Here is a 61415-nt window from a genome sequence, read left to right as displayed (position 1 = left end):
GGTTTTGTGAAGTGCCCTGGTGCATTCATTCATTCATTCATCCCGCCGGCACACATTCATTAAGCGTTTACTACGGGAGCCAGTTGCTGGGTACCAGGCTCCACGTGTACCCACGACTGTCCTGGGTTCCATCATGGCGTGGCCCCATACCTGTGGATACCTGTCGCCAGGTGCGCCGGCACCGGGCCTTGTGTGGGAACTCTGTGCTTGCGTCTCAGGTGTGTTATCTGTCTTCGCACCTGTGTTTCTGCGTGTCTCTGTGACTCGGTGTGGAACCAGAGCCGTGCGTCCCCGTGGGGCGCTCTCACGGGGCTGGGACCACCTTCATCCCTGCCGAGGCCGCTGCACCGCGCTCTCCCCGCCGACACGAGGGGGCGCTGCGGCCCCGCGGTCAGCCCGGCTGGGGGCTCCGGATCCCGCCCCGCGGTGCAACCGCCGGCCGCGGGCCCCAGCGTGGGAGGGGGCCCCTGGCCTGCCCCCGCGCCTCGGCCCGAGCGCCCGGGGGTGGCGGGGGAGGACGGGGCTCAAAATAGCTGCGGGCGGGGGCGAGGCTGCTATTCGCGGCCCGGACGCGGTGCTCGCCGCCTGCCTGGCGGGAACTGGGATTAGGCCAGGAGGTCCCCCGTGGGCGCATTCACAAATCGCCCCTCCCCAGGAGGCCGCCTGGGCGGAGGGGGCGCCCGCCTCCTGGACCAGCCTGCGCCGGGCGCCCCGCCCCCCGCGCCGGTGTCGCCATGGAGACGGGGGTGGGGCCACCTCGCTCCCGCACCGCCCCTCAGCCCTCCCGGCAGGGCCGGGCCCTCCGGACGCCAGGTCCTCCCCCGACCCCGGCTAATGACCGGGCGGGAGGCGGTAATGAGCGTCTGGGCCTGGGCCGGGCGTGGCCAGGATGAAAGGCGCGTGTGTAGGGGGGACCCCGGGGCCGCGTAATTACCGCCCCCTCCCGGCCGGCCAGGCGGGGGCCGGGACAGTGCACCTGGCGGCCGCCCGGCGGGGGCGGGGAAGTGGGACAACCCTGCAGAGACCCCAGCCCGCCCGCCTCGCCCAAATCCGCGGGGCCCAGAGCCAGAGTGAGGGGAGCGGAGACTGGATGTGCGTGCGTGCGTGCGCGTTGCCAGGTGTGGTGCACATGTGTGCCCCTCGGCAGGGGACTCGTGGGGGTACAGAGATGGAGAAACAGGGATTCCTGGGGACAGGTGCTTGTGTGGACACGAAAATGGGGCTGTGCGCATGTGCGCACGGGTGTGGAAGTGTGGGCCTGGAACTCGCACGTACCTGTGTGTGTGTGCAAACTGGTGCCGAGGTGTGTGCGTGCATGCGCACACATGGGAACATGTTTGCACTGTGCCCCACGTGCAAGAACACGGGGTTGTGCGTGGACCCCAAAGTGTGGGCATAATCGGGATGTGGATGTGGGAGCAGCCGGGGACAGGGCTGGGTGTGCGTGACTCCGGTGGGCCGGGATATCCAGAGCATATGTGCTCATGGCTGGTGGTGTGACTCACGCCCCTGGGGTGGCACGCAGGCATGCTGTGTCAGCAGCGGCCAGTGCCTCCGAAGGCGGTGGGGAGCTACAGGAGGCCAGAAGCCAGAGGAGGAAGAGTTCAACTACCCCTCCCAGTTCACACCTGCACCAGGAGGTGGGGACTTCTGAGGTCTCTAGGAGGCCCCAGGTGGCTGCCAACTGTGAACACAGGAGATTCAGCTGCCTGTCCACAGAGGAGAGAGATGAGACTGCACCCTGGCTTCAGCGTCCCTCCTGTTCCTGGGAGGAGGTCTCCACGGTGGGGGAGGACATGCAGATGCAGTGCAGGGGCCACCTGGCAGAGCTCCCTGTGACTCACAGCCCAGGAAGGCAGAGGCTGCCACTCTTTTGCTCCTGCCTAGGCCCCTCCATCCCAGGAGTGCCAAGGCCGGGCCATGAATGGGCCGTGCTGGTGACCACAGTCCCTGCCAACTGCACGCACACTCGACCGGCCGTGGAGTGGGACACAGAGACACATGGAGACACACACGTCGTGTGCTCAAGGCCCACCTGTGGCCAGGCAGAAAGCCTGTGGGAGCCACATGCCTGCCCCTCGGGTCACACGTGTGTTTGCTCTTTCCTACTCATGATGCTCCAGAGAGACCCAGATGGTGACCCCTTGGACTGAGGGAAACTGAGGCACGGGTGAGCACACAACAAGAACAAGCATACATGCATATGACACCTACCAGGTGTCTGAAATGCCAGAGCTTGCACATGCACAGAGGCCCCTGCACGTTCATGAAAACCCCAAGGCTTGCCTTGAGGAGGCTGGGGACATGCGATCCACAGGGTGTCTGAACCTGGGGAAGGGCTGAAGGCCACAGCCCCCACCTGCAGGGGCAGGAGAAGGTGACCCCACCCGTGCCCTGTCCACTCACCCGACCTTGGCACCACACACAGGATGTCACCCACACACAGGCTCCCTGCAGTCACAAAGGGGTGCAGAGGGACCCCTGCCTGGCGCTGTGGCATCTCCAGGGAACACAGGTGTGGCACAAATGGAGAGCGAGTGCCCCCTCTCCGGGGAAGCTGCGGGGGGTGCTCAGGGAAGACACCTCCCTATGCAGTGGGTACGCGCGCACATCCTAGCCCCCACCCCGGAGCAGGCAGATACATCCCTTGGGGGTCAGCCACGGCCCAGGTGCCCAGCTATGCAGGTAGGCAGCGCCCAGGCCCCTCTCTGGGCCTCAGTTGCCTCATCTGAGAAGTGGGCGTAGCAGCGGCACTTCCTGGGGTCAGTGTGTGGGAGGGAAGGACAGCCAGTGACAGGAGAAGCTCCTGGCTCTTCATTTTTATCTTTCTTGGTGTCGCAGGACACACAGAGAATTGTGTGTGAGCATAAAGAAGGCCCCCTTCTTCATGTCCCCAACAGCCATGGAGCGGTGAGGGCGTGCACACCCCCCTGCACCTGTCCCCGCTCAGATCAGCCAGGCTCCGCTCTGGGGGAGCCTGCAGCCAGGAGGACGTGATGGGCGCGTGGGCAGTGTCTGCGGCCAGAGCAACGGGGCGTGCTGGGGGAGCGTGCTGCCTCGGGTTGGCACAGCGCCTCCGAGGATGTGAGTCCCGGCTGCCGGGTGTGACTTTCAATTTTGTGGTTTTCTAATGGGAGGTCTTGGCCCGGGGTGAGAACAGGGGCGCCGTTCGTTTCAAGGGTCGCACAGTCGATTGAGGTCGTGATGGTGGCAAAGTGTGGGCTGGGGCCGGTTTGGGGTGTGTCTGCGTGGGGGTGCTGCAGAGCCAGGAGCCCAGCCTTCAGGGGGCGACCGGTATCGACCCGCTTACTGTTGAGGGCTGTCTGCGCCTTGGTGTGTGTCTGGGGGCTCTAAGGGGCCCTGTGAGGCAGTCTGGGGCTGTGTTGATTCTCCAGGCCTGCGGGCAGCGTCTGGGGTGTGGGGCGTGTGCAATGCAGTTGTAGCCAGCTGTCTCGGCCCCCAGCTCCGCCTGCCCCCAGGGGACCCTGCCCACATTCCAGAGGGGTCAGGGGGTGCCCTCCCCGGCCCCCCCCAGCCGGCTCTCGACCTCTGACCCCCTTGCAAGCCCACTCCCTGCGTCCTGGGCACCCAACGCAGCAGCAGCTGGCCCCAGGGAGGGGCGGGAGGCGGGGTGGAGGCTGGAATGCGCGGCGGGGTGGGGGAGGGGGCGGAAGTGGGGGAGGGGCGGGGGAGGAGCCGGCGGGACAGAGAAGGACGAAAATAGAGGGAGGCGGCCAGAGAGAGATGGAGACCCAGAGCGAAATAGTGACTGGCCCGGAGACTAAGGGGACAAAAAGAAAGAGAAACAGAGAGAAGGGCATGGAGAAGAGAACTTGACAGAGGGGTAGGCAGACATGGCGGGGGACAGAGGCCCAGTGGGAGGACAGTCGCCCAGGCAGGGCCCCAGGTGACAGCGGCCCCGCCCCCACCCACGGGCTGGGCTGCTCACCTGGCCCTAGTGACACTAGAGGCTGCCTGTCCTCTGCCCTCCCAGGGCTGGGCGGCCGTGGGTGGGGCTGGAGTCAAGACTCCTGGGTTGGGCCCCAGCGCCCTTGGCCACAGTGGCGTGGTAACTCCTGTTCCCAAGGTGCCTGGAGAGGAAGGCAGGCGGGGGCGGCTGTGCCCAGGGCACCTGCCCAGTGCTGGGGGTGCAGGAGCTGGCCAGCCAGGGCAGCGCTCACTCCCAGCTCCCCTGCTGGCTCCCGGCCAGGGTCCTGGCTCCTCCCTGCTGTCCACCCAAGCCACCCCCTGACCGCGGCCTTTGGCATTTCAGAAACCTGAAGTCAGCCCCAATTACCCATTTGGCCACGCCTGGGGGATTCTGACCTCAAGCAGAAAGCTGTGACCCCAGTGACCTTCTCCTGTCCGCCCACAGCTGCCTTATCACCCCAGGAGCGCGGCCCACCTGTGAGCCACCACTGGGACCCAGGCCTCCAGCCTGGGCTGCAGGCCTGTCCACAGCGCCAGCCCTGACCCTTGCCTCAGTCTCGAGCCCTCTGCCCAGGCTGGGGCTCCCCTCGTCCCCACGTGGCAAAGCCACCGCTGTTCACGCTGACTGCTGCCTTCTTTGCGTGGACAGAGGAAAACTGAGCCACAGCCAGGCCGCAGTGGACTTCCTGGTGCCCTTATCTCTCCCCCCGGGTCCTCATCTCTTCTTGCCCCTGGCCCAGAGGCTGGCCAGGGGCTCATAGGGGCATCTGCAACTCTCTCTCCTCCCTCCAGGTTCCCAGCTCCCTGCAGGCCCCTGCCCACCACCTCGCTGTGACCCAGAGGGGAGATGCCTCTCTGGCCCACCTCAGGCCGGCTCCTAAGCCCAGGCGGGGCGTCCAGCCACCTCCTGGATGCTCTGGCCTCTGCTCTCTCCACCTGCTCCTCCAGGGTCCCTGCCTTCGCCTTTTCCTCATCCTCCCCACCTGGCTTCCCGGCTGCCACCCCCCATGCATCCACTTTCCGGTCTCAGGGCCTTTGCACACACCGTGTCCCCCAGCTGGGGCCCCTCTTCCTACACTTGGCCAACTCCTATTCCTTCCGCAAAGCCTCAGTCCAAGTGCCCTCCTCCATCCCGGGGGCTGCAGCGCTCTCCCACCCCGGGGGTCGCGCACACGCGGCCGTGGGGAAGGGGCAGCGGGCAATGCTCGGACGTGGAAGACCGGTGCACGTGAGCGCGCCGGTACTGGGAGGGGGGGGTCCAGGTGCAGCACCCTCAGCTACACCCCCTCTTCCGTCCCGGCGCGGCCGCCGCCGTCAGACCCTCGGCGTGCCTCCCGCCCCCAAGCTTGCGAACCAGCAGCTGGGGGGTGGGGCGTGGAGGGGGGGGGGCACGCCTCCGCGCCGCGCTTGCGCACTCAGCCGGGCCACGCCGCAGTACCCCCTCCGGGTGGCAACCCGGCGCTGCTATTGGTGTGCGCGGAGGAGCGAAAGGCGCGGCCACCAATGAGACGTCCGCGGGTGGAGTGGGCGGGGCCTGGGCCTTCTGACGCGCGGCCGGGGCGGGCGGAGCGCCCGCCTCGCGGTGACGTCAGGCCCGTTTCGCGGCGCGTTGCCCTGGAAACGGCGTTTCCATCCCCGCGGGTTTCCGGGGGCCGCCCCCTCCCTCCCATTCAGCCTTTTCCTCAATGGGGGAAGGGGGCTGCGCACGGCCGACCCCGCCCCCGCGATCCCCCAGTACCCGCCCTCTCCCGGCCTCAGTTTACCTTTCTATGCCTCCCTCCCACGTGGCCTGGCCTGCCCCGGCCCCCGGCCGCTGTGCCCCCTCGGCCGAGCCCCCCTCCCCACCGCCCTGCAGGTGTGCGCGCTGCGGACCCGCGCAGGGGGAGGGGCCGGTGGTGTCTTCCCAGGACCCCCGGGCCGGGCCGTGACCCTCGGACCCCGGGCTGGGGTGGGCTCCGGCTTCAGGGCATGGCGCCCGCCCCGCAGCGCGCACCCTGCAGCGCAGGCACAGCCCCTGTGATTCAGCAGGTGCTCGGGCGACACCTCCCTCCGCAGCCCGCGCCCAGCCCCGCGGCGGCCACCCCGGTCGCGCAGCCCTCGGCCTGACCCCGGGCCCGGCTGCGTGGGCGGGGCTCGACCTGAGCTGTCCCACCCACACCTCCACCGTGTGGGCCTCCGATCCCGCGGGGCTGTTCGCGTCCCCCACACTGAGGTCTGGAGGGGTCAGCCTGACCTGGATGTCCTACCCACCTGCCGTGGGCGTGCGATGATTTGGGGGTGACTGGGCGGCGGGAGGGGCAGAAGGGCCTCCGCAGGAGGCCTCCAGGACACTCCCCGGAAGGTACCTGTCTCCCTTTTCCATGGGGTCCCTGGAGCCAGGGCTTGGCCCATCAGAAATCGGCCCGGGAAGCGGCCGATTGTCACTCATTGTACAAACACCTCCAATCCTCCTCTCTGGACCTCAGTTTTCTCATCAAATGGGAGTATAATTAGTTCTAACTCTACCGTGGCGGTGCTCGCTGAGTGAGGAAATACATGTAAAATGGCATTAAGTGTTATTACGATTGTTCTGTCTCTGCCCAGCCCCAAGTGCGTGGAGGTGGGACCCCAGAGAGGACTCGCCCCTGGCCTGGCCCTCAGGGAGCCCCTCGGGCGGGCAGGGGTGGGAGATACAGACGGAGGAAGTTCCCAGGCCGAGCAGGGGCAGCGGGAGAGGGGTGTTGCTGGGTAGGGCAAGGCCCGGGCAAAGGCCTGGCCGCTTGAAGCATGACAGTCAGGTCAGGGCCAGGGAGGGATGGAATGCAAGGCTAGGGTGAGGCGGGAGAGGGGCCGAGTTCACCCAGGGCCGGGCTAAGCCAGGAGGCCTTGAACGCCAGTCCCGGGCCCCCAGCTTGACTCGGGGCCAGAGAGGATTGGTGGCTGTGGAGGGCTGGCGGCCCAGTAGGGGGGCCCTGGTGGCATCTGGGAGGGAAGGGGCTCTGGTCAGAGGCCCACCCAAATGGTGCCCCCACGGCTGGTGCTGCAGGTGGGCAGACTGTAGGAGCCGCCACCCCCTCTCCTTGGCTGGGGAAACCAAGGCCCACAGCGTGAGGCCAGGTCTCCCTGGAGACGAAGTCCCGTGGGCAAGTCCCAGCCCACTTCACAGAGCCAGGAACCGAGAGGGCAAGGCCCCACCCAGGGCACACAGCAAGCGGGCAGCCCCGTGCCCACACCCTGCAGGACTTCCGGCCTTGGGTACTGGGAAGTGGCCGGCCCCTCCCACCCCCACCAGGCGGCTTCCTGCCCACCCTCACCCCAACCCGGGGAGGGGGCGTGGGAACTGTTCTGGGACGCACCCCCACCCCCTGACTAGGCGCCACAGGACCCACTTTCCACCTCCCATTTCCTGAAGTGGTGGGGGACCCCAGCATCCCGTCCCAAGCTCCTCCTCGGAAAGGCCCCTCAGGCCACTCCCTGAAGTGGTTGTGAGACCATCTAGCGTACTGGGAGGCCCCTCTGTGATGGCCAAGACCTCCCCAGGTGAGCAGGCAGGACATTCACTTGAGTTTCATTTTCTGTTTATTCCTTTTGAAATCACGGTGTCGCTGAACGTTTTTTTCTTTTCCAATTTTATGTTTTCACACAGTAAACTCACGCAAGGTGCCGGGACACCCCACAGCCCGACCCCTGGGGGCGGGTAATGCTTTCTTGGGGGAGGGGGCCCTGGGGAGGGCAGAGGGGGTCGGGCCGGTTCCTGCCTGGGGCCTCCACCCTTGGACCCACGGAGGCACAGACGTTATTTAAAAATCGTTAAAAAAACAGAACACACATTTAAATAGATCTCCAAGACAGTTCTTCAAAAACAAACCCGCCTCTTTTTTCTTTTTTTTTTTTTTTGAAAACAAAAACAAAAAAAACAAATCCTTGACCCCTACCCTCTGACCCCTCCCTGCCCACCCCTCCCACAAAAAAATTTACAGAGCTACAGTTAACACATGATGTTCACATCTGAAACCATTAACATATAATGGGTGGGGGGGTGAGGACCTGGGTTCACCTACGAGTAGGATGGGGAGGGGGACAGGCAGGGCGTGGGGGGTGTCGCGCAGGACAGACAGGTGGGGCCAGGACAAGACTTGACAGGTGGGGGGCAGGGCCCAAACATCTCCATTATCAGTAAAAAATAAAAGTGAATGAAAAAAAAAAACAAAAAAACTCCACCCCCACTGAAATGGCCCCAGTAGGGGGTCTGTCCCTCTGCCCTGGGGACCATGGGCATGAGTGGGGGAGGGTCCAAATTAGACCAGCAGCGAACCCCCCCCACGGGGGGTTAATGCTACACAGTGTGGCCCCTGCCGGGGGTTTCACAGCTCAGCACCCCCTGCTCCCGGCGGCCGGGCCGAGGGCCCCCAGACAGTCCACAGGCCCAGATCCCTCAGGTTGGGCCGGGAGGAGGGCTGGGGGCATCTCCCCCGGCCCCCAGCCAATTCTCTCCCGAAGTTTCAACAGATTCCCAACCACTATTGGCTCAGTCAGAAAATTAATAGTCTATAAATACCCCCAGCTCAGAAAGGAGGGGCAGCGTCGGAGGAAATCGCACAGTGCGCGGACGGCGGAGGCTGGCGGCGGGCCTGCGCCCTGCCCCCCTTTCCTGCCAGGAAAGGGCCCCACACCCGACCCGAACCCCAAGCAGGCTCTGGCCAGCCTCTGCCCGGAAAGGGCTTTTCCTTTTCTTTTCCAGGAAAGAGGAAAGTGGAAATGACAAACCAAGAAGAGAAAAGAGGACAGACGTGAAGAGGAACAGTCCCTGGTCGGTTGGGTGCACCTGCAGTTCCCGAGAGTGGGGTGTGGGAGCCCAGGCCGGGGTGCAGGGGGCTCTCCTCCCCGCGGCCCCCTCCCCTCGGCTGTAAAGTGCATAATGAGGCATCTACATGTTCGACTTAAACCTGAAGAGGGTGAGGGAGGGCGGCAGGGCGGCGGAGCGGAAGGGCTGGGGGCGGCTTCCTCGTCTCCGCTGAACCATCTGGAAAGACTGCTACATATTTGGAGCTGGGGAAGGTGGGCGGGGAGGGACCCGGCGCGGGCGCAGGCCGGGGACAGGAGGCGAGGATGGGGTGACGGAGGAAGTGGGGGGAAGTGTGAGCTGAACCGAGGAGGCAGGAACGCAAGTCCACAGAGAGTTCGGGAAACCATGGTAAGAAGTGAAATGAAAAAGAAAACCAGAAGGAGGGCGGCCAGGGAGGGAGGAGCCTCCGGCTGCGCCACCGCCACCGCCTGCCGTCCTGCGCTGGGCGAGGCGCGCGGCCACCCGGGCTGGGGCGAGGGCCACGGTTCCTAGGCCACCACGAACTCGGACTTGATGTCGGGGTTGACTTCGGGCTTCCAGACGGAGTCCTCGAAGTCGAGGCCCAGGCCCGCGGCCTCGCTGGGGCCGCCGCCCCCGCCGCCGCTGCTGCTGTCGCTGCGGCCGGCCTTGCGGCTGGGCGGCCAGTGGTAGGGGCCCCGGGCGTCGCGCCGGGCCTTCCTGCGGAGCCGCTTCTGCTGCAGCAGTAGCTGCAGCCGTTCTACTTTGCAGCGGGTGGCGCGGTTCTCCGTCTGCCGCAGCCGGTCCCCTGCAGAGGAGACGGTGGCCATGACTCCCAGGCCCCCTTGGAGAGGCCAGACACCCCCAAACAGGAGAACCCCCAGCAAATGCCCCCGAGACCCAGGCACAGCTGCCTGGACACTCGCTCCAGTGGGGGCTCAAGAGCACGCGCTGAATCGGGCCGCCTGGGGCTGGGAGATTATTAACACCCACAAGCTCACAGTCTCCGGCCCCAGCTCGCTCCGAGGGCCCCGCGCGTAGGACGCGGCCACCGTGGGAATTAACTGGAGCTGGAGCCCTTGGGCTGCATCCCTGACCAAAAAGAGGCTTTCGGGCTTGTGCCTCAGTTTCCCCTTTGTGACCCAGGCGGGGAGGCTGAACACAGTTACTGTTCCGCCTGATTCCGCCTGTCTCTGGATTTATCGGGGGCACAGCCTGCCCTCACGTGGGAGGGGAAGTCCGGCCCCCTCCTCTGCCTGACTTGGCCATTCACAGCGGCCCCGCACGCCATCTGGAGAAGGTGCCAAGGGGGGCGAGGAGGAAGTGAGGACGGACCCCCCTTGGGAGGGCACAAGGACACTTTGTGCACCCGACACACACGCTCCCTTCTCTCCGGGCTCACGCAGAGCAGGGCAATCGGCAGCTGGCAGCCCCCCCCCCCCCGGCACCCCCGTGGGTCAGCTGCTCCCAGCAGCGCACAGAGGGGCCTTGAGCAGCCGAGGCTGGGTGGGGGGCGGGAGGCGCTTACCGGGGGGCTTGCAGACGCGGGCCTGGCTCAGGGAGGCCGGGGCCGTGGCCGCCAGCTTCTCGCAGGAGGTAGTTTTGGGGGCGAGGTCTGGGGCGGGCGAGGCGGGCGCGCACTGGGCGTGGCAGCGCAACTGGCTCAGCGACGGGGGCATGCCCTGGTAGTGCCGTGTGGCGCTCAGGAGGTCGTTGAGGATCTGCAGGATGGTGCCGATGTCGCGTCGCGGCCGCCCGCTGCTGTCCTGGCAGTTGGGGTGCAGCGTGCCTGTGGGGGGCGTGGGGGGTGCCGGTGAGCACCCGAGCGGGGGACACCGGGGCCAGAAGTGCACGCCGTCCATGTGCACAGTGGGACCCAGGATGGGAGCCAGTGACGGACAACGCGGGGACTCTCGCCCAGGCACGTGGCCTGCCATGCAGTCACGCGTGTGCACGGAGACCCCAGGACAGGACTAAGGAGGCTGTGACCCCCCTGATGTGTACACGTGACAGCTCACAGGGACGCCTGGGGGCTGGGACACCTACCAGAGAAGGTTCCGGAGAAGACCCCGGGGGCGTGGTTCACGAAGCTCTCGATGACAGCGCCCGGCTTGCGTGAGCGGGAGGCGGGGCTGCCCCCGGGGGTGGATGTGGGGCTGGCGCTGGCGGGAGGGGAACAGTCCATCTGCTGAGGAGAGGAAGGGGCCCGTGAGCTGGGGGTTCGAGGACAGCCTGAGGTCAGGGTCCGGGGTGGACCCGCCAGGGGCCGGGTACCGGCCCTCCGGGTTCTGGCTCACCTCAGGGCAGGCAGCGGAGGGCGAGTGGGATCGGAAGGAGCCAGCTGTGACAGGCGAGGGGGACGCAGGGGCAGGGCTGGTGGGCACTGGGGGGACGCGGGCAGCACTGGACACTGGCCGGCAGGGAGAGGGCACGGGGGCCGCGATGCTGGGGTCCCCGCGGGCGGCGGCGGCGGCTGCAGCGGCGGCCAGTACGTGGCGGTGTTGCAGTGGGGCGTGCTGGGCGGCGAGCTGCAGCTGGACGAACATCATGTGGTCACCCACACGCAGCGCCAGGGTCAGCGGCGAGCGGCCCGACAGGAAGTCACTGACCTGCAGAGAGCGGCCGTGAGCCCCGGGGCCCCAGCCCGCGGCGCCCCCAGCCCGGCCCGGCCCGGCCCCCCGCGCTGTGTGACCTGGGGCCTCTCGCCGCCCCGCTCTGGGCTCTGGGGTCCCTGTCGGTGCCACGGACGCTTAAATAAAATGAATCGATATTTCCGGAAGCCGCCTCCGCCAGCCCGGCCCGGCCCGGGCGCCGCTGGGGGCTGTGGGGGACAGAGGCGGGTCAGACGGGGGGCCTGGCCCTCCCTGGCCAGCTTGGTTCTTTCAAGGGGAAACTGAGGCCAGAGGGGGCGGGGCCCAGCCATCGGTCACTGCCCTCTAATAACCCTCACCTCGCACCTTCCCCCACTCCCATGGCCCCCAATCTGCCTGCCTGTGACTATGGGAGGGGGACCTAGCTCAGCCCCCTCCCAGTGAAGCCACCCGGGCCGCGAGTGGGCGGAATTCCTGGACAAATTCTTCCTCCTAACCTTTGCTTTCTCAAGATAAATATTTATCTGTCCTGGGCGGGGCGGAGGCTGAGGGGGAGGCTTGGCCACTGCAGGAGGGGGGCCCTGACTGGTCCCCTGGGGCCTGGACACGGCCCACACAGACGTGAACCCTCAAATCCGGCTCTCCCTTCACAGCGGGGGAGGGGGTGCATCTGACCCCAAGCTGCACTTGGCCCTCCTCTGGGGCTTGGCCAGCACCAAGCTCTCCCCAGGGGCCGGGATGGGGGGGCGGAGGTTTCTGAGAAGTGACACAGGCCGGGATGAGTCAGAACCACCGCCTCCCGGCTCTCCACTGGCAGCGGCTGGCGTAACCTTCTCTGCTGCTCGGGGGCCGTGGGGAGGAGGCGAGGGAGGCGGGCAGTGCGCCCCCCACCCCGAAGCCCAGGCTGCATGGCAGCCCCCCACCCCAGAGACACCCCTTGCAGGAAGGGCCTGGGGTAGCTTCCCAAAAGCAGCTGGGGTGTCCCCCCCACCCCCTGCCGCCGCCCTACAACTTCCTCCCTGGGGAGGGTGAACGGGCTGGCATGACTCGGTGCCAGGCGGGGAGGCAGCCCTGGGAGCCCGTCACTCCGCCCAGCGCCCCCCCTGTCCTGACGCAGGCACCCTGGGGCGGATGTGAACCAAACACGCCCCGGGCCCCCCTACCAACCACAGCCCCCCAGGAGCAGGACGCTCAGTTCTCAGCTGCCCCAGGAAATCACGTGCAGCACCAAGCCGGCTCCCGGGACCCCCCGGCTCTCCCAAAGATGGCAGACCACCCAGCTCCCGGCCCCCTCCTCCGAGCCAGCCCGCTGGAGAGGGCAGGATGCTACATGCCAGGGAGGGGGCGAGGGCCTCGGGGCAGGAGGAAGGGAAGCGGCTGAGCAGGTTTCCTGGGGCCAGCCCAGCCAAGGAGGACGGGAACCCGCCCACCCCTTTGCCGGGGCGGGCGGCAGCCTGCTTCCCCCACCCTGACAGCAGGCGGATAGCTGAGGCCTGTGTCACCCTCCTGGGCGGAGGGCCCCGCCACCAGAAAAATGAGGAAAGGACTGGGAACGAGAAAAAAAAAAGGCAGCAACGAAGTCGGGAAGCCGGGTGTGGGCCAGCCCCGGCCTCCCTCCTGGCAGGTTACTAAATATTTTCCTAACATCCTGTCCCAGCCGCGCTGGCCCTGGGGCCTGGGGCCCCGCCCCCGCCCCCTTTTGGGGCAGAGAACAAAGGCCAGAAGGAGGAGGGGGAGGGGCGGCTCCCCACCCCTCACAACGGGGTCGCGGAAAGCGGAAGCAGTGTCATGAAAGCTGGCCCCTCCTTCTCCCCTGCCCCCCAGCAAAAATTAAAAAAAAATCACTCTGGGGAAACCACATCAGTCTTGGAGGGGCTCCGCAGCGGAGCAGTGGGGCTGGGGACGCAGGCCGGGGCGGGAGCGTGGGCCAAGGTCACCCCGCAGGCAGGCTTGTGGAAGCCCAGCCCCTCCCCCATGGCGGCCACCGTGGGAGACAAGGCTCTCAAGGTCAGGTGGTGAGCGCTGGGGGAGGAGGAAGAGGAAGCGGGGTGACCAGGCCAAGCTGGCACTAAGGCGGGGCGGCGCGTTCCCTCCCCTCCCCTCCCCTCCCCGTGGGCCTCCTGGGAGCACAAACAACCCCCAGGCTCCCCAGAGCGGCCGGGCAGCGCGCCTGCTAACCGCCCCCCCCCCCCCCCCCCCCCCCCGGCTAGGAGGGGCGGGCTGGAGTCTCACCTGCGTCTCAGTCAAACTCTCCAGGGCCTGCATCACAGACTGTTCTGGCCGGGAGGCCTGAGACTACAAAGACAGAGGAAGGAGACCCTGAGCATGGGCTCTGGCCGCACGGCCCGGGCACCAGAGTGGGGAGGGCCCTGCCTGCTGGGGTGGGCTGCCCTGGTGGGGAAGGGGACCCAGACATATGTGATGGGGCCCGAGCTCGCATGGAAGGGTACCCGCTTGCGTTGGGACCTGCAGAGCTCACTGCCCCAGCCATTTACCATGAGGCCAGCCTCCACGGTGGGGACGAGCGTCAGCTTGCTGCCATCCCCCACGCCGAACTCCTGCAGCTTCCCCGAACTGAGCCGGCTGGGGGAGGAAGGAAGAGGGTGAGGCTATGCGGAGACAAGGCAGGGACGCGGAAGCGCAGGCCGCAAGGGAGGGCTGAGCTCCCACCCACACCCCTTCCTGGCCTCCAGATCCAGGGCTCTGAGCAAGCGGCGGGGGAGGTTCAAGGTCTGGCCCTGGGAACCCCCATCCTGGTGGTTCAGATCCCTTGTCCCTAGGAACCCCAACTCTGCACTCGGGCACCCCCTCTGCACCCCAGCAAGGCACTTTTTCATCATCCGGTACCAATGCACCCAGTGCCACCCTCCCCCCCGCCCGAGGCCAGCCCTGCCTGTAAATCACCAACTCCGGCCCTGGGCTGGTCTTTGTGGGCTCCACAGGGCTTAGCCTTCGGGTCTTCCCCGGCCGGCTCTCGCTCTCCCTCCCTCCCCGGCGCAGGCGACCGCCGCTCAGACAAAGGAGACCCTCCTCCTCCCGCCCCTCCCCCATGGGGCCCCTCCGCTGGGGATGGACACTGCACGTCCCTGGAGGCCCGCGGGGGGAGGGCTCCCCGGCCTGGAGGCGATTTAAATACCATGGGGGAGGGGGAGGCTGCGGGGAGCGCTCGGTGGCGAGAACAAAGGGGGGCAGGGAGACGCAAGTAGGGGGAGAGACAGCCAGACGCAGAGGGGGCCGCCGAGCAGATGCGGAAGCCGGCGGGGACGCGGGCAGAGGAGGCGGCGGCCGCGCACCCCACCCCCGCAGCCGGGACCCCCGCGCCGCCTGGGACTCCTGCCTTCCGCGAGGGGTGCTGCCTAAGTGCAGCCGGGGGCGCCCTCGCAGCCGCCTTTGTGCAGCGACCCCGGGCGGGGGAGGGGGCCGCGGCAGGCAAGGCCGAGCAGAGGGCGCCCGAGAGCGCGCGGCGCGCCCCCGCCCCCCGTCTGGCCGCCCCCTTCCTTCCCCGAGCGGCGCGCTCTTTGTTCCCGCCCGGGGGCCGGGGCCCGAGGGGGCGGCGGGCCGGGGGCGCGGGGCCGGAGCGGCGCGCGGCACCTACGTGTCTTTGTGGAGCAGCGCCAGGCGTTCCTTGGGCACTTTGAGGCGCTGGGACAGCCGCTTGCGCAGCCCCTCCACCGTCTCGTCGGGGGGCACCGACAGCTCGTAGCGGGTGCCCGTCGTGCTGTGGATGGCCAGGCTCATGGGCGCCGCCTCGGCCGCCGGGCCCAGCTCGCAGGCGCCGCCGGGGGCCCCGCGCCGGCAGCTCCGGGCGCCGCCGGGCTGCGGCTCCATCCCCGGCCCGCGCTGGGGGGCTGGGGTCCGCGGGGCGCCGCCAATCCTCGCCGCGCCTCCGGGCAGGGCGGGGGGCTCCCCACACGCGGGTCCTCGGGGTCCCTGGGGGCGGGGGGCAGCGCGCGCCCCCGTCGAGAAGGTCCCGGGAACGGAAGGCAAGTCAGGAATCAAAAATCCGAGCGGCGCTCCGGGGTCGCGGCGGCTCGTCCGGGCGCCTTCCGCGGGTGGGGACTGCCCTCGCGGCTCCTTTCGGGGCGGCGGGCGCGGGGGGGGCTCTCGGAGGGGGGGGCGCCGCTCGGCCGGCCGCGCTCGGGGTCGTCTGCCGCTCGGGCCGCGCTTCCCGGCGCGTCCCCTCCCTTAGCAACAGCCGCCGCCGCCGCCGCTCCGAGGATCTGGGGGTGAAAGTAACAAGAAAAAAAAGTTATAATGTATCAACGTTCCGAGGGGCGGGGCGCCGCCCCCTCCCATTCACTACTTACTCCGCGGCGCCGCGCCGACCAATGGGCGCGCGCCGACCGCCCAGTCGGCCGCGCGGGCCAGCCAATGGGAGCCGCCGCGGCGCTGCCCCACGTGGCCGCCGGGCCCGCCCCCTCGCCCCGCCCCCCGCCCGGCGGCCAAGGAGCGCGCGGCGGGGGCGGGGCCGTGGCCGCTCCGCCCGCCCCCGCGCCCCGCCCGCGCCGGGGGCCATTCATAAGGCCCGGCGCCCGCAACAAAGGGCGGGCGGCTGGGGGCGCGGGACCCCGGCCCCGGCGGCGCGGCGAGGGCGCGGGCGTCGTCCCCGTGCCCGGAGGGGCAGGAAGCCGCGGGGCCTACCCCCGCGCCCGTCCGGGAAGCCGCCGCGAGCGGAAGCGGGAGGCGACCCCCGCGCCTCGTGGCCGGGCCCCGGTGGGACGGCTCGCCGGAGGGTCGGCCTGGCCGGCGCCCCTACCCGGGGGCCGTGAGATTGCGGCGAGGGGCGGGGCCTGCGCCCCGGTGACGTGGCCGGTGCCTGGAGGACCCCTCCCGCGCCGGTGCCACCTCGCGTGCCACCCCCGTCCCGCGGGCCGGCTCGCTCCCCGAGTCGCGCCCGCCCGAGCCGTGACGTGACGCGGCGTCCCCGGCTGCGCCCGCGCGCGCCGCTCCGGGCTGCGGTGAGTCAGCAGCGCCGGCGCGCCCTCTGCCGGCCCCGCCCGGGAGCGCTGCCCGGGCACCGGGGAGGGGGCGCGGGGCTGCCCGGGGCCGGGGGAGGCCGACGGGCTGCGGGCGTGGGGGCAGCCTCGCCAGGAGCGTGCACCGTCTAAGTCAGGAGACTGGGGCCGCACAACCGGGGACGCTCAGGCCGGAATGGCCACTAGCTCAAGGTCACTCTCGGGGAGGTGGAGTGCCCGGGGGGCGGGGCGGGGGCTGAGGTCCCGTCGGGGCAGCGTTGGCTGCGCCGAACTCCTCCCACCCCACCCCCTGGGGGGCTCCCCAGGACTGGAGACACCCCGAACCCTGGCTGCCCCGAGAACAAAGAAAAGTGGGACACCCTTAAAGCCTGGAGTGGAGACCCCCCCCCTTCCCGGCCGCCAGGTCCCGCCCCGCACTCACCGGGCGCGGCTAGTCCGAGGTCCCCACGGTCCTGAGCGAACCCACGTCCGGGCCGAGTGCGCGCTGGCGGGGCCGGTCTGGGGCCGAGCCGGCGGCCCCGAGCCTTTATCCGCGCCGCCTTCGCTCGGGGTGGAGTTTGGGCGGGCAGGGGGCGGGGGGCCGGGCGGGCGGTGACGCAGGCCGGCCCCCGCCCCTGCCTGCGGGCCAGGGCCCTGGGGCGCCTTGGCGCCTGGGCCGTCCGCCCCCCAAGCCTCGCCCGTGGAAGAGGGGGCGCTCCTTGAATGCAGGTGAACCCGCAGTTACGGTCGGCCGCGTCGACCACTCGGACGCACCCCTGTTGGGGCCCCCGGGACGGGGTTTCGGGGTGCACAGCCGAGCTCCCTGCCCCACCCCCTTTCCTGCGGTCCCAGTCCCGGTGCTTCCGCCTGGGGGCGCCCGCGTGGGGGGGCAGGAAGGGGGTCCTGAGTCAGCGGCTGCGGTCCAGGAAAACAGGCCGGAGTCACCTGCCTGGAGTGGGGGTGCCCCTGCCAGCTGCCCCAGCAGCCCGGCCTCCTGCATCCCTTAACGGTGACCTCAGAGGGCATTTATGGAGCGATTAACCTGCGCCAGGCCTGCCGTGTGCCGCGAGCACGACTCACTGGGCTGTGTGACCTAGGGGCACACTGGCCTCTCTGAGCCTCAGTTTCTCCAGCCAGGTGGGGGGCAGGACGTGGAATGAAACGAGAGTCCAGCAGGGCTCACTCTGGGGATTGGGGGTGTAGGGCCCTCCCCTAGGCCCAGCGACATTGTCATTGCTCCTTAACGCATGCTCACAGGCTGGCACCCAGCCTCTGAGGTGAACACAACCACCCTACCCATCTTACAGATGGAGAAACTGAGGCAACACAGCCAGCAGCAGAGGAAACCTGGCATGTCCTGTTTGTCCCTGCAGGGTGCCCTGGGTAGGGGGCTTTCTGGTGGAGAATGATCCTGGTTGGGGTGGGGCCCTGTGGGTCCCCCTGTGCCCTCTGCCCAGAGGAGGGGGTCCCCAGCCCTAATCCCCCACCCCCTGTCCACTTATCTGGTTTCTCCCTTTATCTGGCCTGACCACCTCCACCCCCACCCTGGCCCTCGGCGCCCCTCCCAGGGCTGTGTTCCTTTCCAGGCCTCCGTCCTGCTCCCACCCAACGCTCCTGCAGCCTCTGGCCCCCCACCCTGATACTGGCACACCCAGACACTCCCAGCCTTGCAGTCAGGGCTGGGCCGGAGGGAGGAGCTGGGGGAGCCCCTGGGAGTGGGGGGATCACCGGGGCAGGGGTTGAGGGGTAGATAGGAGTTTGCCAAAGAGGATGGGGTTGCAGGAAGCAGGAACAGCCACCTTGAAATTCTGGGTGCTTGAGCCACACAGGGGGCCAGGCTGAGGGGCTGTGCCTGGGGGCCTGGGAGCCAGGTCTGCCCTGCTTCCTGGAGCCGGAGCACGTCCACTCCACGCTGCAGGGGCTCCGGGACCGGCAGGGCTGTGTGGCTTCAGGGGATCTAAGACTTTGTACCTCTGGTTGCTGGGGGAGGGGGGTGGTCCTCCTGGGTCACACTTGGGGTAGGGGCAGGGGCCAGCCTGGCGCTACAGGCCCAATGAATAAACCTGCTAAGTTGACACGCTTCCTACTTTCTTTCCCGCCTGGTGTCCCCACGTTCCATCGGGCAGTCCCAGGGTGAGCACACACAAGTCACGAGGGCCCCCCTTCCCAGGAGGATAAGGAACCCTCGGGCGCCTGTCTGCCCTGGCAGAAGGGGTCACGACCTCTGGTTCCTGGCCCTGTGAGCCGCCCCACCCTGGCTTCCTCCTGCCCTGGGACACAGCCTGGCTAGCACGGTCTGTTCCCACCAGCCCACGTCAGATGTGCGTGTCCCGTACGCTCACACCTCCCCAGGGGGCCTGTGCTGTGCTGGGGGGTCCTAACTGCATCTGGCTATGTCCCCCAGCCAGGGGCCGAGGCCTCTCAGGGCACGGGGGTGCGGGCAGGGGGTGCCTGGTTTGGGGGGCACTGGTCCTGCCACTTGGTGAGGGTGTCCCCCCTCAGGCCCCCGCCCACCCCCAGCAGTGTCCTTGGTCTTATTTATAGCATTGGGGGTGGCCAGGAACTCGAGGACCTGGGCTTAGAGCCGGGGACAGGGAGGGGTGGGGCTGCAGGTTCCTGGGGATCTAGAGGCGGCTGATTGGGCCTCACTGGCCAAGAGTTAAGGGGAACCCAGACAGATGCCCCACAGCTACCACCTTGCCTCAGCGCCCCCGCATGCGTCTCCCATCGTGTCCAGCCTTGAAAGCGCAAAGGAACAGTCACTCACATGGGACCGTGACACACGAGTGCACAGCCCATCCGTGATGACGTGCCCCAGGGTGGCCTCCCGTCACCTCCTGGCTGCCCGTGACACACAGGGTGGCCCAGGCTTTCCCTCACACTCACCCCGCTGGAATCCCCCATCAGCCCTGCTCAAGCCCAGAACAGGGGAGGAGGACAAGGAGACCCCCAGCCCTGAAGTGCCCTGCTAGCCACCTGGACCCTTGGAGCCAGCGTCTGACCACCCCCACAGTTGCAAACGGGAGGAGGTGAGGCAGCACTGGGGCTTCGCAGTGCCAGAGCCGCCTCCGCCCAGCGCCCCACCCCATCTGGGGCCGGCCCAGGGACTGGGTGCCACGGAGGTGCCAACAGCACCGGGGATCAGGCGCCAGGCCAGCCCGGGCCACCCACAGGCCCACCCACAGGCGGGGTGAGCACAGGGCGGGGCCTCCGTGGGAGCAAGCAGGACCCGCCCCTTCCCAGCACGCTAGGGCGGCCGGGAGCCCAGGGGCAGGCGTCATGGCTGGGAGGAGGGCAGACCCCCAGATGTCTGTCCAGCAGGAGCTCAACCATGCCACCCCCCCACCCCCGCTGTCCCCAGACCTGGCGGGCACCTTTGCCCACCCACATCCTCTTGGCTGAAGGCTGGCACCCCGCCCACTACCCGGCCCGGGCTCACTGGCTGTTCCCCCTGTACCCCCACTCTCCGGTTTGCTGCAGACCTCCGAGGACCTCTGCGGCCACAGCCTCTGGACCGCTGAGGCTGAGCTGATGTTTATCGCCCCACCTCACAGAAAGAACCCGAGAGCTAGGGGAGAGACCAGGCCGGTTCCAAGCCCGTGGCCTCCAGCAGGAGACAAAACCAGCGCACACGAGGCGGGTCCCAAGCATTTAATGGGGGCATGGGCCGAGGGCAGGCTGTCCCACAGGGACGCTGGAGCAGAGGTCTCTTCGGCGGACTCTGCAGGAGCAGAAGGGTGGCAGGTCAGGTTGGGGGATGTTGGGAGGCGGGATGAGAGCCCCCCGGGGTGACAGTCCCCCCAAGGACAGGGCAAGGTCTCTTTGGTCACTCCCACCCCCAGGCCGGCCAGAGCCTACAAGGGGACAGGGCCCTGGGGGTGCCCTCTGAGCAGAAGCTGGCCCTGCACTGCCCCCTGGTGGCCTCCTCTGCAAGGACACCCCCCCCTCCAGTCTGGACCCAGAGGAGTGGGTTCCACCAACCCTGGCCGCCCATACACAGCTCCCCCCTCCGCTTCCCTGCCGGCGAGGACCACGCACCGCCTACTCGAGGGCCTTCACCAGGGCCTCGTTGGCCTCGATTCGGATTTGGATCTCGGCCCTGGCGGCCTCGTCCGCCGCCCCGGACAGCTCCGACTGCGCCTTCTCCAAGTTCGCCCTGGCTGCCTGCGGAGGGGTGGGTGGCGGGTGAGGACCGAGCAGGGACCCGGGGCTGGTGCCTGCCCCTCCCCCGAGTTCCCTCCCCCACACCCTGGGAGCGCCCGCCTGCTCAGTGCCTCAGTTTCCCCGGGATATTCACCCCCAGGTCCAGCATGTCCAGTGTCACAGCCTCTTCGGCCAGTAACTGCACCGAGGAGTCCGCGTTCACGGTGACCGAGCCACTGCTCACTGCGGGAGAAGTGGGGAGTGAGGGTTCCGAATCCAGGCCCGTGGGATGCGGTCAGCCCCAGAGCCAGGAGAGTGGCCCCACAGGGTGGCCCTGGGGTCCAGCACGGGGGATGGAAATCCACAGAGAACAGAGCCCCCGCTTCACCCACCAGTCGCTCAGCTGAGTTGGGGTTGGGGTGAAGAAGACTTGGGTTCAAAACCGGCTGTACGAGTGAACAAAATGCTGGTGCACGCCTTCTTAGAGTGGTTCCTCCCACACAGGCCTCTTTCCTCTTTTAAACCAGCTGCCCCGACAAAGTTTTACTTCTCTTCTTGGCATCCGTCCCTCTCCACCCCACGACACGCTACTTAACCACAGTCAGGACCAACGGAATGCGGGTGAGTCTGGCTTGCTTGCGCTGTGGCCTCAACTGAGATAAGGACAGACCTTTCTGGACCTGTGGCCCCTGCCCAGCCCCGCCCCTCTGCCCTCCCACTGGACTCACCGAAGTATTTGGAGGTGGTGCCGTCCTCCGCGTGGACAACGACTAGCCCCGGCCGCAGGACCTGCAAAGTGGGCACGTGTGCAGCCAGGATACCAAAGGCTCCTGTCTGCGTGGGCACGTCCACCTGCCGGATGTTAGCGGCATTGAAGAACACCTGCAGAGAACACACCGGGAATGGGTTACCGCAGGCCAGGCCCATGCAGCCTGGACTCAGTGTCCCTTGCAGTGAAATGACCTGGGAACTACCACTGGGCTGGGTGCTTTACTTCTGGTCTCTGGGCAAGGTCTTAGACTCTCTGTCCACAGGAAACAGATGAAATCGAGCCACCCTTGCACACCAACGTGCTCCAAAGGCACAAACAACAAAGTGTGCCAGCCCTGGGGGCACACGAGAAATTTATCTCTGAAGAGGTGCGAGGGACTCTGGCCCTGCTCCCGCCCTTGGGTGTGGAATTCCAGGTGGAAGGTCCAGGAGTTTAAATTCTCGATCTCAGGTGGGAGGGATGAAGAGTGAGGTGGGGAATGAGGGGCAGCAACCTGGGGGTTGAGGGGCTTGAATCCCAGACCACACGGCAGAGGAGTGCAGGTTCAGAATGGGGGCCACAACCCAGGGTTGGGGGCTAAGATTCAGGACCACACAGGAGGGGGCACAGGAAGCGGGGTCAGGAATGCGGTTGGTGACCTGGATTGGGGGCCAGGATCCCGGACCACACGTGGGAAGGGCACAGGAGGCGAGTCAGGAATGGGGGGCAGTGACCTGGGGGTTGGGGGGCTGGGATCATGGACCACACGAGAGAAGGGCACAGGTCGCGGATCAGGAATGGACGGCGGAGACCCGGGAGCTGGGGGGCTCGGATCCCAGACCACGCGGGAGAGGGTCGCGGGTCTGGGGTCTGGAGAGGGGGCGGCGGCCGCGGCGGGGTCCCGAGCCCGGCCGGTGTCCGAACCTGCGTGGGGGAGGCGAAGGTGAAAGACATCTGTCCCGGGCCCGCGGCGGGAGCCGGGGCGGCGGCGGTCTCGGCGTAGGCGCGGGCCTGGCGCACGAGGCGGCCCAGGCACGGGCGGCGGAGCAGCGCGGCGGGCAGCATGGCGGCGGCGGCGGCGGCGGCGGCGGGCAGACTCCGGCCAGACGCGGGCGGCCTGGAGGGCGAGCGGGACGACGCGCGGGGACGTCTGGGAGAAGGAGTTCGGGCGAGAGCGCAGCTGGGAACTACCACTCCCGGCGGGCCGCGCGCGACGCTGACGACGACGCGGCGTCCGGGCGCGCGGCCTGCTGGGGGTTGTAGTTTCCTTCCGGCTCCCAACCTGGTGGTCCCGTGGAAGGCAGGTTAGAAGGTTCTGCATTGGGAGAACCAGAAGCCTGCACGGAGGAGGAGACACTTGAGTTGAATTCAATATTTTGGAGGCACTCATTGGATGCCAGGCGCTGGAGAAACCTGCATCAGGGAAATCTCAAGATTCCTGCTCCGGTTTGGGGCGGTGGGGGCATTTAATGGACATTCAAAGTAATAAATAAGCAAATCTTATAGTATGTTACGAACTGACAAATACTTTTAAAAAAAAGAAGCAGAGTGGAGGGGGAGATTGGGGCAGGCTGCGATGAAGCAGCTGCAGGCTTCCCAGGAACTGCATCCCAGGCGGCGGATCCAACCGGGGCAAGCGCCCGGCGGTGCAGGCACGGCTCGGCTGCAATCCCCACAGGTGTCGGCAGAGGGCGCCCCGCGTCCGGAGATGTGCTGGCCGCGGCCCCGCCCGGCCGCCGCCCCCGCGCGCGGCTGACGCAGGGGCGCGTGCGCGGGCGGCCCGGGGCTCTGCTGGCGTCACCGCGGCCCGCGCAGCCTCGCTCGCGGCGCTGGCGTCACCGCCCCGCCCCCGCGCTCACGCAGGTCCGCGTCCCGGGCCGGGCCCCCGCCCCCACCTCGGGCTCCGGGAAAACGCGGAGTCCGGGCTGCACCGGGTGGAGGAGCGGGGGGCGCAGGGTGCGGGGCGCAGGGGAGCGGCGTCACGGCGGGGCCCGGGTGGGCAGGTGCTCTGCGGCGGCTCCCCCCGACCCCAGGGAGCGTGCGCCCGGCTCCCTGCCCGATCCCCGAGGCGCTGCCCCGCGCTCCGGCCTCCCAGCACCCGCGCAATCCAAGGAGGCCCCGGCCTGGCGCCCAGACCCCTCCTCTGGGCCAGCACTGTGAGAGGCACTCGGGGCGTCAGTCCCAATGCCCTGGGCATCCTGGCCCTGGGGTGGAAGGGAGTCCTGTGCTCAGCTCTGACCTCTAAGCCCGGACCCCATATGGAGGCCTCATCTAATCGGCTTCTCAAACCCATCCATTGGACGGTTTCTCTCCAATCCCCATTCCACGGTGGTTACTCAAGTCTCAGACCAGGGGTTGTCCTGGAATTCGGTGGACCCACCCAGCTCGGCCACTGCAGCTGCCATCACAGGCTTGGGTGGCCCCAGTCTCCTCCGCTGGCCTCACCACGGATGTCTTCGCCCACAGTCGGAGGAACCTGCTGGGAACCGCAAGATGGTTTCCCGTGCTCCCTCCGACACGTTGAGCTTCTTCTGTTAACACACTTTGCTACCTCGGCGTCTTTGCACACGCAGTTCCCGCTCGCTCAGAGCCAGCTCTCTGGGGTGTTTGTCCACTTGGCTACCCCTTGCCCTCCCTTAGAGGTGTCACCTGTGCTCCCATCCCTGGAGCTCACCGTGTAGTGGGGGCAGGGGTGAGTAGGGACACCACACACAGGAGCAAGTAACAGACAACGTGCGGGGCCCCGGAGAGAAGCAAAGTGCAGCGGGGGATGGGAGTGTGGGGCGGGAGCTGCGATGTTGGCAAAGGCACTCAAGAGGAGACGCACGGAGATTTTGCCGTTGGGTAAGAGTTGGAGGTGAGGGAGGGAATCTTGAGGCTGATAAAGAGCGTTCCAGGCTCAGCACCTGCAGGTGCAAAGGCCCTGCAGTTGAACTGGGCCTTTGACTCAGTGGAGGAGAAAGGGGTGCCACTGCGGGCTGCTGAGCACAGGGCCAGGCAGGCTTGGATGGGACCTGGACCAGGCTGGTGGCAGGTTGGTGATCTAAGCACCTAGAAGGATGAGGCACAATTGTCCGAGAGGAAGAAGGGGGAACTTTCGGGTTAACAGGGCATGGGGTTTCTGTCGGGGTAGTCCTGATGTCCCGCGGCGCGCGGCAGGCCTTGGTGGCACTCAGCACAGGTTGTGTTCTGCTATCTTTGCTTGTCTCTACAAGGCAGGGCGCATGGTGAGCCTCGACAGTGCCGCCCCCCGCATGGGGACGTGTGCCCGACCCCCTGGGCTGTGCACCCTGGGGACCCCCAGATTGGAGGAAGCGAAGGAGTCGTCAATGCACTCCAGGACCCCGGGCTGGGGGAGTCGTGCCTCCCAGCACCCCTCCTGGTCCCCCCTCCCTCTGGGACCGGGAAGGGTCGGGAGTCGTGCCTCGGGGGCCGGGGGCGGAGATTCAGCCGCCGCGGGAGAGGGTGGCTCCACGTGGGGAGGGGGCGCCCGGGAGCGCAGGCTCCGCCCCCCGCCCTCGCCGGAAGGGAAGGGGAGGCGGTGGCCGGCGCGGAGCGAGCCAGACGGGGCGGCGAGCGCGGTGGGGGCGGCCGGCTCGGGACCGGGCGGCACCGAGCGGGTCCGAGCGGGCTCGCCGCCAACGCGGTCACGTGCGCGGCCCCTCCCCGCGCGCCCGCCTCCCCCGCGCGCCGCGCTCTCCATTCATAAATTCTTCGCCTGCTCCGCGGCCGCCGGGTGCCCGAGCCAGCCGGGAGCGCCGCGCAGCCGCCCGCCCGCCGCCCATGGGCCGCGCGCCCCGGCGCTAAGGTAGGCGCGGCGGGCCCGGGGCTGCAGCGGGGCGGGCAGGGGGCGGGCCGGGGCGCGCGGCGGGGATCGGGGTCGGCTCCGGGGCCCGCTCTGGCTCGGGACCCCCAGCCTTGCCCCGCGAGGAGGAGAAGCCAGACGGAGGGAGCGCAGGCGCCAGAGCGGGTGTGGGGGCCCATCTGCGGGGCTCGGCATCCCCCTTCGGTGGCCGAGAGACCCCCGCCCACACTTCCCCCGGCCTCAGTTTCCCCCTGTAAGATCCAGCCAGGGCGATGGCGTCTCCGCCTCCTGGCTTCGCCCGAGGTTGAGATGCGCCCGGAGGCGGGCTCTCTGCATCTCCTCCCTCGCCATCCCCACCCCCGGGCCGGTTGGGGGCGCGCGGTTGGGCGCGGTGGCGAGCTCGCTCGGGGAGCCGAGGCCTGGCTAGACCTCGGAGGCCGGCCCGTGGGGAACCTCCGCCTTCGGCTGCTGCCGTCCCCGCCTACCCCCGAAGAACCCACCTCTCTTTCTCCTCGGTCTCCTGCGATCTTTCCTGCCCGCCTGTCATCGTCCCTGCCCCCTCCTTCTCCAGCCTGAACTCATTTTCCGACCTACATATGCGCGCCCCCTCCCCCCGAGGAGCCGCGGCCAGACTCTGACCCGGAGCGCTGAGGACACTTGGCTTTCGCCAGGAGCGCCCCCACTTGTCTGAGCCTCAGTTTCCCCCGTTGTCGAGTGGGGTCAAAGCCCGAGGGGGTTGGGGACGCTGGAGCCTGTGCACAGGCGTTTCCTCTCCTCGGGGGAAGGACCGCGCGCGCCGCGCCGACCCGGGGCTGCTGGCCACCCCGGCCCCGGGCTCTGTTCCATGCGACTCCGGAGCGCCCCCCGCTCCTTCCCGCCGCGAGGAGCTGGGCTTCGGGGACGCGCTCAGGTGCAGTGTCCCGGCAGCCCCTCCCGGCCTCCGTCCCCGGCGGGAGGCGGCGCAGCCATCTTGCGCCCGGGGCCGGCCCGCCGCCCTGCAAGAGGCCTCCCCCTCCCCTTTCCCTGCTCTCCCTCCCCCATCCCTTCGCCTCCCCCCGGCTCCCTGGCAACCCGCCCCCCCCCCAGCTCGGCCCGCCGCTATGTCGCCATGGGAACCGGATTCTTCAGGGCTGGGAACAGATGCGCCTTTTTTGGCCTCTCCACTCCCACTAGCGCTTGGCGGAGGGGGGACCTTCACCTCCCGGAGTCGTGACCCGGGACCACTGCGCTCGGCCCCGCCGCCCCTCCCGCGGGGGACGGCCGCAGGGATGACCCGGGTCCCCGCGAGACTGAGCTGACGGCCTCAGTTTCCCCGTTCCTGACGGGGCTGCTTCCCCCGTCCTGGGCAGGACTCTGGGCCCTGCACTACCTCGCCGGGCCGGCCCCACCGGCTGGGGAGGCGGTTGACGTGCATACACCTCCCGCGTTTAACGATAGGGAAAGAGAGGTCCCAGCGCTGGGCGCTGACCTGAGCGGGGGGCTGCTTGGGGCTCCCCCACCTCCCCGTGAGCCACTGCCCTGGGTGGGCTCCCGCACCCGGGGAGGCCGGAGGGGGCGCGCGGCGGAGGAGCTGGAGCTGAGTAGGCCTTGCCTCTCCAGGCCTCTCCTCCTAGCCTGGAAATGCAGCCCACGGCCACCATGGCCACAGCCGCCACCACCATCGCCACAGCCGCCCTGAGCACGACCTGGGACAACGCCACCAGCCGCCCCACCGTGAGTGACGGGGAGGGGGAGCGGGTGGGAAGGGCGGGGGGGGGGGGCGGAGCGACGTGAGTCCCCGGGCAGGACCTGACCCTGCCACCCGCAGGCGGAGCCTGACCCCATCCTGGACAACTACGTGCTGCTGGTGGTGGTCATGTCGCTGTTCGTGGGGGGCACGCTCGTGGTGCTGTCGGGCGTGCTGCTGCTGTGCAGGCGCTGCTGGGACGTGCACCGGCGCCTGGACAGGTGTGTGGGCCCCCTGCCAGGGGGGGCGGGGCTCCAGCCGGGTGAGCGTGAGAGTGTGCCTGGAGCAGCAGGGGTGCACACGTGTGCAAGTGCAATGGGTGTCTATGTGTGCGTGCAAGCCGGGTGTCTGTGCGGGGGGTCGGGTCGGAGCAGGTGGGCTCCTGGGAGCTGGGACTCTGCTCCCCCAGGCATGAGCCCTGCAGGGACCCCATGGGTGGTGCTATCCAGGTCCTCTCGCCCACCTGCTCTCCTCTGCCCCCCCCAGAGCCATGGAGGAGGCAGAGAAGACCACCACCACCTACCTGGACAACGGGGCTCACCCCACCCCAGGTGAGGCGCTGGCAGGGCCCCGCCCTCCCGTCCACCCTCTGCTGCCCACCCGCCCCCCTCGGGCCACCTGACCGTCTGTGTCTGTCTGTCTCCCCCACCAGACTGGGCGCAGCTCGATTCCGACTCATCTCTGTTTCCTTAAAGCCCACGCGTAGGTGCGCACAGGCGCGTGCTGAGCGAGCGAGTGAGTGTGTGAGCGGATGAGCGAGTGCCCGCCCCCCCCGCCCCTCCCGTCCCCAGCAGTCAGTCTCCCTGGCGGTCTGTCCATCAGCCAGAGCTCCCTCCCGGACCCACCCCACCCAGCAGCCCGCCGGGCGAGGCCCACCCTCTCTTGGTTCTCCTCACAGACCCCGACTTCAGGGGGGAGGACCCTGAGGGCCAAGATGCCGAGACCGAGCGCTTCCTGTCCACCGGCTCCACCGGCCGCCGTGTGTCCTTCAATGAGGCGGCTCTGTTTGAGCAGAGCCGGAAGACGCATGACAAGGGCCGCCGGTGAGCAAGGCAGGGGGGCACTGCCACTCAGAGTCCCAGCATGACCTGAGACCAAACTTGCTGGCAGGCTGGCCTCTGCCAGGGGCCTGGTCCTGCCTGCTCCCCTGAGACCTGGCACCATGGGGATGGAGGGGGCGGCGGAGCGTGGGCTGGGGGACAGGGCTGTCCGAGGTGACGGCAGGTGTGCTGGCTGCAGGTACACCCTGACGGAGGGGGACTTCCACCACCTGAAGAACGCCCGCCTCACCCACCTGCACCTGCCTCCACTCAAGATCGTCACCATCCACGAGTGTGACTCGGGTGAGGCCAGCGTGGCCACCCCACCCCACCCCATGGCCACTCCCAAGGCTAGCCTCGCCATATTCCAGGTGAGTGTAGGGAGCAGCTGGCCCAGGCTCAGCGGGTGGGACCCCCCACCCCCACCTGGCCGGGCCCCTCATCTCAGGGCAAGGAGGGGTCCCAACTGGTGGGCACCGAGGGCGGCTGGGCCCCGCACGCCCCCTCACCCACCTGTGCTCTTTGACCTGTCACTGCTTCCTCCCCCACCCTGGCTCTGTCCCACAGCCCGCGGGGAAGGCCCTCACCGGCCACTCCGTGGGCCCCAGCTCCGCCCTGCCAGGTGATCCCTACAACTCGGCTGCCGGCCCTGCCGACTTTGAGATCAGCCCCTCGGCATCCAGTGACTCTGGGGAAGGCACCTCGGTGAGGTCCCAGAGCGTCCCCCCACCACTCCACTCCAGGACGGGCCAGCCTGGGCCTCCTGCCCACCACGGTCTTCTGTCCCGGTCTGGTCCTCCCACATAGGAGGAAGGGGGGCGGGCAGCACAGACGACTTCTGCGTAGCCATCTCGTTTGCATGTGCTCACACATGCACAGGGCGCGCAGGACCTAGCCCACGGAGGGAAGCACACTTGGATGGTCACTCTCTGATCCCCTCTGATCTCCTCTGTCCGGGGCTGGGGAGACCAGGGCTGGCCAGTGCCTGGCTGAGCCTCTGGGGGTCTCAGGGGAGGAGGTCCAGACCCCTGGGCTTAGCATAGCTCTCACCCACCTCAAGCCATTGCTTCCCCTCTGCACTCCACCTGCCGGGCTGAAGCTGCCCCCGTGGGTACAGAGCTGTGGCCCAGGCTGGGCCAGCGCCGGGGGCGGCAGGGAGGGGTCTGCGTGCTTGAGAAGGCCCCTCTTCCCTCCCAGCTGGACGCGGCTGCTCAGAGCGCCAAGGCCGGCGGGCCGGGGGCCGCAGCGGGGCCGGGGGAGACGAGCCCAGGCTCCGGGGCGGGCCCCGTCCTGCAGTTCTTCACCCGCCTGCGGCGCCATGCCAGCCTGGACGGGGCGAGCCCATACTTCAGGGTCAAAAAGTGGAAGCTGGAGCCCAGCCAGCGAGCATCCAGTCTGGACACGAGAGGTGAGCGGCGGTCCCCCTGTGGGGAGCGAGGTCCAGAGGGCAGAGGCTCTGCACCCGGGGAGGGGTCGGTGCTCCCGGGGGGTCCCCAGCACCCGCCCTGTGCTGGCCAGTGGGCATCTTGCCCAAGGTCTCACGGCCGGTTGGGCCACACGCCGGGCCCCAGTAAAGCAGGGGCCTGTCAGGCTGGAGCGGGGCCAGGTGAACTGTTTTATGAAGCACCAGATGGAAGCGTTCTGGCCGCGTGGTCACACAGTCTGTTTGCCGTGGTGGCACGGAAGCAGCCGTAGACAGCGTGTAAATGTGGGCCATGTGCCAATAAAACTTTATTGACAACAACAGGTGGGGGGCCCATTTGGCCTGTGAGCCCTTGTGTGCCCACCCTGGATTGATGACAGCGGCCCTTCAATCTTGCAGATCCCTAGTCACATGGGGCCTCGGACACAGGGCTTCCGTACCCTCAGCCCACAGCAGGAACATGTGTAGGGAGTGGGGAGGTGGCCGCCCCGACTGGTCGGCACTGACAGCTGTGACCCCCCTGCTCACGGGAGCTCAGCATGGCCAGGCCTCAGGGGAGGAGGAGGTGGCGGGTCCCAGGGCCAAGAGAGGCGGGGAGAGGGGACAAGCAGTGTTGGAGAGAAAGGGATGGCATGTGGCTGGTGACAGCACAAGCCCCTCTGTTGGGGCCTGGCTCCAGCCAGCGAGCAGGGGTGTCAGGTCTGGCTGGGGTGCCCCTGGCCCCGGGGGAGGGTGGGAGGGGGAGGCTGGTCCCACCACCTGTGGGAGCTCATGCGGAGCCGAGATTCCTGAGCATGATTACCGTCACACGCAAGCAAAGAAGCACCCAGAACCTGTTTGTGGGGTGACTGTTCCCCACCTAGGCTTCTCCCAGGCCTCCCAGGGGGCCCACGACAGGGGCGGAGCTGGCACGAGAGTGCCTCCTCTCTGCACCTCACTGGCCCCCCAGGAGCCTGTCCCCCCGCCCCCCACGCCTTTTGGCTTCTGCCGTTTGGTGTCCAGGGCAAGGCCTTACTCTGGCCACACCCGTCTGCTGGGGCCTCTCAGGGCAGCTACTGTAGCCTTGGCTTCTCTGCTCTCTGTGCCTCGGTTTCTCCACCCGCACAGCAGGGCACACGTGTACCTGGGGCCTGCCCTGGGGTGGGGCTGGGAGGGGCTCAGGCCGGCTCACCCGAATTCCCCCGCACAGGCTCCCCCAAACGACACCACTTCCAGAGGCAGCGGGCAGCGAGCGAGAGCACAGAGCAGGAGGACGGGGACGCCCCCCTGGGGGACTTCATCCAATACATCGCCAGCGCAGGCGACGCTGTGGCCTTCCCACCCCCCCGCCCCTTTCTGGCCAGCCCCACCAGCCCGCCCCCCGCTCTCGGCAGGTATTTTTCAGTAGATAGAGGTAGTAGAGGTGGACCTGTGGGCCCCTGCCCCGACCCGTCCCCCCTAGGTGGCCCAGAGAGTGCTCTCCCCGCCCTGTGGACAGGCGGCTTCGTTCCTCCCGGAGGCTGCCTGGCTGGGGCCACCTCTCCAGCATGGACCGGAGGAGGGAAGCAGGGGGAAGATGGGTAAGGGGGGAGAGGCGGGCAGGGCCCCGGACGATGGCCCCAGGGTCCCCAAGACGGGATGCCTGCCCAGACAGGGCCACTGGGGGGTGTGCCCACCCGCATACTGCTGCTTCCTGGTGTGGTTCATGGCCTGAAAGGCTCTGCTGTGGCCCCAGGCCCCCTTCTGACTGCCCGTGCTCCTGAGGTCTGGACCACCCTTTCTCAGGAACCACTGTGATTACTTCTGCGAGCAGGCCCCCGCCCCCAGCCCAAGGGCAACTATCCCAAAGCTGTGAGCTAGTGTCACTGGGGAAGGGACGTCATTGGGGTGGGGGATGGATCCAGAGCACTTAATCCTTCTGACTGTGTGTCATTTTCCTGGATCCTCATCAATCAAGATGGGAAATGAAATGCTTACCCCAGAGTCACCCAGGGTTAGGGGCAGAGCTGGACTCCACCTGGTGCAGTCCCTCCGGGACCACCACCTCCCACACTAAGATATTAGAAAGAAGGCGGCTCCCAAAGAGAGTGTTAACTCTGGGCCACGGACCAGCCACCTTCAGTGCCAGTGGATGTTTGGGTCAGATACATATGAGAGGCGCCCTGGTTGAGAAGCAGGTGCCAGGAGAGTTCAAGGTTTATCCAAAAAGCATCTCCTGCACAAAAGACAGGCAGCGTTTTCAAAAATTTCTCACAGGACCTAGTCAGGCCCGGAAGGTCCCCACCCGTGCCCACCCTCTCCGACCCAGAGGCGAGTGGCCGGGGAGTGGGTGCGGGGACGCACAGGCTTCTGACGGCTGCCACCTGGCTTGCAGGTTAGAGGCGGCGGAGGAGGCGGGCGCCGCGGGAGGAGTGAGCCCCGAGTCTCCCCCGGAGCGCAGCGGCGGCAGCGCGGGGCCTGAGCAGCAGCAGCTGCAGGAGTCAGACGGTGAGCGGGAGGCGGGGCCGGAGCAAGCCCAGACCATCTACCACGACATCTGGAGCCTGCGCGCGTCGCTCGAGCTGCACGCGGCCGCCGCCTCGGACCACAGCAGCAGCGGCAATGACCGAGACTCGGTGCGCAGCGGCGACAGCTCGGGCTCGGGCTCCGGGGGCGCGGCGCCCACCTTCCCGCCGCCTTCCCCGCCGCCCACGCCGCGGCCTGCGGACGGCGAGGCAGGCGGGCCGCGCAAGCTGCTGCAGATGGACAGCGGCTACGCCAGCATCGAGGGCCGCGGCGCGGGCGACGACGGGCCGCCCAGCGCCTCCGAGAAGCGCTCCTCCTTCACCAGCGCCGGCCGCGTGGCCACCGTGGGCGGTAGCTTCGAGGTGGCCGCGACTTCTGCCCTCGAGGTGCCCCCCGAGGCGCCTGCCAGGCCCCGCAGCCCGCGCGCCTGGCCCCGCCGCGCCCCTCGCCGCGACTACAGCATCGACGAGAAGACGGACGCGCTCTTCCACGAGTTCCTGCGCCACGACCCGCACTTCGACGACGCGCCCCCCGCCGCCGTGCGCCACCGCGCACGCGCGCACCCGCACGCCCACCCGCACCCGCACGCGCGCAAACAGTGGACGCAGCGCGGCCGGCAGCACAGCGACCCCGGCTCGCGCGCTGCGACCCCCGGCCCGCCCGGCGCCGACCCCCGGCCCGTGCGCGCGCCCCTGCGCCGGGGAGACAGCGTCGACTGCCCGCCCGATGGCCGCGCGGACGACCAGGCCACCCCCGCCATCCCCGCCATCGAAGAGGAGCCCGGTGGTGGCTGCCCTGGCTCGGGCCTGTGCACCGGACCCCCGGGCGCGCTGCTGGACAAGCTGGCGGTCGGCTTCGAAGACAGACTCTTCCCACCGCGCCTCATGCAGCCCGTCGCCGCGTACCCCGTGCTGGCCACCGCCGCGTCCACGTCCCCCGACCACAGCCCGGCCTAAGCCCCGCGCCCCGCGCCCACCTGTCAGCTTCGCCGGCGCTGCGCGGGGCCCCTGCAGCGGGACGCACCTGGGGCGCGAAGCCCGGCGCGCATGCGCCGGGACCGCGCTGTGTGTGTGTGTGGGGGGGGTCCCTGCTCGCCTGCGCACTGTCCCGGACGCCTGTCGCGCCCCGGGTGGGCAGGCGCACATCCTGCAGGTGCACTTCTTTGCGACAAGGTCGTCGCGCCGGCCCTAGGTGCGCACGCGCACAGTCTTCGAGCACTTGGCTGGGTCCCTGCGGCATCGCGAGGCTCAAGGACCCTGGGTCGACTGGAGGGAGCGTGGCAGATCGGCTTCCTCGGCCTCCTGAGGACTACGTTCAACTGCCCTGGACCCCAGACAGCGGCCTCTGGGTGGTGGCGGGGTCCATCGTGCGCACCGCACGGCGTCTGGGGCGCATAGACACAGGAGTCGCATGCGCGGGGCCTGCATCCCGAAGACCGAGCAGGCCGACTGTGCGAGGTGCATGCGCAGAACGGCCCTCCCAGGGCCAACTGAGCCTGGAAGTAAGTCTGGTCTGCCCGCGCCAGGGCGCATGCGCCGAGCCCGCATGGGCAGGGACCGCGGGGCGCTGAGGATCCGCGAGAAGCTCGCCGGTCCTAGGTTGGGAGGTTGGCTGGAGGCCGTGGCCGCCAACCCCCCCGAAGCCGTTTACCTCACCGCGGCGTGTGCTCGCGGCAGTCCGCGCCCCCTCCGAGCAATAACCGCGCCCGCCGCTGCCGCGGCTCCGGTTCCCAGACACCTCCCGCCACCCTCCTCCGTGTCTACGCCCCCGCGCCCACCCCCCGCATGCAAGCGGTCCCGCACCCTGCAGCCCACCGTCCAAAGAGCCGCCGGACTCGCACAGAACCCAGCGGCGAAGGGTCAAGTTTCCCAAGCTTTATTTATTGCCAAAAGATGGGGCGCCGCGCCCCGCCCCCAGCTTCGTGCCGTCCGTGTCCCCCCCACGATGGAGTTTTTTGTCGTGTTGTTTTCTGATTGGTTATAAATATTTACCGCATACTCCTGCTCGCCCCGGGTCTTCTCTGGGGACCCGGGAGCACGGGGGCCTCGAGGGGGAGAGGCCCTGACCCCCGCACCGTGCAGCCGCCAGCCCTGGAGCCTCGGGGAGGCCAGGTACCCGCTGAAAGGTGCCCAGGTCCAGCGCGGCCAAAGGCCCGGGCCCTGCAGCCGCGGCCAGCTCCTGCGCGCTGGGGCCCACAGGGCCTCCAGGCTCCCATCAGGTCGCCCACTGGGAGCACACCTGCCACCCCACGACTCCTGAATACCCCTCACAACCAGAGCTCAAATCCACCTGTTTTATTTTTTCTTAAAAAAAAAAAAAAGGGAAAAGGAACCAAACAAGAAAAACAAGATGGCCGCTGGCTCCCTGGCGCTGGGCATGCATCTCAGTGGACAGGCCTGCTCCTCGCCGGCTCTGGCTGGGCTGGCTGTGTCTGAATGCTTCACTAGGCGGGAGGTGCTAGGCGGCCAGTGAGAAGAGAAGTGGGGCGGCGGGACCAGTAGTCTGGACTTAAAGTGCGTGGCAGGCTTCCAGGCCCCCGCCGGGCCCTTGCCCTCCGCCCGGCCAGGGGAGGGGCTCAGCACAGGATTGCAGTCAACAGGGGGTCATGTCCACGGGCCTCGAGGGGGGCCGGACCCCAGTCCCTGCTGTCCCCCAGCCCCACCCTCCAGGACCCCCGGCTTCCCCAGGCGGTCGGCATGGAGAGCGTGGTGGCCCTCCTGGGTGGTGGGCCAGCATTCGGCAGGAAGACGGAGGAGGACCCAGGCCGTGGCACCTGGCTGGGGCTCCTGGAGACAGGCTGTAGACAGGGGCAGAAGAGGGGTCACTCCTGGCCCAGCAAACGCTCTGCATCCTTGAGGCCCACTGTGGAGCGGGGAGACTGAGGCTGGATCACACGGGGCTGTCAGCCGTTTGGAGCCCAGGAAAGGCTGCGCTGATGCGAGGGCTGCCCTGTGAGTCTCCCCGCCTGGTGGGATCAACCCCCTGCTCCCACCTCTGCCTGCGGGCCTCCCTCCAAGCTGGTTCTGATGCTGGCAGACAAGCACCGCAAGGTGGTCCAGGGGCAGCTCCCTGGGAGAGGGGATGTGGTTGCGCTGGGGCCGCAGCCTCAGGCCCTCGCCCCACGCCCCACACCCTGAGTGGGCAGCAGGGTCTCCAGCACCTCTGGGCCCCATTCCCGCTTCCTAGACTGCGGCAGGCAGACGGAGGAGCAGAGCAGTGACCAGGCCAACAGCCCCGGCCCCTTCAGGCCCTCCTAACCTCCCCCCGACCTACGCAGCAGCCTCCCGTGCTTCTCGGCCCGGCCAGCACCACCCTGTGTGGGGAGTTGCCTAGGGCTGGGCAGGGGCGACCCCCTGGGGTTTGCAGGACAGGCTGCTGGCGGGAGGGGCCCTTCTCTTACACACGGGCCCCCGCCCTCTCCCTGAGTGGCCAGTGTCCTGCGGAAAGTGACCTCCTCCACCTCCCACCCAGACCCTGGTGGTGGTGAGCGCAGGCCTACAGGACCGTGAGGGGCAGACCCGGCCGTGGTGGGCATTCCCCACCGTGTCCCACCTGCGGGCAGCCGTGCTCACTGCTGCTTGCAGGCCGACAGCCGGCGGATCTTGCTGCTGGCTGAGCAGGCCTTGCGGGCAGGGTTGGAGGCGGCACTGGCCCGGCGCTCCGCCCTCGATTTGGTGCTCAGCTGGGCCGACTCCGTGCCGTTCATGCACACGGCCTTGGGCAGGCCCCGGCTCTGTCCGTTCTGACCGACCTCCTCCTCCGGGACCTGTCCTAGGGGAGAGAGGGCGAGCGGGGGCTGACTGGGGCCCGAGACCAACACCCACAGGCCGTCCTGCTCCCTGGGGCCCGGGGCCTCTCCAGCCAGCGGGGCCTGGGCTCCGCCACCAGCTGCCCCGCCCAGGCCCTGTCTGCAAGACCCTAACCGGGGGGAGGGACAGCTGGCTGGCCAGGATGGGGGCCCAGCCCACACTCAGGTGTGAGCTGGGGGTCAGTGTCAGGCGGGCCCAGGCCACCCTGCTCCCCCTCTGCCCAGCACACGGTGAAGGAGCAGGGTCCTGGGGCGCCCTGAACCCAGCTCTCTCACCTGTGCGGAGACCAGACCTGGCTGGGCCCTGAGGGACTGGGGACAGGCTGGGCTCAGGCCGGTGGTGTGAGACATGCCGTCTGTCCCTCACAGCCCGCCTCGGCTCCCATGTGGGCACCAGAGGAGAGACCGGAGCCTGGGGCCTGCTGTGCCCGCCTCCTGGGCTGGCTGCCTATGCTCACCGGCATCTGGGGCCACGGGCCTGGGGCTGCACGCCCGCCTGGGCTCTGTGCTCCCACTGAGAGTGGGGGAAGGGGCGCAGGAGACATGGCCGCCGCCTCCGCCAGGAGCCCGCACAGCTCTGTTAGCACACACTGCACACCGGCTGCTGCCCGCGCCCCCTCTCCTGCGCTGGCAGCAAGAAATGGCCCTCCACTGCCTCAAGCCCACCTCCTCTCCAGTGCGGAGCCCCCACACCACCAAGGATGTCCAGTACCCAACTCAGCAGTTTCCAGAACTTGCCACGAGTCCTCCCACATGTGCACAGGAGGCACTGCTCACAGGCTTCCCCTGGAGCGAACACGTGGGCGGTCAGGCGCCCTGCTCAGATGGAGGAGGCCGAGGGGGGCGCCAAGCAGCTCTCCACAGGTCACAGGAGCCCCACCACCAGCACAGAGACCGTGGCGGGAGGGCGGCCAGCGGGCACGGATCTGCCACAGTCGCCCTCAAGGCACTGGAGCTGTGTGCCGCCGACAACCCACACCCCAGCCCCAGCCCGAGGCCCAGCGCCCAGCTCTAAGAGTGGGCGGCAGGACCCCCGGTAGGGACAGTCCAGCGAGGCCGAGCAGTTGAGAGCCTCTGAGCATGACCACACGACCGGGACCGGAAGTGGGGTCTTGGCCCCAGCACGGCCCGTCGCTGACCCACACGCAGGTCAGAGAGAAGTGGCTGCCTGACCTCAAAGCGAGACCCTCCCACGTCTGGCAGTGGAGACGTTCCCTGTTCGGAGATCTGGCTCCAGCCCAGAGAGCCCTCAGACGAGCCCTCCGCCCCCAAGAGAGGCAGCCCTGGCCTCACACACGGGCCTGCGGGACACTCATGAGCCAACGCAGGCGCCAGGGACAGCGTGTGGTCAGCGCCTGGCAAGGCTCTAGAGACCTGGCGAGGTCCTCACGCGGCCCTGTGGGACAGCAGGCCGCTGGCCACCAGGGTCACGGCCAGCACCTGTCTCGGGGCCTCAAGCTTCTGAAAAGGAGAACGCCCCATTCCTATTCTACGGAGGAAACACAGGCTCCAGGAGGCCTCAGCCAGGGCCGGGGACACCACACACGCGTCACCTCCCCAGGCTCCCGGCTGACCCTGTGGCCAACTGTGATGGTGCCGCAGACGCCAAGCGTGCCCCCCCGAGAGTGGGATGCAGGGACACGTGTCTGCCACAGGCACAGCTCTGGGCCTAGCACCATGGCGCCTGCCCAGCCGCAGGACGCCCCCACACTGCAGTTCTTCCTACGGTGGGAACCTGCACCCGCCAGCGAGCCCGCGACGGGAGAAAGCAGCACCGCACGCTCACGGGGCAGACCTTTATCTCGGGAGCCGCGGCTGGCCCCGCAACAGAGCAGGGCCAACGCCGTGGGGGTGGGGCGCGTGCCGGCAGCGGGGGCAGCCGCCCCGGCCTCCCTTGGACACCCGGGCAGGGGCAGGGAGGCCCGAGGGATGGTGCCGCGGCCTGGCCTCGAGGGCACCGGGCAGTGCGGGGGCGGGGTCAGGGCTACACTAAGGCCTCGAGCTCCTCCACGCCCCCGGCCTCAGCCTCCTCTCCAGAAAGTTCTGAGCACTGGCTTGTCCACGCGCCTCTGTCCTCTCTAAGCCCTGCCTCAGACGCCTCCTCGCCACCTGGGGAAGCAAGGCCAGCGCGTCAGGGCAGGCGGCCAGCACCAGGAGGGCCACTGGACCCTCTCAGAGCCACCAGGGGCCTCCCCTGTCTCGCAGTGCCACTGATACAGTGCACACTCCCCAGAACACAGGGCCAGCCCTGGGCGGCCTCCGACCCGGGGTCCCCACCTGGTCCTGTGGGGAGGGGGCGCTGGCCCTGCCCCTCAGCTGACCGTGCGCCCTCGACAGCCCCTCTGTGTCAGGGTCGGGCCTGGGGTCGGCACTGGTGTGGACAGACCTGCCCGAGGGCTCGGGGACGTTGGGGACGTCAGGGACGGGGGCTCTGGCACCACAGCTGGTGGTCGTCGAGGCCGGGCCTCGAAGCCGCTGCGGCTGCCAGACTCACCGGGCACCGTGAAGTCCTGAGTGTAGATGATGTCGTCCTCGATGTCGAAGAGGTCGTCATCCGCGTCGTCGGCGCAGCCGTGCAGGTCCTCCAGGTAGGGCACCACCGTCATGCCGCGCCACCGGTCCTTGCAGTCCGCGCTCGGCGGGATAGGCACCGGCTCCTCGGCCGGCGGGTGCTTCTTCCGGAACCAGCTGCAGACGCCGGCAAGTCAGGACAGCCGGGGGCTCACCCAGCTCCCCACGCGGGCCCCGCGCTCAGGACAGGGGTGCCTGCCCACCGCCGAAAACCGCCAGGAAGGGGTAGGGGGGCCCGGAGAGACCAAGAAGGCAGAAAGGCCCCTGCCCCCCATGCCACAACCTGCCAGGCTGTCGAGACCCCCGAGTGGGAGTGGGGCCGGCCCTCCTGCCGCGGCCGGCAGCTCACCTGTGCTGCCGGATCTGCTGTATGGAGAACCTCCTGGCCGGCTCGTACTCCAGCATCCCTGCCGGGGAGACCGGCGCACGGAGAGCGGGTCAGCAGTGGGCAGACAGCCCCAGGCCCGGCCCGCCCACCCCTGCCTGGCCTGGAGGACCCCAGGGAGCAGAGCCCCGTGCCCACAGTGCTCCAAGGCGCCCCTCCCCAGGGCCTGGCCGCCACCAGCAGGCGGCCAGGGTACCGGGGCAAAGGCGCTGAGCCCACAGGTGTGTGAACACAGGCAGACGCGGCCCACGGCCCGGTCACCACACGAGGGCCGTCCAGGCACCGAGGCTGCACACGGCTGCCTGGTGGACAACCACGAAGGCTGGGCAGACAACGGGAGAACGAGGCTGCTGCTCACACCGAGCCCAGAACAGCCAGGACGCAAAACGGACAGTCCCCCCCTGAGACGTCACCCCGTCCACACACTTGAGGGGGACGAGGCTCGTGAGGCCCTTCAGCGGCGCCTGGCCAGCGAAGCCGGCACCCAGCCTTTCCAGCCAGGGCCCTGAGGCCCGAGACGGCAGCAGGAGACAACCAGAGGCCGCCAGGGCAACACGTTGTGGATGCTCCTGCGAGGGCCTTCTGCACAACACTCGGGCGGGTCCCCCCAGGACACCCGGACGGGGCGAGACCACCCAGGCTGGCTGGGCTGGCCCTGCCTGAAGCGGCAAACCCAGTGAGAGGCGGCATTGCCACACTGAGGGCCGCAAGGGAGCCCAGAGCCTGTGCTCTCCGCTTCTCCTACCCCCTTCCCCGTGGGCGGACGGAACACACTGGGAGTCGTGCCTCCCGAGCGTGACGCAGAGGAGGGAGCACAGCTCCGAGAGCTCCCAACGCCCCGAGCGGGAAGGTGGCTTTGTTATGAAACGAGCAGCAGTTTTGGCATCTGTGGCTCAAAGAACTGAAGATCTGAGTGCTGCTGGAGAGGAGGAAAGATCCGGGGTTGTGACCTCGCTGCTGGGGGGACGGGGAGGGGGGACACCAGACCTGAGGCCAGGGTGGCGCCGATGAGACCTGGGGAGGTGGCCTACCTGCCCGGCTGAGGGAGAGCCGGGAAGAGCCTCCAGGCCAGCGCTGGCTGTGCAAAGGAAGGGAGGGACGGGGCTGCCCTGCCAGATCAGGGGTTGGAGACGTGGATGTCCTCTGCCATCTCATCAGCCCAACTCGGGCCAATTCAAGTATCACTGAGAGCAGGGGCAGTAAAGATCCTCATTGTAGACACGAGCAAAGAAAGCTTCGCTTAGAGAAAACGCCAACCAACCAGGGCCCACGGAGGGAAGGAGAGCCCAAAACACAGGCCTCTGCAGCCACCCTGCAGGGCGAGACGACCGGGAACGGAACAGCCCGAGCACGGGGGTAGAGCACTCACAACGGCCCCATCCCATCAGGACAGGGAGAAGACCGGGCCTGAGCCAGCCGGTGGGGTGGCAGCTCGCAGTGGAAACAACGGCCCGCTCCTTCCCACGTTCCAAGAATAACCCGGCTGCCTGCCGAGCGCCCGGCCGCCTTCCTGGAGGGTCCTGGGGTGGCTGCCAACGCAGGCCTAGGCGGGGAGGAGGTGCCGGGGCCCTCGCCCAGAGGACCAGGCCACATGGGCTGCCGAGCACTGGAAATGAGCCCAACTGTAGTTTCATTTCACTTCAATTAAGTCAAACGTGAGAACCAGCTGGACTTGGTATTAGGAAACTCCGGATGTGTTTGCAGCAACTCGGAAAGTAAACCCACTTCTCCAGCTGTCAGTTATGAGTCTAGACGCTAAACAGTGGCCAGTGCAAACCTAGACGTGGCACACCTGGACGGGACCACACCTGGACCAGCCACACCTGAACAGACCCACGCCTGGATGGTCCCTCGCCTGCACAGGCCATTGGCGTGGACAGACAGCGCCACCTGCTGCACTGCCCAGGAAATGCAGCAGGAAGAGGCCAATGAGACCAGGCCCATGGCTGCGGGGACGTGGACGCAGCAGGCGGGCTGGGGTCCAGGCTGCTATTTCTCCCTGGGCGTTGGGGAGTCAGAACAGGGTGGAACAAAGGCCCAAAGCAAGCCTGGAGCCCAAGGGAGCCCGTGAGCACCTTCCAGGCTCAGCCCTCCACCGCTGCGCTCCCCGCCCCACCTGCAGAGCCGGGACGGGCCAGAGGGGCGGGGCGTGGGGGCTGCGCAGAGACCCAGCTCTCGAGACGCCGGTGGTCAGCAGAAAAACCCCAGGACCCGACTGCCTGCTGGCAGCCCACCAACACCACAGCCTGCCCTCCCCTGGGGCCTGGCGGTTGCCGTCCGAGGGCCTCACCTCTCAGCAGGTCCGAGAGCGGGGGGCCGCAGTCGCCCGGGATCGTGTAGTCCCCCTTCCCAATGTTCTCAAACAGCTTGTAGATGTTGTCCCCCTCAAACGGGTACAGGCCCGTTGTGATGTTGTAGCTTCGCCCAAGAGAAGAGAGACTGTTGGTCGGGGCTTCTCCTGCGGCCCGGCCGGAACCGGCCTTCAACTGCCCTCGCCCAGGGCCCCGCGTGGGGCGACAGGCACATTCCAGAACAGATGCAGTGGCGGCTGCACCACTCCGGAGCCCCGGAAACGACTGGATCGCACACTTCAGCAGGTGGGTCACCCGCAGGTGGTACATGAATTATCTCTCAACAACATAAAACGCCCAGCAGCGGCAGGACGGAAGGTTTTGGACTGACGGGGCCTGTGCTACTCGGCTCTGCAGCATCAGCTCAACCTCAGGAGTGAGGCAGGTTCTGGAGAACACTGAGCCCACTCAGCTGCTCACGCCAAGTGCTTGGGGAAGCGCCCCACGGACGGACGGACGTGACAGAATCGGGGGTGGGGGGTACATGGCGGTGGGCCGAGCAACACTCAACTTGCCGCATCTGAGAATTCTCAGCATGAAGCGTCGGTACAGAAACACTCACCCCAAAACAACTAACGTGGCCATGTGTGACCCAGACAGAAGGCAGCCCAGACGACCAGGGCGGGAAGGGTGGGGTGCCGGGGCCAGGGTGGGCAGAGGAGGGGCCTCTGGGGCAGGGCAGGAGACCAGGGCCCACAGGCACTTACAGCGTGACCCCTGCTGACCAGATGTCCACCTTGAAGCCAGAGAAGGTGTCCAGGCCGTTGGCGATCTCGGGCGGCTGGAACGCAGGGGAGCCCTGGCTCGTCCGACAGGTGTCGTCCTCGGCAAATGGGTGCAGGGCCTGCGGCGATGCCAGGCGGCCCTCAGGGCAAGGCCTCGGGGCCCCGCCCCCGGGTCCCCAGGGCAGCACCTACCTCGGCCACGCCCAGGTCGGAGATCTTGAGCGTGCCGCCGGTGGTGAGCAGCAGATTGCCCGGCTTGATGTCCTTGTGCACGATGCCCTGGCTGTGCAGGTACTCCAGGCCGTCCACCAGCTGGCAGAAGTACCTGTGGGGCACGGCCTCCGTTGGTCCCCTGGCACCAAGGCCACCTAGGGTGACCCACCAGGACCAAGCACAGGAGGCCAGAGCCCAGGAGCCGTCGGAGTCGGGCAAACAGAAATGACGGGACAGGCGGCCCCTCAGGACCAGAGGGCCAGGCGGAGCTGCTCCCGGGCCCATGAGGGCTGTGGTCACTCCCACCTGGGCCACCTGGGGGGGGGGCACAGGAGGGCTCCCGGCCCGGGCAGCCCTAGCTTAGTACCCCCATCAGCGCAGGGGCTGTGCTGTCCCCTGGGTCACTGGCCTGAACCCAGCCGTGGACTCCCTGGAGCCAGGGACCCAGGCTTGCCCTGCCAGCCTCCCTTCTCCTCGTGCCACAGGCCAGCTGGTCCTGCAGCAAAGAGGAAAAGGGGCTGTGACTCCCCAAGAGGGCCAGCTGTCCGGTGGCAGTGCAGGCCACTGTCAGGGGCTTCCCAAGGACCAGGAGGCCCCAAAGCTGTGGCCAGCGGGCACACTGGGCCAGGAAGGCGCGCAGAGTGGAGCGGCTGGGGGCTGTCAGTGGGGGATCTGGAGCAGGTGAGCTGAGGCACCGCAAACCAGGCCCCCAGAGCTCCGAGTTTTAGAACACACTAGAGCTTTCGTTTCACCAATAATCAGAAAAAGTTGTCTGACCACCACGGGGCCAGATCCTGGAAGGCCCTGAGCCCATGGGTGCCCCGCGGGGGCGGGGCAGGCGTGGGGCCCCGGTGTGCTCACCCGTGGGCCTGGCACACGGGGAACCGCCTCTCAGGCACGCTGTCCAGCATCTCCTGCATGCCGCACACGCAGTACTCCATCACCATATACGTGCCACGCTAAGGAAGCCACGCTCAGAGACCCCACCCGGTGGGCCTGCCCCTCGGGGGGACCACCGCGGGCTCAGGCAGGGGGTGGGAGGAGACTGGGAGCGGCCAGGCCCTGAGACTCATGTGAAGAGCAGCCTCGCGCTGCGAACCCTGGGACCCTGTGCCCAGCGAGTCAGTGACGGCACCTCTGTGGAACGACATCGGCCCCTCACTGGGACCCGCGGCCCCCACACACCCGCTGCCCGGAGCCACAGCTGGCCAGGGCCGTGCCCCCGGAGATGGGGCCTGTCCCCTGGAGTAAAGGCCTCGGCCGAGGACACTCTCAGTGTGGCATTCCTGCAGAATGACACGCCGCCCCCTCCCCCAACTGGGTTCCATCGCGACAGGCTAAGCCCCAATGCCAAAGGCAGGGAGCACGCCCACCACGCGGCCCCTAAATGCATGGTCACCCGGACTGAGGCCGGGACAGCCTTCTGTCCAGACCCAGACCCCCACTCTGGGGCACGGGGCATGGGTGGGCCCAGCACGTGCACGAGAGCAGGTCTGGGGACAATACGTGGACCCGCGGGCTAATTCCGGAGTAACCGGACAAATGGACGGGCGTTTCACAGCCATGCCCGCGGGCACTGGCTGGAAAGGGCTGACTGCCGGACCTTGCAAGCTGGGAGTGGCCCACAGGGCACCCCGACAGGGCTGGTGCCCCTCGAGAGCTGACAGGGCGCTCACCCCGGGTCAGGTCAGGAGGATGGCGCCCAGCACCATGGACGGGATGCTCCCAGGACAGCCCAGCCACCCCTGCACGGCCCAGGCCCCGAGAGGATATATCTTCTGCTTCTCCTCGTTGTACAGCACGTCCACCAGCTGGATGACGTTCCGGTGCCGCAGCCTCCTCAGGAGCTGGATCTCCCTGGAGAGAGAGGACAGCGCGTCAGCTGACCCACTGGGACCACAGCCGGCGCCCCGTGTGCTCAGGATGCCCCGCCCCCTCCGCGTGGTCAGAGAACACGCCAGGTCAGCAGTGGGCGGGCGCCAGGAGAGCCAGGAAGGCTGAGCTGCTGCCCTCTGAGCTCAGCACCAGGGTCGCTGCCCACGCCGAGGGGCTGGGATGGGGACAACGCAACCAGGACACTCTGTATCCATCTTCACGGAGGACGGACACTGCTGTTCTATGAGAGACCACGGCGACAGCAGCACAGGGACAGCAACACGAGCGTCTAGTGCGTGCGGGAGACAGGGCCGCATCACACAAGAAGGCCCGCAGTGCCCGCCCCCCAGCACCCCGAGGGAGTGAAGCCTCTGGCACTGAGCCACAGCCAGAGCGTCTCCAAGAGGACTCCTGTCCTCTCTCCCACACCCTGCACCCCGCACCCCGCAGGATGGACGGCTGTTCCGGGAACAGGCACGGGGAGGAAGTGGCCCGGCTGGTCTTGCCAGAAGCCACAGCGCCCCTGCCTGCCGGCCTACAACAAGGGCCAGCCCAGCACTGCCTGCTCTGAACACGGCTCCCGACACTCCATCTCTCCAAACAGTCTGCACAGGAGAGGAGCCCTCCAGCAAGTGCGGGGACAGCCAGCAGCTCCTCAGAAGGTTAAACAGGGTTACCAGCTGGCCCAGCAATTCCGCTCCAGGTATGAGCCAGGAGAACTGAGAACACGTCCACAGACACCCGCACGTGCACACCCACAGCAGCACCATCCACTGAAGCCCCAAGTGGACACGGCCCAAGCGTCGGTCGGTAGCGGAGCTATAAACTCAACATGCGCATCCACACACTGGAATATGACACAGCCATGAAAGGAGTGAAGCCCTGACACAGCCGCACCGTGGATGGACCCTGAACACACGATGCTCAGTGAGAGAACCAGACACAGAAGGACACACGGTGTGTGATTCCATCCATGTGAAATGTTCAGAACAGAGACATCCACAGACAGAACGTGGGTTCGTGGTTATCAGGGGCTGGGGGAGGGGTGGGGAGTGACTGCCAATGTGGACAGGGTTTCTTTTGGCATGACGGAATGTTCTGGAACTAGACAGCAATGATGGTTGCACAACACTGTGAATGAACTTAACGCGACTGAACTGTCTGGTATGTGAATAACATTGCCACAGAGACTTTTTTAAAGTCCTCACCAGGAAGCCCAAGCATGAAACACAGGAACAGCCGGGCAGGGGAGGAGACCCCTGGCCCCCTCACAGACTCAGGTCCCGTCCCTCCCATCGTCCAGGCTCTGTGTGAAGGCCACCTCTTCCAGGAAGCCTTTCCTGACCCCTGCTCAGCGCATGAACCCCGTGCCCCCAATACCACTTGCCCTCCTGAGGGCCGCCTCCTCAGGGCTGCGGTACCCGGGACCACCCAGGGCTACAGCATGCAGGTTCCCAGGCCTGATACTCAAACAGCCTTTGGGGGGGCTCCCAGAAACGGCATTTGTACGCAGTCCCCACCCCCCAGATCAGGGACCCCAGACCCAGAGCACGGAGGCCCCCAACTCGAGGACGAAACAGCCTTGCAGCTGCGTCCCCATGAGCCCACTGACCACCCCATCCCCCCCAAACAGAGGGTCCCGTGGGTGCAGAGGGGATGGGCCCTCGATTTTCCCACCACGCCGTGGTTCTCCCTAACCTCCTGACCGCTGAGGCCCCGGGATGCTGCCCACGTTCAAATACACACTGAATGGGAGGAAGAGGAGGGACTCACAGAGGCTGGGGGTCACCCTGGTTTGTATCGTCTGACCATCGGGATTTATTCTGGCGTCCACTGTGAGCAGGGGTCGGACTTGATTTTTTCCCTGATAATTAACATAGGACCTAGCCCCCTCAGCACCACTGACATCGGGGCCGAGTCATTCTCTGTGGGGGGCTGTGCCTGGTGCTTGGGGTGTTGAGCAGCATCCCTGGCCCCACCCACTTGGTGCCAGGAGCACCCCCAGTGTGACAGCCACAGATGTCCCCAGACATGGCCCAGTGTCCCGGGGGGGCAGGACCGCCCAGGCGAGACCCTGTTGTACAGGATCAGGAATATCCACTCCTCCAGACCTCTGGCAGGTCCTCCCTGGAACCTTGTTAGGTCCGCCTCCGTACTCGCCCCCAGGCCCCAGCACTCGCTCCCTCACATGAAAGACCCTTCTGGGCCCCGGGGGCCAGGCCCTGGGCACCGGGGAGCCCTGTCCATGGGTGGGCTAGGGCACTCCTCGGATGCTCCGCTATCTTCCTTCCTCTTCCCTGCACCTGCCCCTCCTCCACCCGGATCATCCGTAGCCCTGACTCTCCTGGCCCAACTCACCGTCCCGCTCCCTGTGACCTGGGGAGCCCCGCCCACCAGCCCATCGAGCTCTGCTTCTACCTGAGACACGCGGTGGTGGCAGACACCCATTCACACAGTGTGACCCACCATCGGCCCCCAGCCACTTCACACGGAGGAAGCGAGCCTTTGCCATGAGAGCAATGCCCAGGCCAACGGCCTTCAGGGTCACTGCCACATGCTGCCTGGCATGAGTGCAGAGCCAGCTCCTCTCAGCTGTCCCAGGTGCAGGGGCAGAGCTGCTCCCTTCAGCTGTCCCAGTACAGATGTCCCAGGTGCAGGGGCAGAGCTGCTCCCCTCAGCTGTCCCAGTACAGATGCCCCAGGTGCAGGGGCAGAGCTGCTCCCCTCAGCTGTCCCAGTACAGATGTCCCAGGTGCACGGCCAGAGCCGCTCCTCTCAGGTGTCCCAGTACAGATGTCCCAGGTGCAGGTGCAGAGCCGCTCCTCTCAGCTGTCCCAGTACAGATGTCCCAGGTGCAAGAGCAGAGCCGCTCCTCTCAGGTGTCCCAGTACAGATGTCCCAGGTGCAGGGGCAGAGCAGGTCTTCTCAGCTGTCCCAGGGGCAGGTGCAGAACAACAACTCTCAGAGACAGCTGTCCGGTACCCGCCATCCACCCAACCAGATAAACACCCGCCGAGCCCCTGGCCAGTGCGGGGCCAGCAGCAGGGCTGGGAGGCTGCTGCATGGGTGCCTGCCACGGGGTCTGCAGCCAGGGCAGGTTCGTGAAGGCACAGGAGTGACACAAGCCCAGAGGAGAAGGGCACCCAGGCAGGATGCAGCTCAGTCAGCACACCCCGCACGCCCATGGGGACAGAGAGACCGGCCACAGAGGCAGACCCAGACGCCAAGCTCCAGCTTCCTGGGAAGGCAGGCACAGAGCTGGGACCAGTCAGCACAGAGCTCAGCGTGGGAGCCAGACTCTGACACGCCGGGACGGCTCAGTGGAGCGACCGCAGCTCCGTGAGTCAGACGCTCCCCGACCCACCCCTGCCACCCGCCCAGCCCCGGAAACCCTCCGGCACTTTCCCTCTTGGTCCAGAGAGACTGCTCCGGGTACTCTCAGCGCAACTACGAAGCAAGTGGACAGAGGAGCAGCCCCTCCACACGTGCAGCTGACACAAGGCCCCCTCAGCGGGGAGCAGGATGGCAGAGTCAACAGTGGGCTCCACGCGGCCTCTGACCGGCCACGCCTGGAAACAGACCGCCACCGCGACCACAGGGCAGCTCGGGGAGCGCAGACCCCACTGCAGGTGGAGGAGTCCGGGGTGCTCACCCCAGGTCTCCACTGGTCAGAGGATGACTCCACGGCACGGCATTCCTGTGTCCCCAGATAACCTGGCTGAGCCTCCCCCCGCCGACGGCCGAAACCGCCACCAGACGCACTCTCCCCGCCAGAGAAACGGGTGCCATGATTCCAACCCACAGCAGGCAACAGTGCCCTTCCCTCTGCGGCTGAGCAGCTCAGCACTCCTATTCTGACGGCGATAAGGGGCGTGTCAAAAAGAGAGGTCCCCACTCTGTGACGCAGGAGGCTGACCCGCTGTGGGCGTCTGACTGCTCTGTCTGTTCAATTAACTGGCGTGGAAGCACTCCGTGTAAACACGGAAGCCACGTTACTCATCCACGAAAGAGCGGCCACAACCTCCAACTCTACAAGGGGCGGGGGAACCCTGCACTGGAGGACCATGTGCGCAGACCTCGGTGGAGACAGGTGAGGGAGCCGCGCTCCACAGCCCTGCCCCCAGGGGGAGAGCACGTGGGAGGACACGGCAATCATGCGCTGCCCTGAGCGGGGGGCCGGGGGTCTCTGTCACCTTCTCGGCGCTGTCCATGTCACCTACAAATTACACCTGCGACCAGAAACTGAAAAGGAAAACAGCACTATAAGCAGAAGGAAAAGCCCGGCGCCCCGCCAGGAGGCAGGAAGCGGGCGGGCGGAAGCGCGCGCCTTCCGGGTCGCTGCTCAGCGCCCGGCACGGCCCCGCCCACGGGTGTTGCCCAAGCAGAGTGGACGGTTCAGTTGACTTGTTGATTAACCAGAAGAGAAACTGCAGAGCCAGAGTCATAACCCAGTCGAGATCCCAGAGGAACGGAACGTAGCTGCCACCAGTCACGCGGGACAGGCCGGGGGGGCCAGGAACCCCCCTGCCCGCTCCCTCCAGACAGGGAGGGGTCCACCGGGACAGCAGGCTCCCAAGGGGCAGACCAAGGGCCCACGGCAGCTCTGGCAGAGGGACACCGAGCAGGATCCCACTCACCACTCAGCCCCTATGCTGATACTTCTAAACATACAGCCAGGCGCCCTCAGAGGTCCCAAAGGGAGACTGAAACAAGCGGAAATTCGCTAAAAGTGCACGTCAACATGAACGCTTGTGTACTGTGTTCCCAGCAGCACGGTTCCCAACAGCATCAGGTGGACCCAACCTGGATACCCATCCATGGGTGAATGGATAACAACGTGTCCATCCACACAGTGGAGTATTACACAGCCACAAAAAGGAGTGAAGCCCTGACACAGCCACACCGTGGATGGACCCTGAACACATGATGCTCAGTGAGAGAACCAGACACAGGACACATGGTGTGTGATCCCATTGATATGAAACGTCCAGAACAGGCATATCCACAGAAAGAAAGTGGGTTCATGGTTGTCAGGGGCTGGGGAGGGGATGGGAGTGACTGCAGATAGGGACAGGGTTGCTTTTTCTGGTGATGGAATGTTCTGGAGTTAGGCAGTATTGAGGGTCTCACAATCTGTGAAAGTATTAAATGTCACTGAATTACACATTAATGCTGTGAACTTTGTTATGTAAATTATATTTCAATAGAGCTGTTAAAAGAATAAACCACAGTTCAGCCACCTGGTGGACTCGGGATGAAGGGCCCTCCCGTGTGGCTCCGACACACTCACAGGTGAGGAGCCAGCACTCCGCACGCGCCCGGGCCCAGCACGGTCCCCGAGCTCCCACCGCCTTTCACAATCACCCCTCTGCTGGGGAAGGACCAGACCAAGAGGGAGGCTGCCAGGACGCGAGGTGCAGGCAAGCCACGGGGACACGCCGTGCCTTCCTGCCGCCACCCCTGGCAGCCAGCCAGCCCGGGCTCACGGCGGAACCCTTGAAGAGGCCGCTCCGGATGGGAAGGAGAGCCGACAAAGTCCAGGACTGATTCTCAACGCGTGAAAATTCCAACCATTCACCATCTAGATCCAAGAACCCGCCAATCACCGCACAGCGGCCGGGCCTCGCCAAGCCCGCCTGGGTCTGGCGCCTGCTCAGAGCCACCACTGCCTGTCCAGGACCCGGCCACACAGAGGGGCCGACGGGTGGCGCTCCTGGGGGCCACAGGGACGCCCAGGTGAGAACAGCCCGGGGTGGCTGAGCACGTCCCCCTACACCGCCTCCAAAACACGGACGGCGGGCACGCACCAGAAAGCGGACAGATGTTGGATGAGACGCCGGGTTGCACGTGGGCCGGGAGGCGGTGGGGAGCGGGGACCTCGACACAGCTTCTCAAACGCACACCTGCTCACTCCCTCTGACCCAGAAACTCCACTTCTGGTGACACGCCCTTCAAATGCCCTTGTGCTCGTCACAAGACATGACACAGAGTAATCACGGACACAGCCGCCATGTCCACGGACACAGGCGGGGCACACCGCGCAGCGGATGCTGCGTTGACACCTGACAGTCATGGAGACAGGCGGGGCGGCTGGGGGAGGGGCAAACACAGATGCCCAGTGATTTTGTACGGCTGTGAACAGCCGCAGACGTTTTTTTCTTTGTGAGGAAGATCAGCCCTGAGCTAACATCCATGCTAATCCTCCACTTTCCGCTGAGGAAGACCAGCTCTGAGCTGACACCTATGGCCAATCCTCCTCCTCCTTTTCCCTTTTTTCCCCCAAAGCCCCAGTAGATAGTTGTATGTCATAGCTGCACATCCTTCTAGCTGCTGTATGTGGGACGCGGCCTCAGCATGGCAGGACAAGCGGTGTGTCGGTGCGCGCCCGGGATCTGAACCTGGGCCGCCAGTAGCAGAGCGTGCGCACTTAACCGCTAAGCCACTGGGGCGGCCCCAGCCAGTGATCTTTATGTTTCTAAACAATTAATGGAAAAAAACCCAAAACGAACAGTATTCTGTGGCCCGTCAGCACTCTATGAAATGCGGGTTGTCCTGGGTGCAGTGTCCCAGGACACTGCCCTCCTGCTCGCCACCCTGACACGCACTGTGCGCGGCTTGCGGCGCTGGACCCGTGTCCTGCCTGCCCTCCAGGGCCTGCCAGACGGTGGCTGACTGTAAAACGGGGAATATATGCAGCTCTGTCTACGCCTGCACAAAACCGCTGGCAGGACACGTGGCAACAGGTCAGCCTGGCCGCCTGGGAGAAGAGGGCGCAGGGAGACCTCGGAGAACAGGGCGGAGGGAGAGCCCCGAGAAGAGGGCGCCGGGAGACCCTCGAGAAGAGGGCGCGAGGGAGACTCCGGAGAAGAGGGCGCAGGGAGACCCCACCACACGCCCTCTCCCAGCCTTTATGGGTTCGCTCCTGCAATTCTACTGCCTACTGGAAAAACAAGCAGATAGAACTTATTTTTTAAAAACGATGCTTAGGGGAGTTTAGTTTTTCATTAAAAAGTGCTTGGATGGGTTAAGAAAACACATTAAAAACAGACTCAAAGGAGATGTGCTGAGATGCGTCGGTATTAAGGTTACGGGTGACCTTTTTTTCAAGTGAGGGGGACAAGCGCAGGCCCACGGCAGCCCCCCTGGCAGGAAACCAGGCGACAGGAGGGCACCCTGACCCGTCCTGCCACCTGGGCAAACAGCGCCCCTTAAGATAAAAGCTTCCCGTTGGAACTGGAGGACTCCTGAGGCTTGTGGGGAAGGTTCTGGACACTTCACACCAGAGAGGCGACTGGAATTGAGTTTATTAAGCCTCTCGCAGACAAAGGAGGCTTTTTTCCCTGCAGGCGGCTGGCAGCAAGGCCGGCCCAGGAGACGGGATCTCGGGCCTGGGAGCGGACACCCCTGCCTGCGCCCGAGAGCCTCCAGTCCAGAGCGCTTCGGTGGGACTTGGGACAAGGGATGTGGCGCCCGTGGAGCAGGCATGTCCCCCGGCACGCAGCCCCCGAGGCACGGTGGGTTCTAATGCCCAGCTGCACAGCCGGCAGGTCCTGGTGCCAGACGCGAAGGCGGATGGACAGCACAGCTCGGGCCAGCCCTGCCCTGCCCTCCGAGGGAACCTCTGAAAGGCAGAGTCTCTGCACGTCCAGGGCTGAGCTGATGAAGTTCGGCACAGCGCCCTGCGGCTGTGACATCTTATGCTAATTGCCGGCCACTTGGTGACGGCCAACCACTCCGCCTCCCTGGCCTCGGTTTCCTCTCCAGCTCCCGATGGACACTGCACACCCATGTGTCCCCACAAGCTCTCGGGACCTCGGGTGACTGTTCAGGAAACCAGGGGCTGGGACACTGGCGCTCCGTGGCCCTGCAGCCAGGTCTGGTCATGTGCCCCGTGGAGCAGAAGGGAACTCCTCGGGGTGGTGAAGCGTCCTCTGACTTGACTTTGGGCGCGAGCGTTTCTGAAAACCAGCGTCTTGATCACACGCACACAAGGCCTTAGCAAAGGTGGGCACTTGCCCACCCTGACACCCCCCCCCAGGGACCCCTCAACTCTGCTGCCACCAGTTGCTGCCCCTGGCCGGGTTTACACACTGAAGCCCCAGGACGGCCAGCAGCTGGGCTCGGGTGCCTCCAGCCACACAGCCCAGTCGGAGCTGGGACCCGGCCCCCTGGACCAAACTCTGGGAGACCCTCCTACCGCAGGGCGCTGCTCCCGAGAGGCTGGGGCCTGGGGCACCACAGCACCAGAACACCCCCCGGACCCGGGCCGACTCCACCCTGGAGGGCTCGGCCAGGCAGGAAGAGACCAGCACCCTGTTCCCGGGACAGAACGGGGCACGAGGCCTACCAGGAGCCAGGACAAGGAGGGGCCCTGGAGAGCGGGAGGGGATCTGTTTCCAGAGTCAGCACCCAGAACGCAGGAGCTCACTGTCCCCCACCCGAAGCTGGGGTAAACCTGCTAGGCAGCCGCCTCACCCCCACGTGCTCCAGGCTTAACGAGAAGCCAGCAGTGGAGTGGGGATTTCTGACTGGGGTGAGGGGTCCCCCAGCCTGTCTCTCCCCAGATGCTGTGGCCCCCACCCAACCCCCACCTCACAGGTAAGAGACTGGCACAGGACTGACGGAGGGAGGGGCCGGGGGTGCCCGGCCACGCCTCCTCCCAGTGTCCACAGGCTGGGTCACAGAGACTGAGAAGACCTCACCCCAACACTGCCCACCGTGCCGGCCGACCCCAAAGAAGCCTACTGCTCCACCAAGCAAGGGGCACCGGCTCTGGAGCCCGTGCCAGCCCGGCTTCAGTTCTCGCTCCGACCCCAACACCAGCACCCCCAGGCTGTCCCAGAGCAGGAAAACAGCCAGCTCGCGGGCTGTGCAGACAGGCAGAGCGGGCCGGGCCGGGAAGGAGGCAGGTGAAAGCGGATCCGGGGGCAGCACTGCCCAGGACGGGCCTGGCAAGCTTGTGGACCGTCCAAGGTCATAAGTCAGCCCTGCCACCAGCCAGCCTGTTAGATAAGCCACTTCTTGGAAACCGGAGGCTGGGAGGGGAGCGTGCGCCAAGGGGCGGGGTGCACCGAGGCGGCAGCGATAAGGGGCCCCCTCCTGAAACTGGCAAGAGGGAAGGAGGCAAAGCTCCCCACCTCCGTCCTTGGGGCAACTCTTGCTCACAAACCCCAAACCTGCCGAGGTGCCTGGGGCAGACGGGCTCCAAAAATACTTGTTTAAAAAGTTTGCTGGACACAAGCCTGTTCCCCTCTGGGGGAGGGGGGAGTCCCCGGGGCCTGCAGTCACAGACACGTCCAGTGTCACCACCCAGGCCGGCAAGAAAGGGCTAAGTTGCCCCCTGCTGACTGATAAGCCGGTGCAAACAATCACTTGGCCACCGCAGGGCTCCCCTCCGACAGGATCAACAAAGCGTGTTGGCCTGGCCCCAGCGCCGGCCGCACGCTGCGCCCAAGACCTGCCGGCGGCCCTGGCGGTTTCTGAGCACACGCTCTCAGGGCCAAACACTGGCTGCTTGCACCGGGCACCCGAGTGCTCCGGACAGCTGGGAGGGTCGGGGGGAGAGGGGCGCGCCCCCTTCGGAGGAGGGCTTGGACATCCGCCCCCCAACAGACTGACAGGCGGACGCCCCGCAGCAACAACCTGTCCCGACTTTCTGAAAGTACTTAAGCGGGTTTCCAAACATGCTCTTCCTGGCAGGGAGGACTCGGGAGCTGGCTGGTCAGCTCAGGTTTTTAAGGAAGGGGAGGACGGAAGGAAGGGAGAGAGGGAAGAGGGAGGGAGAAAGGAAAGAAAAAAGGAAGGAAGGAAGGGAAGGAGGGAGGGAGGGAGGGAGGGCGGGCGACCAAAGTCCCCGGCTGGCGGCGCCCGACCCAGGAAGCCCAAACTTACTTCTTCACGTTGGCCTCCCCATTGGGGATCCTCCGCAACTTCTTCTTCTTAAGGATCTTGACGGCCCTCCTGCACAGCGTCTCCGAGTCCAGCACCTCCTTCACCTTGCCGTACGACCCCTCCCCGAGCAGGTCCCCCATCAGGTACTTGCCGATGACCTTGGCCCGCTTGCGGCGGGGCTGGTAGATGACCTCGGTGGAGTCGATGCGGTGGATGAACGTGTCCATGCCCACGGACATCAGCTCGCCCTCCGTAAATATGCCCAGCTGCTGCGGGTCCGCCGCATCCATCCTGGACCCCGGGCCTCCGACTCCGGCCGGCAGCCCTGACGCCCCTTACTGTAGTCCCGGGTGAGCGGTTCTTCCTTTCGTTCCCCCCAAAATTCCCTTCTCCGGAAAAAAAGTCAACAAAAACGCAAAAAAAGAAATAAAAAAAAACCCTTCCTCGAAAAGAAACGATTGTACGAGACGAGAGTTCGAGAGGCGCGCCTGGTCCGGGGCGCGGGCGCCGACGGTGCGGGGCGGCGAGTGCGGGTGCCGTCGGGCCTCGCAGCTCCGGGTCGTTGGGGCGCGTCCACGGGGGCCCTCGGGGCGCTGAAGTGCTAGGTCATCCTCCAGGGACTTCAGACCCTCGGACCAACGCGGCGGCCGCAGAGCCGGGTCTCCACCGGGCCGTCCATTACCGGCGGGCCAGGGCGCGCGCCGGGGCCCCGCGGCGGCCGGCCGGTCCCGGGACCCCGAGGCTGGGCGGACGAGCTGGGCCGGGGCCGGGGCGCGGTGTTGGGGGGTCTCCGCCGTCCCGGGCGCCCCAGACGCCGGCAGGTGCCTATCCGGACAGCGCGGGGGGCGCCTCCGTCCGGCCCGGTGCGCTCTCGCCGGCCCCGGGCGCGCGTCGGGGGTCCGGGGGGCTGCCCGGGGCCCTCGCGCCGCGGGGAGCAACTTCCGTCGGATCCGGCTGCCCCTGGGGCGCCCCCACACCTGCCGGGGACCCCCGAGAGGCCGCGCGCGCCCGGCGGGCGCCCCCCGCCCCAAACGGCAGCCCGCGCTCGCTCTGCGCCCCGAACGCCGTCGGCCGCGGTCCTCGGGGCGCGGGGGACCCGCGGGGCTCCGGGGGGCCGAGGCGGCGCAGGCCGCAGGCCCCGGGCCGGGGGTTCCCGAGGCCGCCGGGGCACGGGCGGCGCGTCCCCCCGCCGCAGTCGCCGCGCGCGTGAAGCAGGCGGGGCGGCGCGGGGGCCCAGCCCATGCAAGGCGGCCGCAGTCCGGCCGCCCCGCCGCCGCTGCCGCCCGCCCCTCGCCTCACTCGCGGGCGCCCCGGGCCGCCTCCCCCTTCCGCGCCCGACACGCCGCCGCCATCTTGTTTACCTCCCGCCCCCGCCCTGCGCCGCCGCGCCGCCGCACGCCCGCCGCGGGGCCCGCCCCTCGCGGCGCCGACGTGCCCGCCCGTTGGCTGAGCCGGCAGGCCCCGCCCCCGCGGGCTGCCCTGTCGCCGCCGCCGATTGGGCCATTTGGACCCGGGGGGAGGGCGAGCGGGGATTGGCCCGCGTGCGGCCCCGCCCCAGGGGTGGATACGGCTCGCTCATTGGCCCGCCGAAGCGCCTGTCACGCGGAGGGGGCGGGAAGGGAGCGTGGGGAGGCGAGGCCGCGGGGTTGACCTCGGAGGGGTTTGAGGCTGGGGTCGAAGGTCGTGAGTGCTAACGGCCTCCTCGGAACGGCCAGGGAGTGGGCACCGCCCTCGTGGGCCGGGATGCGGCTCTGGGACCTTTGGGGGTGACTGCTAGGGCCCCTCGTCCGAAAGCCCCCTGGAGGCGAGGTCAAGGGTCAAAAAGTAGCCCAAAGTGGCCAATGGGAGGCAAAAAGCCATCACTAGGCATCAATGGGGCTGGAGGGCGAGAGAGGTGCTCTGGACGGTCTCTACCCTAAAGAACTCAGGAGCCAAAGCTCAGAACAGAGCGGGGGCGGTGCCAGCCAAGTGCTTTGGGTGGAAAACACAAAGAATTGGCACAATACTGCTCCATGAAGTTGAAAGTACCTCCCATACCTGAATTTTCTGCCTTTCTGCTTTTTAGCACTAGATTATTCTTTTGTCAGAGCAAACCGCTTGTCTTGAGTAAAGCTCTTGTTTCACAAATAGCCAAAAAGTGGAAGCATTGGGGCTCAGGGCTGGGGGTTCTGAACCCGAGACCTGTGAACTCCCTAAAACTGCACGAAATTGAGCGTGCCCATATGCATGTTGTTCCGGACATCCATGAGATTCACAAATGACCCGTAGAAGGGGATTGGTGTGGCTCTGAGGAGACAGGGCACAAGCCACAGCAGCAGACCAGCAAGCCCTAATAAAAATGTGTGGATTAGCCCCAAATTCCTTTCGAGAAGGAATTCATAAAGATCAGAGCAGCAACACATGAAATAGAATAGAAAAAGAATAAAGAAAATCGATGAAACCAATGATTGTTCTTTGAAAAGATCAAAAAAATTGGTAAAAGTCTACCCAGATTGACCAAGGAAAAAAGATGACACAGGGGCCGGCCCGGTGGTGCAAGTGGTTAAGTGCGCGTGCTCCGCTGCGGCGGCCTGCGGTTCACCAGTTCAGATCCCGGGCGCACACCGAGGCACTGCTTGGCAAGCCATGCTGTGGTGGCGTCCCATATAAGGTAGAGGAAGATGGGCACGGATGTTAGCTCAGGGGTAGTCTTCCTCAGCCAAAAGAGGAGGATTGGCAGATGTTAGCTCAGGGCTGGTCTTCCTCAAAAAAAAAAAAAAAAGGTGACACAGGTGAGAAATGAAAGAAGGGATGTCACTACAGACCCTACAGATAGCAAAAGGATTAGATACTGGGAATAACTCTATGCCCATGAATTCAACATCGTAGTTGAAACGGACCAATACCTTGAAAAACACTGAGATAGAAGCTCACTCAAGAAGAAATAGATCATCTGCATAGTCTTATGTCTATTCAAGAGATTAAATCTGTACTGAAAAACCTTTCCACAAAGACAATTAAGGCCCAGATATCTCGTTGGTGAATTTCCACCAAACATTTCAGGAAGAAATAACATCCGTTCTAAAAAATCTGGCCTGGAAGCAGAAGAGGAGGGAACACTGCCCAACTTAAATTCCTTTCGGTATCCTCTGTGTTTTTGAGTGCTGCCTTAAACTGAAATTTCTTGGAAGCTGGGGGTGTGTTTGACAATCTTGGCCCATGTAGGCCCTGCTCTCCTTCGCGGAGCCCACACCCCTCTCCCGATGTGCAGGAGACATGGAAGGAACTTGGGAAATGTTTGGTGACTGTTGCAGAAAGAATTCGTGAAGGTGAAATCTCGCCTCAGATGCCACCTCCTCCGAGAAGCCCTCCTGGTGATTCCCTGGAACGCTTGTCACCTTCAGAAATTTTCTCATTTATATATTTCATTATCTGTTTTTATTCTGTCTCTGGCACTAGACTGGAAGCTCTTGGGGGCCGGGGTCGGTTTCTCGTGGTCACTGCTGCATCCTCAGCAATGAGAGCTGTGCCGTCCAGTACAGCAGCCGCTGTTCACATGTGCCTATTAAGCTCTTGTGATATGGCTGCCAAAATTGAGATGTTGTGAGTGTAAACTACACACTGGATTTTGAAGGCTTAGCATGAGAAAAAATACATATAATATCTCAATAATTTACATTGATTGCACGTTGAAATGATATAATTGGATGTGTTAGGTTAAAAAAAAATGTTATTAAAATTAACCACTTCATATCCACTAGGAAGGCCACGATCAAAAAAATGGGCGATGACAAGTATTGGCAAGCATGTGGAGAAACGGGAACTCTCATACAGATGGTGCAGCCACTTTCGAAAAAAATTCAGAAGGTTAAACATAGTGTTACCGTATGGCCCAGCAATTCCACTCCTCGGTATATGCCCAAGAGAAACGGAAACTCACATCCACACAAAAGCTTGTACACAAATGTTCACGGCACCTTGATTCACAGCAGCCAAAAAGTGGAGACAACCCAAATGTCCATCAACGGATGATGGATACACACAACGTGTCCATCCACACACTGGAGTATTACTCAGCCATGAAGAGGAGTGAGGCCCTGACACAGCCACACCGTGGATGGACCTTGATCACACGATGCTCAGTGAGAGAACCAGACACAGAGGGACACGCGGTGTGTGTTTCCACTGATGTGAAATGTCCAGAACAGGCACATCCACAGACAGAAAGTGGGTTTGTGGTTGCCAGGGGCTGGGGAGGGGGTGGAGAGTGACTGCTAGGGAGTACAGAGCTGTTTTTTGGGGTGATGGAATGTTCTAAAGTCCTCCCTCCGTCCCCCTCACAGGTGAGCCGACTGAGGCTTGCAGAAAGGAAGCCACCTGCCCAGGTCCCTGGTGGAGCTGCGTGCCCAGCCTGGGAGCCCCAGCAGCCTTGCGAGGATTCTAGCACCGTCTGCTCAGCGTGATGGGGGTCTCGGAGCTGTTCAGCTGTCCTGCTTACGTAAAAGTTCCTAGCAAGCATCAAACCCAGGGCAGGCCAACACGGAACCAGATTTAAGAGCCCTTCCCAGCATCACAGGGCCTGAGACCCCCGTGGGGGCTGCTCTAAGCCTCTCCAGGGACCCTCTCTCGGCCCCAGCCCTTTGCCCGGCGGAAGTCCTCAGTTGGGGGGTCTTGGCCTCTCACTTTCCGTTTCTCTGAGTGGGGGTTAACAATACCATATGTCATCAGATGGAAGACGCTGTGGCAGTGACATGTTCTGTGACCTTAGGAACCACCACGGAGAGAAGACTCGGAGACAGCGATGACGCTCCCGACTGAAAGAGGCAGCCTGACCTCTGGGGGGGCAAACTGTGACGAATGGGAACGGTAGTAGCAGGAACAGACGAAGGTTATGAGTACCTGTGGTCGCCCTGGGAAAATCCTTTCTCTGCATTCTCCCATCCTCACCCTCCCGCAGGTTTTGTTAAGAGCCCCGAGTGACAGGTGGGACCCCAGGTTAGAGGTGGGGTCTCAGGTTGCCGTTGAGGGGCCCCAGCTTATAGGAGGGGGCCTCAAGTTACAAGTGGGGGGCCCCAAGTTATAGCGGGGAGCTCAGGCTACAGGTGGGGGACCTTGTTATAGATGGGGGCATCTTACAAGTGGGGGGCCCCGGGCCATAGGTGAGGGCTCCAGGTTATAGGAAGGGGTTCCAGGTAATAACAGGGGGCCCCAAGTAATGGGTAGGGACCCCATATTATAGATGGATTATAAATGGGGGCCTTAGGTTATAGGTAGGAGCCCCAGGTGACCGGTGGGGGCCCCATGTTATATGTGGGAGTCCACCAGCCCCTCCTGGGCTCAGGCCTTGCCTCTGCCCACTTCTCCTCTACCCTCTGTCCCTCACCCCTCTCATTTCTCCTGCCCACTCATGACCCCCACACACAGACATTCGTGCCCAGTGGCCCCCAGACCCACTCGTCCCTCATAGCTCCCCCTCCCTGACCCTCTCACTTCCCCAGCTCTGACGCCAAGACCCCCTCCCCCCTGAGGACAGAGGAAGCCAACGGGCCTCCTGTCCACTCTCTTGGCCGGCCGCCCCATCCTGGATCTCCTCCAACTCTGTGGGTCTCTTACAAGTCGGGTCCCTGATCCCAGGACCACCCTCTCCAAGGGCCCAACTCAGCCCCTGACCCGAGGAGCGGGGCCCCCAGGAGCCAGAGGGGGTCCTTCCAAAGCCAGGTCGGCCCCCCACCCTGGGAATCCAGCCATCCAGCCATGGCTGCAGGTTAGGATGCGGCCCGGGAGAGGCCAGTGCGTGTGGACCTCTGTGGCCGCCAGGGGGCGGGCGGGGATAGTGGCCGAGACTCCTGGAGGGGGGTGTGTGTGTGTGTGGGTGTGTGGGTGTGTGGGTGTGTGTCTGGGTGTGTGTGTGAGATGCTCGGGACCACAGAGTTTGAAGCCCACACACGATCCCTTGGGGCAGTGACACCAGATCATCACTGTTGTCACCCCTTGTTGGGCCTCGTCACACACGTCATCGCAGATAGAGCAGGGAGGCCCGGACTCACACACCAGAGTCACCCATCCTTCACTCTAGACCAGATCCTCCCTTGGCACTGCTGACCTCGGGGCTGGGTCACTCTCTGTGGGGGCCGTGCTGGGCACTGTGGGGGGTTGAGCAGCATCCCTGGCCCCACCACTCGATGCCGGGAGACCCCCCAGTCGTGACAATCACAGATGTCCCCAGACATGGCCCAGTGTCCCCTGGATTGCCTGGGTTGGGAATCCTTGCTTTAGAAACACACTCTGAAGTATTTATGGATGAAAGCACGTGACTCCTAGGATTTTGCTTCAAAACATTCCTGGGGGTGATGTGCCAGCTGAAGCATTTGGGAGAAAGTGTCCTGACATGGCCCCTGGTGTTTTATTTTTAAGTAAGGTGTAGCAGGTTGAATGGTGGCCCCCAAATCAATGCCCACGTCAAAATCCCTAGAACCCGTCACTGGGTCCTCACTTGGAAAGAGGGTCTTGGCAGATGTCACCAAGTTAAGGATCTTGAGACGAGCTCATCCTGGATTACTTACGTGGGCCCTGAAACCAGTGAGAAGCATCCTCATAAGAGACACGCCGGGGAAATTTGATGGAGAGGGGAGACCGCCATGGAGAGATGGAGTGATGGAGTGACCGCAGAGATGGAGTGACGTGGCCACAAGCCCAGGCCACCTGGAGATCCCGGAGGCTGGAAGAGGTAGGAGGGACCCTCCCCTGGAGCCTCCGGAGGGAGTGATCTCTGATATCTGGTCTCCAGAAGTGGGAGACAAGATATTTCTGTTGTTTTAAGTCGCCCAGTGTGTGGCCATTCATTACAGCGGCCCCAGGAAACGAATACATAAGGTCATTAGAATTGCTTATTACAGGAAAATTGACCCTTTAATGTGTACTGTTCCATGAATTTCCACAAAAGCATATAGTTGTGTAATCACCACCATAATCAAGAAATGAAGTATTTCCATCCCCCCCAAAACCCCCGGTGCCCCTTTGTGGTCATCGCTTCCCTCCATCCCCAGCTCTTCCCAGAGGGATCGAGTTTTGTCCCAGGAGCCTGGTCCTGTCGGGATGCCACACAGACGGAATCCCACGGTCGGGTCTGGCTCCTCTCGCTCAGCGTGACTCATCCGAGGACCGGCCGTGTTCTCGCCAGCACACGAGCCTTGCTGCTGGCTGCGTCCGAACACGTTCCATCGTGCGGAGGTCCCGGTCTTTTCATCCACTCACGAGCTGAGGGACGTTAGCGTGTTTTCAGGTTTTGGTGCCGACGTAGCTTGCTGCTGTGAACACACGCGGGCAGGTTTTGTGTGGACGCAAGTCTTCATTTCTCTCCGGTCAATTCCTGGGAGTCGAATGGCCGGGTCATGTGGCAATTCCCAGTTTAACATTTGGAGGAACCGCCCAAGTGTCCTGCAAAGTGGCTGTGTCCCCATCACTGGCTGTTCTGCATCCTCATCAACACTTGGTTTTGTCCGTTTGGGGGGGTTCTGTTTTGCTGTTCAAACATGTGGCACATTATTTTTGAATGCAACCACACACACACACACACACACACACACACACACACACACACGGATTGATGGCTGCATAGAGGAGAGGATGGGTGTCCAGATATGGGATAAGTGAATACGGTAAAATGCTTGTCATAGGAACGAGACATGGAGTTTTCCCACAAAACTCTTCCCCACATTTGAAAATGTTCATAATAAAACGTTGGGGGAAAAATCCAAGAGTGGAATAGAGATGAAATGAGATTGGCCAGGAGTTAATGATGGTTGAGGCTGGTGGGGGTCCTGGGGGTGCGTTCTGCTTTCTCCTACATGTGTTTGAGACAGTCCGTGACAAAAAGCTCGGAGGTCCAACCCTTCACACCCCTTAGGATGGCTACTATCCAAAAAAAGAGCGGAAAATAGCAAGTGTTGGCGAGGATGTGGAGAAACCGGAACCTTGTGCACTTCTG

The 61415-nt window shown here is 65.8% G+C and overlaps 5 protein-coding genes across 20 annotated transcripts in view; 1 reads left to right on the top strand and 4 right to left on the bottom strand.

Annotated features, from left to right (window-relative positions):
- Positions 1–296, bottom strand: part of CIRBP (cold inducible RNA binding protein) — a 6707-nt gene extending 6411 nt beyond the window's left edge. The window contains exon 1 of the mRNA XM_058537867.1: positions 151–296. The gene's annotated coding sequence lies outside the window, so the exon portion shown is untranslated. The remainder of the gene's footprint in view (positions 1–150) is intronic.
- A 7174-nt stretch (positions 297–7470) lies between these two features.
- On the bottom strand, positions 7471–16802 carry MIDN (midnolin). 4 transcript variants are annotated; one of them, XM_058537851.1, is made up of 9 exons: positions 16702–16802; positions 14900–15524; positions 13800–13887; positions 13537–13599; positions 11406–11534; positions 11011–11322; positions 10760–10898; positions 10242–10502; positions 7471–9521 (listed from the first exon to the last, which is right to left on the bottom strand). In XM_058537851.1, the coding sequence occupies exons 2-9, from the start codon at positions 15130–15132 to the stop codon at positions 9244–9246; spliced, it is 1503 nt and encodes a 500-aa protein (XP_058393834.1). In that variant the 5' UTR covers positions 15133–15524; positions 16702–16802; the 3' UTR covers positions 7471–9243. The 4 variants fall into 4 exon arrangements, with proteins under 4 accessions (XP_058393834.1, XP_058393833.1, XP_058393835.1 ...); XM_058537850.1 differs by having other exon boundaries at positions 10760–10901; positions 16702–16801; XM_058537852.1 differs by lacking the exon at positions 11406–11534 and having other exon boundaries at positions 10760–10901; positions 16702–16801.
- Positions 16803–19895: 3093 nt separating this feature from the next.
- Positions 19896–22248, bottom strand: ATP5F1D (ATP synthase F1 subunit delta). Its single transcript, XM_058537871.1, has 5 exons — positions 22078–22248; positions 21131–21284; positions 20557–20645; positions 20298–20423; positions 19896–19980 (listed from the first exon to the last, which is right to left on the bottom strand). Exons 1-4 carry the CDS (start codon positions 22216–22218, stop codon positions 20301–20303), a joined length of 507 nt encoding a protein of 168 aa, XP_058393854.1. The 5' UTR covers positions 22219–22248; the 3' UTR covers positions 19896–19980; positions 20298–20300.
- A 2523-nt stretch (positions 22249–24771) lies between these two features.
- On the top strand, positions 24772–32587 carry CBARP (CACN subunit beta associated regulatory protein). 4 transcript variants are annotated; one of them, XM_058537835.1, is made up of 10 exons: positions 24772–24961; positions 26558–26671; positions 27171–27235; positions 27337–27419; positions 27583–27727; positions 27924–28095; positions 28292–28429; positions 28922–29132; positions 30337–30520; positions 31501–32587. In XM_058537835.1, exons 2-10 carry the CDS (start codon positions 26579–26581, stop codon positions 32585–32587), a joined length of 2178 nt encoding a protein of 725 aa, XP_058393818.1. In that variant the 5' UTR covers positions 24772–24961; positions 26558–26578. The 4 variants fall into 4 exon arrangements, with proteins under 4 accessions (XP_058393818.1, XP_058393817.1, XP_058393819.1 ...); XM_058537834.1 differs by lacking the exon at positions 27337–27419 and adding an exon at positions 26766–26905; XM_058537836.1 differs by lacking the exons at positions 24772–24961; positions 27337–27419 and having other exon boundaries at positions 26607–26671.
- Positions 32588–33910: 1323 nt separating this feature from the next.
- STK11 (serine/threonine kinase 11) lies at positions 33911–54460 on the bottom strand. 10 transcript variants are annotated; one of them, XM_058537840.1, is made up of 11 exons: positions 53450–54458; positions 43458–43541; positions 42546–42635; positions 41664–41796; positions 41454–41590; positions 40686–40813; positions 38360–38417; positions 37934–38127; positions 35184–35397; positions 34624–34700; positions 33911–34509 (listed from the first exon to the last, which is right to left on the bottom strand). In XM_058537840.1, the coding sequence occupies exons 1-11, from the start codon at positions 53737–53739 to the stop codon at positions 34235–34237; spliced, it is 1680 nt and encodes a 559-aa protein (XP_058393823.1). In that variant the 5' UTR covers positions 53740–54458; the 3' UTR covers positions 33911–34234. The 10 variants fall into 10 exon arrangements, with proteins under 10 accessions (XP_058393823.1, XP_058393826.1, XP_058393822.1 ...); XM_058537843.1 differs by having other exon boundaries at positions 33911–34428; positions 53450–54455; XM_058537846.1 differs by lacking the exon at positions 34624–34700 and adding an exon at positions 37507–37548 and having other exon boundaries at positions 34342–34428; positions 35184–35402; positions 53450–54444.
- Positions 54461–61415: the final 6955 nt, after the last annotated feature.

This window comes from Diceros bicornis, unplaced genomic scaffold (genome assembly GCF_020826845.1).
Source record: "Diceros bicornis minor isolate mBicDic1 unplaced genomic scaffold, mDicBic1.mat.cur scaffold_67_ctg1, whole genome shotgun sequence".
NCBI lineage: Eukaryota > Metazoa > Chordata > Mammalia > Perissodactyla > Rhinocerotidae > Diceros > Diceros bicornis.
Note: the sequence above shows the minus strand (reverse complement) of the source record. Positions and strands in the feature narration are given on the sequence as shown.

Bases quoted from the DNA above. Each gene is read 5' to 3' on its own strand.
- MIDN (XM_058537850.1), bottom strand. From the start codon at position 15,132: ATGGAGCCGCAGCCCGGCGGCGCCCGGAGCTGCCGGCGCGGGGCCCCC. The intron at 11,535-13,536 runs GTGAGACTCCAG...TGTCCCCCACAG, and splicing joins AGAGTTTGACTGAGACGCAG to CCCCCAGCGGCGCCCGGGCC. The intron at 10,902-11,010 runs GTGAGCCAGAAC...TCCTCTCCTCAG, and splicing joins CCTCCGCTGCCTGCCCTGAG to CAGATGGACTGTTCCCCTCC.
- ATP5F1D (XM_058537871.1), bottom strand. From the start codon at position 22,218: ATGCTGCCCGCCGCGCTGCTCCGCCGCCCGTGCCTGGGCCGCCTCGTG. The intron at 21,285-22,077 runs GTTCGGACACCG...TGTTCTCTGCAG, and splicing joins CCTTCGCCTCCCCCACGCAG to GTGTTCTTCAATGCCGCTAA. The intron at 20,424-20,556 runs GTGAATATCCCG...ACCCCTCCGCAG, and splicing joins TGGACATGCTGGACCTGGGG to GCAGCCAGGGCGAACTTGGA.
- CBARP (XM_058537833.1), top strand. From the start codon at position 27,000: ATGGGTGTCTATGTGTGCGTGCAAGCCGGGTGTCTGTGCGGGGGGTCG. The intron at 27,728-27,923 runs GTGAGCAAGGCA...TGCTGGCTGCAG, and splicing joins ACGCATGACAAGGGCCGCCG to GTACACCCTGACGGAGGGGG. The intron at 29,133-30,336 runs GTGAGCGGCGGT...TCCCCCGCACAG, and splicing joins ATCCAGTCTGGACACGAGAG to GCTCCCCCAAACGACACCAC.
- STK11 (XM_058537839.1), bottom strand. From the start codon at position 53,739: ATGGATGCGGCGGACCCGCAGCAGCTGGGCATATTTACGGAGGGCGAG. The intron at 43,542-53,449 runs GTAAGTTTGGGC...CTCTCTCTCCAG, and splicing joins GGGGAGGCCAACGTGAAGAA to GGAGATCCAGCTCCTGAGGA. The intron at 42,636-43,457 runs ATATCCTCTCGG...TTAGCGTGGCAC, and splicing joins AACGAGGAGAAGCAGAAGAT to GTATATGGTGATGGAGTACT.